At 45.6% G+C, this 60,078-nt stretch overlaps 5 protein-coding genes across 5 annotated transcripts in view; 1 reads left to right on the forward strand and 4 right to left on the reverse strand.

The window, feature by feature from the left end:
• LOC135565740 (uncharacterized) overlaps positions 1–2,350 on the reverse strand; it is a 22,229-nt gene extending 19,879 nt beyond the window's left edge. Inside the window, exon 1 of the mRNA XM_065013660.1 lies at positions 2,268–2,350. The gene's annotated coding sequence lies outside the window, so the exon portion shown is untranslated. The remainder of the gene's footprint in view (positions 1–2,267) is intronic.
• A 7,161-nt stretch (positions 2,351–9,511) lies between these two features.
• Positions 9,512–17,992, forward strand: LOC115116370 (midnolin-like). Its single transcript, XM_065013663.1, has 7 exons — positions 9,512–10,087; positions 10,485–10,575; positions 10,928–10,990; positions 11,794–11,951; positions 12,098–12,176; positions 12,652–13,078; positions 16,990–17,992. The coding sequence occupies exons 1-7, from the start codon at positions 9,864–9,866 to the stop codon at positions 17,268–17,270; spliced, it is 1,323 nt and encodes a 440-aa protein (XP_064869735.1). The 5' UTR covers positions 9,512–9,863; the 3' UTR covers positions 17,271–17,992.
• Positions 17,993–19,473: 1,481 nt separating this feature from the next.
• Positions 19,474–25,241, reverse strand: LOC115120768 (trithorax group protein osa-like). Its single transcript, XM_065013661.1, has 9 exons — positions 24,636–25,241; positions 24,443–24,561; positions 20,749–24,364; positions 20,552–20,670; positions 20,369–20,472; positions 20,125–20,302; positions 19,837–20,040; positions 19,669–19,760; positions 19,474–19,589 (listed from the first exon to the last, which is right to left on the reverse strand). Exons 1-9 carry the CDS (start codon positions 25,188–25,190, stop codon positions 19,537–19,539), a joined length of 5,040 nt encoding a protein of 1,679 aa, XP_064869733.1. The 5' UTR covers positions 25,191–25,241; the 3' UTR covers positions 19,474–19,536.
• A 5,102-nt stretch (positions 25,242–30,343) lies between these two features.
• On the reverse strand, positions 30,344–35,133 carry LOC115116371 (mediator of RNA polymerase II transcription subunit 12-like). The gene is made up of 7 exons (XM_065013662.1): positions 31,619–35,133; positions 31,422–31,540; positions 31,239–31,342; positions 30,995–31,172; positions 30,707–30,910; positions 30,539–30,630; positions 30,344–30,459 (listed from the first exon to the last, which is right to left on the reverse strand). The coding sequence occupies exons 1-7, from the start codon at positions 35,054–35,056 to the stop codon at positions 30,407–30,409; spliced, it is 4,188 nt and encodes a 1,395-aa protein (XP_064869734.1). The 5' UTR covers positions 35,057–35,133; the 3' UTR covers positions 30,344–30,406.
• Positions 35,083–37,294, reverse strand: LOC135565719 (uncharacterized). The gene is made up of 4 exons (XM_065013621.1): positions 36,671–37,294; positions 36,477–36,595; positions 35,136–36,398; positions 35,083–35,089 (listed from the first exon to the last, which is right to left on the reverse strand). Exons 1-4 carry the CDS (start codon positions 37,250–37,252, stop codon positions 35,083–35,085), a joined length of 1,971 nt encoding a protein of 656 aa, XP_064869693.1. The 5' UTR covers positions 37,253–37,294.
• Positions 37,295–60,078: the final 22,784 nt, after the last annotated feature.

Below are 60,078 nucleotides of genomic sequence, written 5' to 3' on the forward strand. Positions count from 1 at the left end.
CACACAGCAAGTAGGTCACATGTCAGTACATACACACAGCAAGTAGGTCACATGGGGGAGAGGCATTGTGCAGTGAGGTGTTGTTGTTTTTTCATTTTTTGAAACCAAGTTTATTGTTCACTTGCACTATATAAGATTGAAGGGAGTTCCATGCAATCATGGCTCTGTACAATACTGTAAGTTTCCTTGAACTTGTTCTGGAATGGGGACTGTGAAAAGGTGGCATGTCTGGTGTGGTAAGTGTGTGTGTCAGTTCTGTGTGTAAGTTGACTATGCAAACAATTTGGAATTTCCAACACATGAATGTTTGTACTAAAAACAAGAAGCGATGCAGTCAGAGCGCATAGCTACAGGCTACAGTTGCAGGCTACAACTGCAACACTTTTTTAGGACATTCAATTTACTATTTACGTGACTACTAGCAGTGAGTATTATGTTTAGTCTTACCGTTCTAGCTAATGTGTTTTGAGTTTTCACTTCTTCATGCTGTGAATTAGACCCAAAATAAATGAGCTTATGACAGTAAAGCACATAAAGATGCAGGTAAATCCATCCCTACTGAACAACACAATACAGACAATAGAAAAACAATATCCTATAGTCAATAAGCCCCAATTCATGACTATCACTGGATTAGGTTGCACTTGCACATAAAAATATCTTGCATAAGTGCTTGGACATGTTAGATGAAACACTGAACATTAATTCTTGAATAGCCTACCTTCTCAGTAGCCTGTTACACAGTCTACAGCACTGTGAAGTATTTTATAAGGTGATTACACAGCACTGTGATGCTGAGGGGAAAACAAATGGTGCGACCAAATCATGGGCTGATGCCACCAACTGAAAAAGTTAGTCTGGAGACCTGTCAAGGGGTGGGATTTTTAATCTGCTGCTGAGTAATGTGATCTTCTGCCCATTTGGCTGTTGGGAAGAGAATCATGCGATAGGATGTTATGCTATGTTTGTGCACATGGAAGTCAGTGATTTATGTTTAGTATAGGTTAATGAGGCAATAAAAATATGTGACTCAAATGAAAGGGCATTTAGTTGACTAAAATGGCCCACTATTTTCGTCATTTTGACAATAACTAAACTAAATTATTCTTCAAATGACAAAGATGTGACTAAGACATAATTATATTTGAATAAAAATGACTAAGACTAGACTAAATCTGGTGCCAAGATGAACACTTCCTCGGGGCAAAGTGATCTAGCGAGTGCAGCTTTCTCCTCCCTTATTCCACTCGGGGGAATCATGCAATTGTAGGACTATAGATTGTCCCTGAAATAATCAGAGATGTGCCTGTACTTGAGGAAACAGCAGAAGTCTAGTACACTTGTGTGTGAGTGAGTGAAGCCTGCCACATCAGAGATAAGGGCTGATGTGTCACAGCAGGTGAAAGTGAAATGATGTGATCCAGATCCTTGGACTAAGCCTAATTAAAGGCTTTGTCTAACTTTTTAATTATGACCGAAATAATGTAATGTTCCTCACTATAATATCCATATAATATCATGCTTTCTGGGAATCAGAAATATGGGCACGGCAACAAAAAGAAAGTCAGTGGATATTCTAGCACATTCTTTTCTACATATGAAACGTTTGAAATAACGTCACATCATGTCTTGTCATGCATTGAAGTAACCCCCCAGTTTCTTTCCCCTTTGATGATAACCGCGCGCTCTCTCTCCTCGGGTTGGTGCTGAGACAGCGCTCATCTCAGCATCCTTTCTTCCGAGAAACCGCTGATCAAGGAAGTCGTTGCACATGCATGCACCATCTTATTTTTGACACACATCTTACAGTAAACAGCCAAGCGGTGTGAATTATTACCAAAATATAATATCGAATATATTTGACCATCGGCAATTATTGTTGCCTTTTATGTAACAAAAGTGCTTATTGTACTGCATAGGCTATGGCAAACTTCACAATCAGACGTGTGCTCTCCTCACATCGATGTATCATTTTCATCGCAATGGTGTGGCGAGATTTATCAGCAATATGTGTGGTAAATTGTATTCTACAGTATGGATCGCTAATCCTATCCACATCACATCCCCTACTACCCCAACTAGCCTACTAGATATGTTCCAGCAGTGCTGGAATGACTACATGTAAAACTGTATCAGAGTAGGCTACAATCTGTAGTGTGCACTATCCCTCTATTCTACTAGAATATAGAATTCAATCATAAATCAAAGGCAACAGATGGATTGGCTGTATGTATAAAACCGAAAGCCCACTATGGAGACACACTTACCTTATTCTGGGTTACTTCATGTGGTCCCTTTGACGCTGTCCATCACACGCAAATAGCGTCAGTCTTCTCCGCATAGTTCAATTTGGGCGTTAAATGCCGATCTTAGTTATGAATGAAACCGGACTGAATAAGACACACCCACAACCCGATCCTGAAAACACCACGTGACGAAGACGGCGAAGACGTGAGATGGAACAGACACTGGTGGTCCGTGCAGTTTTACGCGAAGCGCGTGGGAATCATTTCTTCCATTTATATTTTGCATAATTCATAATAGCCCTCGCACTAAGATGTGAAACAAAGATTTTGATATTATTGTTTTATTGATATCATTGCTCTCCTTTTGCTAAACGAAAAACACAAATCAGCAAGCACAGTCAGTGAGCTTTGCAGGTGAAATATTTTTGATAGTTACTTTCATTACCTGTCTTGGTGATTCATGACACACCTATAACGGAGGTAATTAATGCCCATGATAATATCATATCCATTATAGAAAGTTCCTGAACCAATTGAGATGCAAATATTCACCTCTTGCAGTTTCGTCTTATACCCACATGGTGGTATTGTTGCACCATAGCGCAATTGTGGACCGGCCAACAACACTCGAATTGAGGTCCAGTTTACTTGCTAAAAAAAAAAAAGATGGGTTATTTGCTTACACAGAACATTACTATGTCTTTACCTCACAACAATTTCAGTATGAATGTGAACTGTAATTAACAAAAAATGAACATTTTCAGATGAATTTGAGACACTTCAACATCTGTGTTGACTAGTCAAGGGCCAGACTGGTTCCTGACAGGGTCAGTGCTATCCGGCACCCTTGGGACGTCCACACCCCGTTGAAATGTAAATGTCAAATGCTCACTGTAATGGTTAAGGTTAGAATTTACAGTAGGGAGCATCACACCTTGCACTTCAGATTAATGTTTTGTCATGGATTGACAATTTTATTTAGGCAGAATGGAAATGAGGTTTCCAAGAGACTAGGCCAAGGTTTATTCAGATTGCACAGTGCTGACAGCATTTTTCTTGTATTATCTATTTTATTTTTTGTATTTCATTTCACTCTTTTGTTCACCCCTTTTTCATGGTATCCAATTGGTATACAGTCTTGTCTCCTGTACGGACTAGGGAGAGGTGAAGGTCGAGAGCCATGTGTCCTCCGAAACACAACCCAACCAAGCCACTTCTTGACACAATTCCCACTTAACCCAGAAGCCAGCCACACCAATGTGTCGGGGGAAACACCGTACACCTGGCAACCGTGTCAGCGTGCACTGCGCCCGGCCCGCCACAGGAGTCGCTAGTGCGCGATGGGACAAGGACATCCCTGCCTGCCAAAACCTCCGCTATAACCCAGACGAAGCCAAAGGATGTATCTCTCCAAAACCTTTACCTGAACAACGGTAACATATACTGAACAAAAATATAATGCAGCATGTAAAGTGTTGGTCCTATGTTTCATGGACTGAAATAAAAGATCCCAGAAATGTTCCATAAGCTAAATTTCTTTAAATGTTGTGCACACATTTGTTTACATCACTGTTAGTGAGTATTTCTACTTTGCAAAGATAATCCATGCACTTAACAGGTCTGGCATATCAAGAAGCTGATTAGAGAGCATGATCATTGTACAGGTAGGTGCACCTTGTGCTGGGGACAATAAAAACTACTCTAAAATGTGCAGTTTTGTCACACAACACAATGCCACAGATGACTCAAGTTTTGAGGTAGCATGCAATTGGCATGCTGACTGCAGGAATGTCCACCAGAGCTATTGCCAGATAATTGAATGTTCATTTCTCTACCAAAAGCCGCCTCCCGTGTATCCATGCCAGCCCAGGACCTCCACATCCGGCTTCTTCACCTGCGGGATCATCTGAGACCAGCCAGCCGGACAGCTGATGAAACTGAGGAGTATTTCTGTATGTAATAAAGCCCTTTTGTGGGGGAAAATGCATTCTGATTGGCTGTGCCTGGCTCCCACGTGGGTGGGCCTATGCCCTCCCAGGCCCACCCATGTCTGCGCCCCCATCCAGTCATGTGAACTCCATAGATTAGGGACTAATTAATGAATTGTAATTGACTGATTTCCTTATATGAACTGTAACTCAGTAAATTTGTTGACATTGTTGCATGTTGCATTTATATTTTTGTTCAGCATAAAACAAGAATAAAAATGTTCAATTTAGACTTTGTATGGAAATGCGTTTAAATATAGCAACAACTGTGAATCTCGATTCTGCAAATAGCAGATGTCTTCCAATAATAACCGTGGAATATTCACATGCTGCTCTGTCTCACTATAAATAGCTCATACTTTGTATTCAATCAAAGCTTCCTACGCTTCACACAGGCTGGATATAAACATCCACAGTAGACCGGTTTTGCCTACACACTGGGTTTAAAGGGATAGTTCATCGCCAAATCAATGATCATGAGAGAGTTTTTAGACCACTTCTGAGGCATAAAAATGTCTGAGCGATTGTTTGTAACTAGTTTTTGATGTCATGCATGACAGTTGACATATTACACATGAACTGTTTCATGAGTGACTAAAACCAGGGCATTATGTGGAAATATGATGTAGGAGAGATAAAGAAAGGGCAGAGGACTGTTTAGTAAGAGTATTGGGAAAGAGCTTCCTCCCTCTCTCAGAATGGTGTCTTTGGGCACACGCAGTCACATCTCACTTCCTGTTGTTGATCAATCAGTAATGCATTCTGGGGAATTGGCTTCTGCCAGTCAGCAGAGTTTCCTGTGGATGTTTGCCTGTCAAGTCATCATCAGTCAGAAGTTACACATTCAGATACTGTGCAATAATCATGTTTTGTGTGTGTGTATATGGGTATGCGTGCGTGCATGTGTGTGTGTGTAAGTGAGAGAGAGAGATCGCCTGTCTGGGTCGTATTTTTGGGCATGCCGTCTGTTTCACCAGTAGATCATGTGACTCAGAACAGATGGTTGACCCAAAAGCGATGTATAAAAATATACCCAGCCGCCCCAAAAAAAACAAAGAAGAAAAAAAGGACTTTCATTCCAAAATAACTGGAACAACGATGTTATAACTCAACAAAGGTGCTGCCAAGCTTTTGAAACATTTGAAATTTCTCTTTCAGATCTAGCATAGGAAGAATGCCTTCCTTCACTCATATACTTTTCTCAACATGGCTTAAGAATTGGAATTTCAGGAGTTTACAGTGCATTCGGAAAGTATTCAGACCCCTTGACTGTTTCCACATTTTGTTATGTTACAGTCTTATTCTAAAATTGATTTTTTTAAATGATCCTCATCGATCTACACGCAATACCCCTTAATGACATCACAATACCCCTTAATGACGTCACAATACCCCTTAATGACATCACAATACCCCTTAATGACATCACAATACCCCTTAATGACATCACAATACCCCTTAATGACGTCACAATACCCCTTAATGACATCACAATACCCCTTAATGACGTCACAATACCCCTTAATGACGTCACAATACCCCTTAATGACATCACAATACCCCTTAATGACGTCACAATACCCCTTAATGACGTCACAATACCCCTTAATGACATCACAATACCCCTTAATGACATCACAATACCCCTTAATGACATCACAATACCCCTTAATGACATCACAATACCCCTTAATGACATCACAATACCCCTTAATGACATCACAATACCCCTTAATGACATCACAATACCCCTTAATGACATCACAATACCCCTTAATGACGAAGTGAAAACAGGTTTTTAGACATTTTATCAAATGTATTCAAATTGAAAAAACAGAATGACCTTATATACATAAGTATTCAGACCCTTTGCTATGAGACTTGAAAATTGAGCTTAGTTGCATATTTTTTTCCATCTTGTTTCCCTTCTTCCATTGGGGGAGAAGGGCCTTGGTCAAGGAGGTGATCAAGAAACCGATGGTCGCTCTGACAGAGCTTCAGAGTTCCTCTGTGGAGAATCTTCCAAAAGGACAACCATCTCTGCAGCACTCCACCAATCAGGTCATTATAGTAGAGTGGCCGGACAGAAGCCACTCCTCAATAAAAGGCACATGACAGCCCAGTTAGAGTATTCCAAAAGGCACCGGAAGGATGCAGACCATGAGAAACAAGATTATCTGGCCTTACGAAACCAAGATCGACCTCTTTGGCCTACATGCCAAGCGTCACACCTGGAGGAAACCTGGCACTATCACTATGGTGAAGCATGGGGGTGGCAGCATCATGCTGTAGAGATGTTTATCAGCAGCAGGGACTTAGATATTGGTCAGGATCGAGAGAAAGCTGAACGGAGCAAAGTACAGACAGATCCTTGATGAAAACCTGCATCCAGAGCACTCAGGACCTCAGACTGGGGCGAAGGTTCACCTTCCAACAAGACAACGACCCTAAGCACACAGCCAAGACAACGCAGCAGTGGCTTCGGGACAAGTCTCTGAATGTCCTTGAGTGGCCCAGCCAGAGCCCAGACTTGAACCCGATCGAACATCTCTGGAGAGACCTGAAAATAGCTTTGCAGCGACCCTCCCCATCCAACCTGACAGACCATGAGAAGATCTGCAGAGAAGAATGGGAGAAACTCCCCAAATACAGGTGTGCCAAGCTTGCAGCGTCATACCCAAGAAGTCTCGAGGCTGTAGTCGCTGCCAAAGATGCTTCAACAAAGTACTGAGTAAAGGGTCTGAATACTTAGGTAAATGTGATATTTCATTTTTAAAATCTTCATTAATTAGCAAAATTTCTAAAAACCTGTTTTTGCTTCATCATTATGGGGTATTGTGTGTAGATTGATGAGGGGGAGGGGAAACAATGTCATCCATTTTAGAATAAGGCTGTAACGTAACAAAATATGGAAAAAAGTCAAGGGGTCTGAATACTTTCCGAATGCACCGTATACGTGTTTAATGACTTACAGGACAGGATGAGTAGACAGAGAGTTCTGGCTATAGACAAACAATACTATCGAATCGCAGGTTACTACTTCTCTTTCTAGGAATTGCAGAATATACTAAAGGAAACAATCATTTAGCCTACATAAATGTTTATGTTAGAAATACTGTCTGTCTGACCACCCGCCTTATACAAACAAATTCCTTGAAAAGTCAGCTCAGCATTCTGGAATTCCGAGAAGAGAGGTGTAACATTCCAGACTGGTGAGACGTTGGGAAAACTGTGCTGGGAGAGGCCACGAAGGGGGTAAGCCAGGAAAGGCCACGGAGGAGGGAGGAGGAATGTGAGGACGTAGGGTAAATTTGGAGAGGAGGAATTTGTAGTGTGTTCCATGTCTTCTGACGTCATTGCAGCATCCCTGCTGACATGCTCCAGGGAACAGGACATCCTGTGGGTCAGGTTTCATCCCAACAGTCTAAACTGGCTTCCTCTCCTCGTCTCCTCGTCTTTTTTACTTCATCTGCACTGATCTGGAAACATTGGGTGGATGAAAGCAATACAGTATAAGAGGGAAAATGTGTTGTTGGGGTCTACTTTCATCTATACTGGGTTGTTAGATTAGTACAGATGCAGGGAATGAGAGAAGGAGAGGAAGCTACTTTGGAGTATTGGGATTGTTCTTGTTGGTGTCTTGCTGGATTCCATGGAGGACATGGATTCCTGTACATGAGGCTGCACATAGAACCTTCAAAAATGGAACCTATTATCAGCTACTTATCTGGCTCAGGTTTTATCTCAACAGGGCTTTTTATTCAATCTTCAATGAAGAATACCCCAATCCACTGAAATGTATGTCAGTTATGCATCTATGAATTGTATTTTCTGTATTGTGTATTGCGTTGTGAAGCTTTAGGTAAGTTTTCCAATGTATTACAAATGTTCATAAAAACTTGAACTGCAAATGCGTCATGCTTTTCCCTTGTTGATGTCTCTCTTACACCTCTCTGCAGTATGAGGTCCAAAGCTCAAGAGAACGATTGGTCAGGTTCTATACAGAAAGAGGCGTAGCAATGGCCGTCAAAGGACAATACAATCCTGAATAAGATCCAAGTTACACACAGGGAGGGAGGTTGAGATTCATGCTGAAATCGAGACTGTGGTGAGTGGGGGTTATTCTCTCTGCAACAACATTCAACAATAACACCCTCTTGCTTCTGCTCTGCTGTCTCTCTCAAACACTGGGATATCCATTTGAGCATTTCAGAGATAGAGAGAGGTGGGGGAGAAAGGGAGAGAGAATACAAGAGAGAGAGACAGAGAGAGAATAAAAGAGAGACAGAGAGAGAGAGAGAGAGAGAGAGAGAGAGAGAGAGAGAGAGAACAAAAGACAGAGAGAGAAAGACTCAGACAGAGAGCGTTGTCCCTATCCCCAAATATCGCTCTTGTTATTAGGAAGAGGGCAGAAGAAAGAGGATGACAGATGCTGAAAAGGAAGGGATAGAATGAGTGGGCGGAGGAAGGATAGTTGCACTTGCAGAGAACAGAGGATGGAGTGAGCGAGTGCATGAGTAGGTGGATGGAGGCAGGCAGGTGGGCCGGGAAAGTCTGACGCAGTCTGGATGAAGCGGGGGCGGAGGGGGGCGGTGCTATATTTAGCACCCGATGGGAGAGGTTCTGGCTGCTTTTCTCTGCCTGTCTACGTCATAGAGTCTACGCTGGCCCTCTGGGCGTTATGTGACAGGTGACGGCACGCTGTTCTTTATCAATGAGGAGACTGGACTAGAATACTAAGCAGAGGAGCAGAGAAAGACCTGATGCTGTGGACTGTTCAGGATACAATAACTTACAATAACGATTTGAATATACTGTCAAATAAAACAGAACAGAAAATAATAGAATAGTGATTATTGATTCATTTGCTTATTACATTCCTAATATGTGAAATGCTTGGAAATGCACATTCTATTAAAGTCATAATGTGAATAGACAAAGCAGAAAGGAAATATCCTACACTCACAGCATTTTAAAGGAGCCCATTCTCAAATCAAATCAGTGTAACAGCACTGAGCTCATAACTTCTTCTGTCAATATAAATGATAGTTTGTATCTGTCAAAACATTATTTAAAAAAAAGGCAACATTGTTTTTTTCTGATTACATCACCACCTTTATGAATGGCACAGTGCTTGGCGGTAGGCTACAAGAACGAGGGCGGGTCCTGTATACACGTGGGTAGCAAGTAGAGCTGATAGGACCATGCGGTCCAACACTAGGCACTCACAATTGATTGGCTAGTGAGGACAGTGGGAGGATTTAACAGTCATCAAATAGAGACGCTTTTACGCATTGTACAGTTCAATGTGTAGGTTTGAGTCTGAGGAAGACAGGGTAGCCAAGAAGAGGCACTATTAGGGCAGTCTATTGTGATTATCTATCTTCAGTTATCACTCAGTTACATATTTGGAACACACAGTTCAACTCATAGGCTACAGTACTTGGCTCCATTGATCAATAAAGACAAAGAACATCTCATTATTTATATTTCGTCTTCTGGAAAACGGCAGAAGAGTATCGGAGTTGTGTGGGTCAGTTTCAAATAGCCTACATTTAGACAAGCGGATACCAGCTACTCTTTGATACTTCGACCCAAATAACGTGCCAAATAAAGCGCAGCCCAGCGAATGGACCATCATCAACCCGGCACACGTAGCTTCATTCCCCGCGCGGCTCCAGTCTGCGCGTCGGTACCTACTGAATCATTCATGCGCTTGTCCATCAGCTCGACCACAGGCAGCCGCTTCGAGCTCTCTGTCCATCGGGGAGAGACGGTGGAGGTGCTGAGGAGACGACTTTCCCAAAAGCTCAGAGTACCGAAAGAAAGATTCGTCTTGCTGCATAAGGAAAGGTGAGTAGCCTAACCCCACTGGGCACATACGTCAATTCAACGCCTATTCCACGTTGGTTCGACGTAATTTCATTGAAAGGACGTGGAAACGACGTTGATTCGGTACATTGGGTATGATTTCAAGGGGACCAAATAACAATTCTGATGTAGACTTTTGTATTACATGATATTTGATGCAATATCATGTAATCGAGTTTAAGTCTGGTTCTGCATGAGCCTATAACTTCATTGTCAAACAGGCCTAACTCATAAATGAAATGCATTTATGTGCAGGTGTTCTTTGTAAAATATCGTTTTAATCTCATGTGTGAATAAAAGGCCAAGAATGAATTAATACAAATTCTTAAATGTTTCTATATACACATAGTAATGATGATATCTTCTAATGTACCCACAGGCGGTTGAGTACAGGGAAACTACATGACCTGGGCATAGTTGATGGGAGTAAGCTGACACTGGTCCCAACTATTGAGGCAGGCTTGTTATCAGTAAGTCATATATTGTACAGTCCATAAATGGTTAACAAAGTTAACACCAGGTATTGAGTAAAGGAAACATGTCTGTAATGTTAAGTATAGTCTATAAAGCTTCAGCCAAGAGGTCTGGACCTTTATAGCAGAGGTGATATTACTAGGTGCTCTGGCAGTTCTCCCTGAACCACTTTTACAACAGAACCACGTGTAAAAACAACACCAGATTTACTGGGGATGTACTTGCCAGCTTCTGTGTGGCCCTATTCATAGGTCATCATTCATAGGACCTATTCATAGGTCCTTCTATCGGCATTGATATATCATATATATATATAATATGCCTATTTTGTTTTCTTTGCTTCCTTAGTCCCAACCATCCAGAAGAGAGCAGACCATCATGCAGGCTTTGGAGAGTTTAACTGAAACTCAGGTTGGTCTCTGATCTTTCACTGGACTTCTGTGTCATAAGATGGCTGTAACACTGTTGTCTCTATGTGCTAGGATTAAAGGTCTATGTAAATAAATCAGCAGCATTGTCTTTCTGTCTTCGTTCATACCAGCTCAGTACGGCTGGGCTGTTTCATGAAACAGCAATGTTGTGCATTTGTGGTTGTTTCTGCATATGTATGTGTGTGTGGTTGAGATGGGAAGGAGTGACTCAACTTGACAAAGAACAGTTTTCTAAGAAATGGCTAGGTAGTTCTCATTATGGTCTGACTGCCCCCGCCCCAGACTGCACCTCACGTGCACACATGCACACGCAGTGACCTAGCCTCCACCACAAGATTAAAATATCACCACTATATTGATTATATTTACACCAAATATCAGAAGCCATTTTGTACCAGAATGCAAACCCTCACATCAGATATTACAATGGAGAGGTGAGCAGTTCAACGAGACTGTTGTCGTGACTGCCGTCTTTAGGCCTGATAGACTCTTTGTTACTGAAGTGTTCTGCTTCGTGACTGGGCTAAATAGAGACACCAGACTGATAATAACAAAACAGATCTGAATAGTAATGCCTCTGTGTCCATAGAAAGCAGTTAGCTCTCAGTAAATAGCTCTGAATGTCTGGGGCCATAACACTAGTGAGAGGGTACCAATATGACTTGTCTGTTGAAGCTTATTACATCTTGGATCATTAAGGACCCTTGTAATGGAGAGAGGCAGCAAACAAATAAGTGCTGTAAATATATTAATCAAGTTATTCATCCTTTTCTGTATCTGCAGGTCAGTGACTTCCTGTCTGGCCGTTCACCCCTGACCCTTGCCCTCAGGGTCGGTGAGCACATGATGTTCGTCCAGCTCCAACTGGCCCCCAGAGTGCCGCTGGGCAGCAGCAGAGTCACCTCATCACCCAGCGAGCAGGCAGAGCTGGGGTTGAACAGGTGCATGCTGCAAAGTGTGGGTCCACTAGGTTCCCTTACCCCAGCCCAGCCCAGCTCTCCTCCAACACCCCAGCCTCCCCTGCCCCTGTCTCCCCTCATACCCCCTCCTCAACCTCTCACGTCACCTACCTCTCTCCCTCACCTAGTGCCCCCCCCTGCTCCACCAACCCCACCTGCTCCAGCCCTGCACCCCAGAGCCCAACCCCTGCCACCACCTACCCAGAGGTGGGACTAACAGATTATTCATATTATTATAATGTGACTATTATGTGTGTATTATCACATGCTAATGTTAGTTAAATACTTCAAAGCCTGATCCTGTTAGCAAAGCAAGGAATAACTTTTACATTTAATGTAGTTGCAGATTTATTGTAATATTTATTTATTGAAATATATGACAAGGAGGCTACTGCTATTATCATTATACAGGCTCTATTTTGACTAGACAGGGAGTATCTTATATACAATATATATATATTATATAATTTTGGGGTGGCAGGTAGCCTAGTGGTTAGAGCTTGGGCTAGTAACCGAAAGGTTGCTAGATCGAATCCCCGAGCTGACAAGGTACGAATCTGTCTTTCTGCAGTTTAACCCACTGTTCCTAGGCCGTCATTGTAAATAAGAATTTGTTCTTAACTCGCACTAGTTAAATAAAGGTTAAATAAAAAATACAACCCTTTCGCCCTCTTTATCACAGGGTGACTGCAGTGTGGCTGGTACTCCCACCTCTAATAAAACAGCTGCCGGGGAACCAGGTGCTGTCATAGAGAGCTTTGTGAGCCATGCCCCAGGAGTCTTCTCCGGGACCTTCTCAGGCACTCTGCCCCCAGCTGGGCAGGACAGCACCAGTACCGGTGTCGAGTCATCCAGACGAGGCATCAACACCATCTTCCAGATCCTCAACGACCTTCTCAGTGCCACTCGCCACTACCAAGGGGCTCCACTGTCCCTCTCCCAGCTCCTCTGCCGCCCTCCCAGCACCCCAACCAGCAGCACTCCGAGTACCCCAACCTCGCCCTTCCCGCCGCCCTCACCTCTCACCCCTGACCTTGTCAGCACTGCTACCTCAGGACCACTTACAGACCACATCAGCCAGGAACAAAGTCACTCATGTAAACCTGCTGGTGAGTTGAGGTCCCACAGAATAACCCAAACTTGTCAATGCCGTGTGTAGCTGATTATAGGCAAAACAAAGTACAACATTATGCTGAGACAAAGGATGTTTAGGTTTTGTTATACCATGATGTCTTTATTCGACTCCTTTTCTTCATAACACAACTAAAGAACCAAATGAATGAGATAGTGATTCTCTTTATTGTCTTCATTGGAAACATATGTGCATTAAATGAATGTTTAGCATTCAAGTATTCCTCGTCAGTGGTCTGTCACCTAGTTCTCGCTCCTGCATTCCGAAACCCTAGCGTCATGTTTGGAAACCAGTCCAGCCTTCTCAAGCTAGTCCCACAATAGTTGAGTTCTGGTTCTGCTTAGTGTCCAAGTTTAGAATGTAGCAGCTGTACAGCAGAGAACACTGGTTGTGAGGGTATTGTTGGAAAGGAGGAAGTGGTTTCTGCGCCCCCTATTAATGAACTAGGGTTGTTTATATCCGTTCCCTGACGGCCTACGCATTCATTTGTTCCCCAGTCTGCAATGAATAAGAAAAGTATGTGTGGTTATAAGTGTTTTAGGGCAGAGCGAGCATGTAGCTACAAGGCCCACAGGGGTCAGTTAGTAACAGGAATGCACTCACCGTCACACACACATAGTAACAGGACCTTAACCTTTTAACCTGAGGGTGCGAACTATTGTATCTTACTAGCACCTTTTCACCCTAGCGCCGGAAACATACTAATGAACACATAATCAGTGGCGGCTCTGGGTCACGTTGTCAGGGAAACGGCACTGCTCCATTCTTGGAATTAGAATTTATTCCATTTTGTTCATGGGCCCAAAAACAATGCTAGGCTGATTACATGAGTATGGTGCAATGTGACTTTCAACGTGGCACCGTCATAGGATGCCAGCTTTCCAACAAGTCAATTTGTCACATTTGTGCCCTGCTAGAGCTGCCCCGGTCAACTGTAAGTGATGTTGTTGTGAAGTAACAATGGCTCAGATGCGAAATGGTAGGCCTCGCAGATAACAGAACACGACCGCCGAGTCCTAAGGCGCATGGTGTGTAAAAATGATCTGTCCTCATTTGCAAAACTCACTAACAATTTCCAAACTGGCTCTGGAAGCAACGTCGGCACAATAACTGTTATTCGGGAGCTTCATGAAATGAGTTTCCATGGCCAAGCAACCACACACAGCCTAAGATCACCATGCGCAATGCCAAGCTTCGGATAGAGTGGTATACAGCTCTCTGGAGTGATGAATCACGCTTCACCATCTGGCAGTCCGACAGACTAATCTGGGTTTAGCAGATGCCAGTAGAAACGCTACCTGCCCGAATGCATAGTGCCAACTGTAACATTTGGTGGAGGAGTAATAATGGTCTGGGGCTGTTTTTCATGGTTCAGTCTAGGCCCCTTAGTTCCAGTGAAGGGAAACCTACAGCATACGACATTCTAGACGATTCTGTGCTTCCTTCTTTGTTGCAATAGTTCGGGGAAGGCCCTTTCCTGTTTCAGCATGACAATTCCACCGTGCACAAAGTGAGGTCCATACAGAAATTATTTGTCGAGACCGGTGTGGAAGAACTTGACGGACCTGCACAGAGCTCTGACCTCAACCCCATCGAATACCTTTGGGATGAATTGGAACGCCAACTGCGAACCAGACCTAATCGCCCAACATCAGTCCCTGACCTCACTAATGCTCTTGTGGCTGAATGGACGCAAGTCCCCGCAGCAATTTTCAAACATCTAGTGGAAAGGCTTCCCAGAGGAGTGGGGGCTATTATATTAGCCAAAGGGGGACCGACTCCATATTAATCCCCATGATTTTGGACTGAAATGTTTGACCAGCAGGTGTCCACATACATTTTGTCATGTGGTGTATATGTAAACTCAGCAAAAAAAAGAAACGTCCATTTTCAGGACCCGGTCTTTCAAAGATAATTCGTAAAAATCTAAATAACTTCACAGATCTTCATTGTAAAGGGTCTAAACACTGTTTCCCTGCTTGTTCAATGAACCATAAACAATGAATGAACATGCCCCTAACAGCTTACAGACGGTAGGCAATTAAGATCACAGTTATGAAAACTTAGGACAAGAGGCCTTTCTACTGACTCTGAAAAACACCAAAGAAAGATGCCCAGGGTCCCTGCTCATCTGCGTGAACGTGCCTTAGGCATGCTGCAAGGAGGCATGAGGACTGCAGATGTGGCCAGGGCAATAAATTGCAATGTCCACACTGTGAGACGCCTAAGACAGCACTACAGGGAGACAGGACGGACAGCTGATCGTCCTCGCAGTGGCAGATCACGTGTAACAACACCTGCACAGGATCGGTACATCCTAACATCACACCTGCGGGACAGGTACAGGATGGCAACAACAACACCTGCACAGGATCGGTACATCTGAACATCACACCTGCGGGACAGGTACAGGATGGCAACAACAACTACCCGAGTTACACCAGGGACGCACAATCCCTCCATCAGTGCTCAGACTGTCAGCAATAGGCTGAGAGAGGCTGGACTGAGGGCTTGTAGGCCTGTTGTAAGGCAGGTCCTCACCAGACATCACTGGCAAAAATGTCACATATGGGCACAAACCCACCGTTGGTGGACCAGACAGGACTGGCAAAAAGTGCTCTTCACTGTCGAGTCGCGATTTTGTCTCACCAGGGGTGATCAGATTCGTGTTTATCATCGAAGGAATGAGCATTACACAGAGGCCTGTACTCTGGAGCGGGATCGAATCCGAGGTGGAGGGTCCGTCATGGTCTGGGGCGGTGTGTCACAGCATCATCGGACTGAGCTTGTTGTCATTGCAGGCAATCTCAACGCTGTGCGTTACAGGGAAGACATCCTCCTCCCTCATGTGGTTCCCTTCCTGTAGGCTCATCCAGATATGACCCTGGCATGACAATGCCATCAGCCATACTGCTCATTCTGTGCATGATTTCCTGCAAGACCGGAATGTCAGTGTTCCGCCATGGCCAGCGAAGAGCCCGTATCTCAATCCCATTGTGCACATCTGGGACCTGTTGGATCAGAGAGTGAGGGCTAGGGCCATTCCCCCCAGAAATGTCTGGAAACTTGCAGGTGCCTTGGTGCAAGAGTGGGGTCGCGTCTCACAGCAAGAACTGGCAAATCTGGTGCAGTCCATGAGGAGGAGATGCACTGTACTTAATGCAGCTGGTGACCACACCAGATGCTGACTGTTACTTTTGATTTTGACCCCCCCTTTGTTCAGGGACACATTATTCAATTTCTGTTAGTCACATGTCTGTGGAACTTTTGTCTCAGTTGTTGAATCTTATGTTCATACAAATATTTACACATGTTAAGTTTGCTGAAAATAAACTGTTGACAGTGAGAGGATATTTTACTTTCACTTCACTCCTAAAGAAAATAATGCACTTTTTACACAAATTTTCACTGACACCCCAAAAGTACTCATTACATTTTGAATGTAAAAGTGTCAAATTCACACACTTATCAAGAGAACATCCCTGGTCATCCCTACTGCCTCTAATCTGGCAGACTCACTAAACACAAATGCTTTGTTTGTAAATGTGTGCCGCTGGCTATAAGAAAAAAATAAAATTGTGCCATCTGGTTTACTTAGAAGGAATTTGAAATTATTTATACTTTTACTTTTGATATTTAAGTATATTTCAGCAATTACATTTGCTTTTGATACTTAAGTATATTTTAAACCAAATACATTTACCCAAGTAGCATTTTACTGGTTGACTTTATATTTTACTTGAGTCATTTTCTATTAAGGTATCTTTTCTTTTACTACAGTATGACATTTGGGTACTTTTTCCTCCACTGCTCATGACTCTTCCCGTCTTCTTCCTCCCACCTCCTGTTCTCTATTCCCTCTCATCCTCCCTCCTCTTCCTCTCTCAGCAGGCCTGTGTTCCAGTCAATCTGAGGAAGAGAACCAGTCGTTGCGTTGTAAACTGGAGCGCCTTCAGATGTTGATGCACCAGAGACACCTGCGCAGGCGGGCTCGCAGGGACACACGCACCTCACACCCCTACCCTCACCACCGTCAACCCTGGTCGCCCGGACGAGACAAAGCCAGCCGCCATAGCAACGGCAGCCTGTCCAGCAGCGAGAGCTCTTCCCTGGACGACCTGGAGTTGCAATGGAAACCGGAGCTACCTTCCGACCTTGTGATGGCATAGAGCATGAGATTAAAATAAGTTTGGACCTATGTCATTGGCTGTCCTTTGAATGGCTGAGTAGGAGAAATAAACTGCCCATTTTGGGACTCGATCACACTGCACAAGGACTCTTCATAAAGACAACTGTCCCTTCTTGAAACTGGACATTCAAACAGAACTTACGTAGTATATTGTATGTAAATAGTTTACTCCCTTGACTGAGCTTTCTGCGGATCATATGACACTTCTTTACTGTCAGTCTCTTGCCAGAGTCTGTTGGAACCAGACTAACGTTTGAGGGTCTACCAGTCAATGTACCTACCATTTTAAACTCATCTGACGCACATCTTCAGTTGCTGTCGTTCACATTGTCAAAACTATGTAGCATTGAGGTTGTCAAATAGATACGTTTCTGCACATTTGTTCGGACAGCTTTATTGCAAGGTTTTGCAGTCGCTCAAGAGTGAAGTGATCTTTGTATACAGTATGTTCTGATGCATTAAGCAGGTAAAATATAAAATTGATAATGTTCTGATTTGACCCATGTAGACTGTTTAAGTTTTAAGCAATAATTGATTCTGTTCTGCAGACTTTCCTAGGAAATACAAATTCTGAATTAAGCAATTTGCCTCTTTTCCTTTAATTATACTCCTAACATCCATTTAACAAAATACTCCAACCCTAGACCTCAACTCAATGCCTGTATTGAGTGCGTTCAGTTCAATTAAACATTTGCTACGTTGCGTGACGGTTATTACTGGACACTTAAAACTTGAACAGACATGTGACTTGAAAGTGCAGTGGAGTGTTCTGCAACCTCTCCCAGTTTAGTTCAGACAGGTGACTTGAAAGTGCAGTGGAGTGTTCTGCAACCTCTCCCAGTTTAGTTCAGACAGGTGACTTGAAAGTGCAGTGGAGTGTTCTGCAACCTCTCCCAGTTTAGTTCAGAACACTAATTGAATGTTGCAGTTCATGTTGTACTGAACGCAAGCCCTGGGGTGTTGAAATAAAAATGGTTTCTATTGACATTCAGGTAAGTCCCACACTGCTTCCTAGTGAAGAGCTAGGATCAGGTCCCCCCCCTGGGCATGTCTTCAGATCCAAGACAACTTAACTTTCAGGATAACGCCTTGCGACAATTGAGGTGAGTGTAAACAGTTACCAAACGTTCTGCAACTAGTGTTTATTGGACAAATTCAGACAAGTCCCTCCCATTTAAGAACATTCTGCTATATTAATAACCCCAGGTGTGTAAGGCATTGCTCGGTCACTACCAGCACGACTGACGTTTGCTGCGATACTTGCAGTTCCTTGTACAAGTGTCAAAATTGAACTTCTGACAATTTAAATTAAAGCAATAACAGAACACTGCTGTTGAGTCAACCATCTTATAAATACAGAAGTTTCAGAAAAGTATGTCCTCAGGCAGTTAGTGTTCCTACGGTCAGCTGCTCTCTTCCAGCCCCAAATCAGCCATCATGTCTCTTGTTTACACCAAACATCGGTTATAGCTGCGAGGACTATTTTGACATTTTGCCTCCTGCCTAAACTGACATTTTGCCTCCTGCCTAAACTGACATTTTGCCTCCTGCCTAAACTGACATTTTGCCTCCTGCCTAAACTGACATTTTGCCTCCTGCCTAAACTGACATTTTGCCTCCTGCCTAAACTGACATTTTGCCTCCTGCCTAAACTGACATTTTGCCTCCTGCCTAAACTGACATTTTGCCTCCTGCCTAAACTGACATTTTGCCTCCTGCCTAAACTGACATTTTGCCTCCTGCCTAAACTGACATTTTGCCTCCTGCCTAAACTGACATTTTGCCTCCTGCCTAAACTGACATTTTGCCTCCTGCCTAAACTGACATTTTGCCTCCTGCCTAAACTGACATTTTGCCTCCTGCCTAAACTGACATTTTGCCTCCTGCCTAAACTGACATTTTGCCTCCTGCCTAAACTGACATTTTGGACTAGCCCTTGAGCGCACATGAATCCAAACACTTTAAAAAAGTTTATTTTCAAAAATCAAGTAGTAAATTGACAAATAACTCCTGGAAATCGATGGGGCCCAGGGGAACAATTCAGAACAGGAGCAACGTTACGAACCTGAGAAATGTAGCTCATGACAAAGTTCTGTGAATAAAGAGTGATCAGCTACACACATTTTCCTATTTGATATCATAAAATTCCTGAATTTTACATCCCAAATAAATCCAGTCAGATGTGAACATTGTAACATAGATTTATTCTCCTCAAAAAGTTAAAAATAGGCAAGATTCTTGTAATATTACTCTTGGACCATGATAGGGCCCAAGGTAACTTCACCTTCCTTCTGCATATCTGAGGAGAGTAGAGAACAGTGATGGAATACATTACATTTTAAACTGGTAATAAAGCTCTGGCTTTGATTGACACTTACCTAAATCACTGTCCAGATCTCTAGCCCTGCTCACAGCACAGCTGGAGTCACAGCAGCCACAAACCAGGTCATCCCCACCAGCAGCCTTCCAGCTACAGATAAATATGAAGGTTAGTTTATATAGCAGCATGTCAAAGGTACTATACCCACAACCCAGCTTATACATACCCATCTGTGAAAGAGCAGGCCTTGTTCTCAGCATCAATGGGGGAAGAGGCTGCAGATGCTTTCAGATGACATGTTATGTAGAGCTGTTGGGAATCAATCTGTGGTTGGAACCTGAAGGACTCCAGCTGAAACTGGATCTTGTCATCCTGGGATCTGGACAGGAACTGGGAGCTGGAGCCGGTCAACTTGGCATCAACCAGACACCTGAGGAGACCAAGGGTCAACGTTAGGCTTCAGGGGTTACATTTAAGGTAATATAAGAGGAGTCAAACTGACAACTAAACTCACCCATGGTCCTCAATGAAAGAATATCTAGGGACAGTGTGGACATCAGGCGCCAAGGTGGCGACACAGCGGTCCACAAAGACACGGAGGGGAACGTGGTGGTACGGCATGACCGAGGCTTCCATGTTGATGATGTCACCAAGATAGTAATGGTTGGAGGGCCTCTCAAACTGCCAGTCAGCTGGAAAGAGTGGCATGTCAGTGGGGGTTTACACAAAGGAAGAGGCTTCCAGTCAGGTTTACCTACCAGTCATTAACCTCAGGGAGAAGTAGAGGAGTTCCTCTGCCACCATGTTGGAAATGTTGGGGATCCAGGTTGGCTTCAGGACATTGCTGCTCACATCGTGATTCCTAGAAACAAACACAGACTATGGCATTACTCAAACCTCAGACTGATATGAGTTGTCAAAGTGAAGAATGCAACAGTTACCTCAAGTAGTGGCACTCAATATCAACCATAGCTGCACTGGTCTTCACTATAGAAGTGTTAGCAAAAGGTTTTGGCTCATAGACAAGCGTGAAGGTGTAGATCAGCACATCCTCAGTCATCTAGGAACAGGATCACAAGTGATGTAGCACAAAGATAATGATGCACAGTCAGGAAGTTAAACAGCAAATGTGACATACCGTCAGCTGACTGCCACAGCCATGCAGCTCTGATTCAAAGGTGATCACATGAGCTTCAGCGTCCTCCTCAGTGGCAGCACAACCTCCTAGAGTGATACGCTCTGGCTGTATGAGCCGGCCAATCCCCAGCAGGTCCTGGTTCACCTGCACCCGGACCACACTCTCCCCACACTGAGTCGACACACTGTTGGCCGCCACCAGCTTCAGCCGCTCAGACACAGTAGGCCTGTGCTCAGGCTTTGCAACTTCAGGATAGCTCCAAGTCAAAGGGTTCTCAGATGTCTGATTGGACTGGGAGCGCTCAAGGTCTTCATCCTGGTTAGGTTTCTGGCCCAAAGACACACCAACAGGTTCCTGGCCCACAGACTCTCCTCTAGGTTCCTGGCCCACAGGCTGCTCTCCAAAAGGTTGCTGGCCCACAAGCTGCCTGCCAGGTTCATGGCCCACAGGCTGCTCTCCAACAGGTTGCTGGCCCACAGGCTGTGCTCCAACAGGCTCACTAGGTTCTTGGCCCACAGGCTCGCTAGGTTCCTGGCCCACAGGCTCGCTAAGTTCATTAACCAAAATCTCACTAGGTTCTTGGCCCAAAGGCTCGCTAGATTCCTGACCCAAAGGCTCGACAACAGGCTGCTCACTAGGTTCTTGGCCCACATCTTCACTACGTTCTTGACCCACATGGCCATGGCCCACAAGCTGCTCTCCAACAGGATGCTGGCCCACAGGCTCACTAGGATCTTGGCCCACAGGCTCTCCGCCATGCTCACTAGACTCTTGGCCTAAAGGATTGCTAGGTTCCTGGACCAAAGGATCGCCAACAGGCTGCTGGCTAAGTTCCTGGCCCACAGGCTGCTCTTCAACAGGTTGCTGGCCCAAAGGCTCACTAGGTTCTTGACCCACAGGCTCATGGCCCATAGGTTGCTCTCCAGGATCATGGCCCACAGACTCTTGGACCACAGGCTGCTCTCCAACAGGTTGCTGGCCCACAGGCTCACGTGGTTCCTGGCCCACAAGTTTGCCAACATGCTCACTAGGTTCTTGGCCCAAAGACTCGCCAACAGGCTGCTGCCTAAGTTCCTGGCCCACAGGCTGCTCTCCCACAGGCTCACTAGGTTCCTGACCGACAGGGTCACGGCCCACGGGCTCACTAGGATCTTGGCCCACAGGCTCTCCAACATGCTCACTAGGTTCTTGGCCTAAAGGCTCGCCAGGTTCATGGCCCACAGACTCTTGGACCACAGGCTGCTCTCCAACAGGTTGCTGGCCCACAGGCTGCTCTCCAACAGGTTGCTGGCCCACAGGCTCTCCAACATGCTCACTTGGTTCTTGCCCCAAAGGCTGGCTCAAAGGCTGCTCTCCAGGTTCATAGCCCACAGACTCTTGGGCCACAGACTGGCTAGGTTCCTGACCCACAGGCTGCTCGCTAGGTTCCTGGCCCACAGGCTCGCTAAGTTCATTACCCAAAATCTTACTTGGTTCCTGGCCCACAGGCTGCTCTCCAACATGCTCACTAGGTTCCTTACCCAATGGCTCGCCAACAGGCTGCTCACTAGGTTCTTGGCCCACAGACTGCTCTCCAACATGCTCACTAGGATCTTTGCCCATAGGCTCGCCAAAAGGCTGCTGCCTAAGTTCCTGGCCCACAGGCTGCTCTCCGACAGGCTCACTAGGTTCCTGACCCACAGGGTCACGGCCCACGGGCTGCTCTCCAACAGGATGCTGGCCCACAGGCTCACTAGGATCTTGGCCCACAGGCTCTCCAACATGCTCACTAGATTCTTGGCCCAAAGGCTCGCCAACAGGTTGCTGGCTAAGTTCCTGGCCCACAGGCTGCACTCCAACAGGTTGCTGGCCGACAGGCTGCTTGATAGTGAGCCTGTGGCCCAGGAACCTAAGTTCATTACCCAAAATCTCACTTGGTTCCTGGCCCACAAGCTCTTCAAGATTCTCACTAGATTCTTGGCCCAAAGGCTCACTAGGTTCCTGACCAAAAGTCTGCTTGCTAGGTTCCTGGCCCACAGAGTCACCAGGTTCCTGACCCACAGGCTCACCAACAGGCTGCTCACTAGGTTCTTGGCCCACAGGCTCGCCAACAGGCTGCTGGCCCACAGGCTCACAGGGTTCTTGGCCCACAGGCTCACTAGGTTCTTGGCCCACAGGCTCGCCAACAGGCTGCTGGCTAAGTTCCTGGCCCACAGGCTGCTCTCCAATAGGTTGCTGGCCCAAAGGCTCACTACGTTCTTGACCCACAGGCTCATGACCCACAGGCTCATGACCCACAGGCTGCTCTCCAGGTTCATGGCCCACAGGTTGCTCTCCAGGTTCATGGCCCACAAGTTGCTCTCCAAGTTCATGGCCCACAGGTTGCTCTCCAAGTTCATGGCCCACAGGTTGCTCTCCAAGTTCATGGCCCACAGGTTGCTCTCCAAGTTCATGGCCCACAGGCTCTTGGATCACATGCTGCTCTCCAACAGGTTGCTGGCCCACAGGCTCCCTAACATGCTCACTAGGTTCATGGCCCAAAGGCTGGCTAGGTTCCTGGCCCACAGGCTGGCTAAGTTCATTACCCAAAATCTCATTTGGTTCCTGGCCCACAGACTGCTCTCCAACACGCTTACTAGGATCTTGGCCCACAGGGTCGCTAGGTTCTTGGCCCAAAGGGTCATGGTCAACAGGCTCTCCAACGTGCTGACTAGGTTCTTGACCTGAAGGCTCGCCAACAGGCTGCTGGCTAAGTTCCTGGCCCACAGGCTGCTCTCCAACAGGTTGCTGGCCCACAGGCTGCTCTCCAACAGGTTGCTGGCCCACAGGCTCGCTAGGTTCCTGGCCCACAGGCTCCCCAACATGCTCACTAGGTTCTTGACCCACAGGCTCCTGGCCCATAGGTTGCTCTCCAGGTTCATGGCCCACAAGCTCTCCAACATGCTCACTTGGTTCTTTGCCCAAAGGCTGGCCCATAGGCTGCTCTCCAACAGGTTCCTGGCTCAAAGGCTGCTCTCCAGGTTCATGGCCCACAGGCTCTTGGGCCACGGACTGGCTAGGTTCCTGACCCACAGGCTGCTCGCTAGGTTCCTGGCCCACAGGCTCGCTAAGTTCATTACCCAAAATCTTACTTGGTTCCTGGCCCACAGGCTGCTCTCCAACACGCTCACTATGTTCCTTACCCAATGGCTCGCCAACAGGCTGCTCACTAGGTTCTTGGCCCACAGGCTCTCCAACATGCTCACTAGGTTCTTGGCCCACAGGCTTGCCAACAGACTGATGGCTAGGTTCCTGGCCTACAGGCTTGCCAACAGACTGATGGCTAGGTTCCTGGCCCACAGGCTGCCCTCCAGCTGCCTGGCCCACAGGCTGCCCTCCAGCTGCCTGGCCCACAGGTTTGCTAGTTTTTAGACCCAAAAGCCCACCAAAAAGCTTGCCATGTTCCTGTCCAACAGTCTTTCCAACCGGATCCTGGCACACAGGCTGCTCACTAGGTTCCCGGCCCACAGGCTCCATGCTAGGGTCCCGGCCCACAGGCTCTACCACAGGCTTTATAACAACCTGGCTAGGTTCTTGGCCCACAGGATTGCTAGGTTCTACAGCATACTTCAGGGAATTGCTGCTTACTTCATGATTCCTAGAAACATGGAAAATACCATTACGTAAACTTCAGAATTATAGATGTTGTCAAAGTGAAGAATGCAACAATAGTTACCTCAAGTAGTGGCACTCAATATCAACCATAGCTTTACTGGTGTTCAATATAGAAATGTTAGCAAGAGGTTTTGGCTCATAGATAAGACTGAAGGTGTAGATCAGCACATCCTCAGTCATCTAGGAACAGATCACAAATCATGCATCAGATAATGACGACATCTTCAGGAAGTTAAACAACAAATGTGACATACCGTCAGCTCACTGCCACAGCCATGCAGCTCTGATTCAAATGTGAGCACAAGAGCTTCAGCATCCTCCTCAATGGCAGCACAGCCTCCTAGAGTGATACGCTCTGGCTGGACGAGCCGGCCAATCCCCAGAAGTTTTACCTCCACATGGACCACACTTTTCCCACACCAAGCCACCACACCGTTGGCTGCCACCTGCTTTAGCCGCTGAAACGCTGTAGAATTGCGCACATGTTTCTCAATCGTAGGATAGAGCCAAGTCAGAGGGTTCTCAAATGTCTGCTTGGACTGGAAGCTCTCAGGGTCTTCAGCCTGGCTAGTTTCGATGCCGGGCTCCTGCCCCACAGGAACGACAACGGGCTCGCTAGGTTCTTGTCCCACAGGGTCCTCTCCCACAGAGTCTTCTTGCACTGGATTCTGAGTGTCAAACTGTGCTGAAACTTCATCGTCATGCAGAAACCCCAATCTTGGATAAAACCATCTGGAGATCCAAGCATCACTAACACAGCCAAACACCACGACCAACAGCAGCACTGCAGCCACTTGACTGAACCCCATCACTCCAAATAGACATAAGTTATTCTTGTCAATTCTTCCACAGAGTCTGTCAAACCATTTTATAGCCACGATGTCTGACAAAGGCCCCACCCCATTCAGAAATCAGCTTGATTATTGTCCAGACCTGATTATTTAAACAGGTGCTGAAGAATGTGAAGTTGATTGTCATTGGTTGCCTTTGTGCACACAAAATCACATACACCTGGAGCTTTATTGAGGAGGGCTCAACTTTAGAGAGTGTTCATAGAAATGTAATATGTAGGACAGACATACTTTTCTATAGTGGATGTTACTCCCAGATCCTGTTGAGCTAACCTTGGTAGAGAAAATTAAGGATTGGTCAGACATCAGTGATATTGGGAAACTGATACACAATTACTATGGTGGAAGTTTTTATGCATTTCTATCGCTTTTCACAGATGAATCCAAGGACCCAGAAAGTGGGCGCACAGCTAGCAGGTGTTTACGTTCCTGAACTTGATGTGCAGATATGTAGAAGACTAACAGATGAACTGTCAGTATAATCATTTGAACTGTTGGCGATAGTAGTTTCCCTCCAGTGGGTGGAGGACATACAACCTGTCAGAATTATAGTACGCTCAGATTCCCTGTCTGAATTGAATTGTTCATCATCTGGCTAATCTAATAGGAGTGACCTACTATTGGAGCTATTCATGTTTTTATGGAGAATTGAGAGACAGGGAGTGATGAATGAATGAATTAATTAATTAAATTGTAATTCATGTCAAACCGCCAATTGGCAACCCATCGCTTATGGGATATATTGACACAAACGTTACAATAATTCACTATGGTAATTCAATTATCATTCTTCTTCCAGTGTTCTTTGCATTGTGCATCACAAAAATAATGAAAAAAAAAAGTCAGGTGTAAATGAATACATAATAGTAATTAAGGTTATCCAAACAATAATTACATTGCTAGAGCAGTAAAATAAAATACATACATACACACTGTATATATACACATACATACATAACATATATAGATAAATAAATATAGGAGAAAATAAGAAACAGAAGTCATTTGAACTCAGTCTGGCACAAAGAGAACATTCATATGGGAGACAAGCCTATACACAACCTATATACATACATGCCATTTACCACTCAGAAGCTAAATATTTTTTACACTTTAATTGCAGGTAGTCTTTTTCTTTTATTCCATGCTTTATAAAAGATAAAGGGCAAGTAGTGAGGTTCTACTGGATCCCAGCCTATTCGCTTGTGGAAGGGAATGAAATTGTGGACCAGTTAGCTCGAAGAGATTTAAAACAAGATAACATTTAAATTAATGTTCCACGGGGTGAGATGAAGCCAACGTAAGATCAGAGACATTTTGATAGATGTGTGGCATGGGAATCTGATGCCAAGGGCCGGCATTTATATGCTCTCCAAAGAAAGGTTGGTAGACCAATATTCAATGGTCAGATTAGGAAGGAAGAGGTGATGTAACAGTAGTGTCCCGTCCTCTCAGGTCATTGGCGTGGGGTAGGATCAGATAGGGTTCAAGTAGTGGATTAAGGTGATGGGTTTTAATGAGTATAGGGTTAGTTGGTAAAGTAATAAAAAATATGTATCTGCGTGTCACCATCAAAATTGTCTGAATTAATCTGATGAATCAAGAAATCTGTCATTTGGATGGTTTTGCCAAGGAAGTCTTAGTCACACAATTTTACATCTAGCTAAGGTGTTTGGTGCAGTATTTCTCAAGTACAAAAAGTTGCCTGAAAACCAGTAGTGCACTACAGACAGATTCTAGTCAGCTGCTGCAGTGCAGGACTGATTTCTGAGAACATGTCTACAACTTCATCAGCAAGCTGTCAAACTATCAGAAATAAAGAACAAACTACACACAGTTTACCACTGCCCAAAATCACTATCTAGCTAAGTTCCATCCCTGTGTTTGTCAATGAAGCTTGCTAACAGCAGCAGGCACAGGCACATTGAGCAAATGTTTAAAACATTTTTTTAAATGGATGTCTTACTTATGGGTCCATTTCCAGCAATGCAGAGCTGAAGTTAACATAAAAAAATGAAATCGTGACAAGGAATGAATACACAGTGAAAAACAAATAAAAATAAGATGGCTACCTACAGGGAGTACCAGTACCGAGTTGATGTAAGGTAATTGAGGTAGCTATGTGCTGTACATAGAGCTAAAGTAACTAGGCAACAGTATAAATAATATACAGTAGCAGCAGTGTGTGTGTGTGTGGCGTCAGTATGCATGTGTGTGCATGTTATGTGTGTGTGTTTGTGTGTGGGTGTGTTGGGGTGTTAGTGAAAGTGTGTGTGAGTGTGTGCGCATAGAGTAGGGTTCCCCAACTGGTGGCCCGTGGGCAGAATTTGACCCGCGGATGGTCATATCTGCCCTCCCAAGTTTTCTGAGCAAAACATGAACGACTAAAAACACCAGGATATCAGCTCCAAGTGATTTTAATTTAAGAACTCTGTTCCAAGGTATTCCCACACATAATAGACACCTTACCGGTTTGAAATGCAAGGTTTGAAATGCAAGGTTTGAAATGATTATGTTTTAGTCAAACATATCTCTTTGGGCTTCTTGAGGTCAATTTGCAGTCTACAAATGATTTGTTAATTATGTTCTGGCCCCCCGACCATCCACTCAACAAAACAATTGGCCCTCAGATGAATCTCGTTGATGATCCCTGGCATGGAGTCAGTGCAAATGGGTTAGTACAAAAAAGGGTCAATGTAGGTACAGCAGTATGTGTAGCCATTTGATTAGCTAAATAGCAGTCTTGTTAAGAAGTCTTATGGCTTGGAGGTAGAAGCTGTTCGGGGTCCTGTTGGTTCAGACTTGGTGCACTGGTACCGCTTGTCATGCGGAAACAGAGAACGCAGTCTGTGGCTTGGGTGGCTGGAGTCTGACAGTTTTTTGGCCTTAATTAACAACCCATCCGAACACTGCCTACTATAGAGGTCCTGGATGGCAGGGAGTGATGTACTAGGCCATACGCATGACCCTCCGTAGCGCCTTGCGGTCCGATGCCAAGCAGTTGCCATACCAAGCGGTAATGCAGCCAGTCCAGATGCTCTCGATGGTGCTGCTGAAGAACTTGAGTATCTGAGGGCCTATGCCAAATCTTTGGGTGAGAAGCATTGCCGTGCGCTTTTCACAACTGTGTTTGGACCCCCTCCACTACAGCCCTGTCAATATGAATGGGGGTGTATCTCGGCCTTCCATTTCCTGTAGTCCACAATCAGATCCATTGTTTTACTGACGTTGAGGGAGAGGTTGTCCTGGCACCACACTGCTAGGCTGTGTCATCGTTGGTGATCAGACCTACCAACGTTGGCAAACTTAATGGTGTTGGAGTCGTGCAGGAGGGGACTGAGCACGCACCCTTGAGGTCCCCCCGTGTTGACGATCAGCGTGCCGGATGTGTTGTTGCCTACCCTCACAACCTGTCAAGAAGTCCAGGATCCAGTTGCAGGGGGAGGTGTTCAGTCCCAGAGCAGGCAGGCCACATTAGCTTAATAAACGTATCAAGTCACTGGCTAGTGGCAAAGTGTTCCAGTGCCATTTTGTACTTGCAACTTTTGATTAGAGATCAGAGGTGTAAAAGTACTACATTGTCATACTTTATTAAAAGTCAAGATATCTTAATATAAAATGACTCAAGTTAAAGTAACCTAGTTAAACATTAGAGTAAAATTATCAGATTTAAATGTACTTAAGTACAGTGGTGGAAAAAGTACTACATTGTGATACTTGAGTAAAAGTAAAAGCTACACATCCTATTCATCTTTAGCAAAAACAGATGGCACAATTTCATATATTTCTTTAGACAGCCACTCAAACACAATTTATTTAAAGGAAGCATTTGTTGAATGGGTCCACTAGATCAGAGGCAGTAGGGAATATAAGGGACCTTCTCTTGATAAGTGTGTGAATTGGACCTTTTTCCATTACTGCTAACCATTCAAATTCGAACTAGAACTTCAGAGTGGCAGGGAAAATGTATGGAGTAAAAAGTACTCCCATTTTCTGTAGGAATGTAGTGAAGTAAAAGTAGTCAACAATATAAATAGTAAAAACAAAGTACAGCTACTCCAAAAACTACTTAAGTACTTCACACCACTGCCAGAGATATATAATGAGATGGTCTTGTCTCTGCCCTTACAATGGGGATCTTTGCTAACAAATTCAGAACTGGGAGCGGTCAAGCTTCACCTATTGCGCTTTTTGGATACAACCTTATTTGAAAATGCTTTGAATATTCAAAGAGGGGTGTTGTCGTCAACCTCCTGAATTCTAGGATGAAGGTAATTCAAATTGAGAAGTGAAAATCAACACCAACTTCTTGCAATTATATCAGTCATTCACCTATAAAGTCAGGTGTGTAAATTACACATTTTTCTTCAGATGAAGTTGCTGTTCGGTCCTTGATAACTGACTCCGTTAACTAGCTTATTTTCCCCAATGCGCAATAGTTTTCTACTAACAATATGGGGTCGTGGATGGTTAGGGGTGGCCTGGCCGAAATGTCATGGTTCGGATCCCCAAGTCAGCTGGGTGGGGAAATCTGGCGATGTGCCCTTGATCCTGATTGCTCCTGTGGGTCGCTCTGGATGGGAGCGTCCTGTTAAATGACTAGAAATTCATGTAAACGTTGAGTAGCTTCACTGCACTTTAAAAATTCAGGTCCGTAGAGGTATGCCACATTTTTAGCTGCCTACCAGTAAAAACCTTAGCTCAGAAAGTTCAACACAGGCCGTTTCTCAGCACTACAGATCATGCCTCTTGTCCACGCCATAATCTTCTGTTACAGCTGCAATGGTTCCGAGGTCAGTTTAGACATTAATGCCTCCTGCCTAAAATGACATATTGGACATTCCCTCACATAAATGTCATCCAAGTCGATCACACATGAATCCAAACACTTCAAAATGTTTATTTTGAAAATAAATCTAGTCAATTGACAAATCACTCCTGGAAATTGATGGGGCCTAGGGGAACAGTTCAGTACAGTAGCAACGTTACGAACCTGAGAAATGTAGCTCATGACAAAGTTCTGTGAATAAAGAGTGATCAGCTACACACATTTTCCTATTTGATATCATAAAATTCCTGAATTTTACATCCCAAATAAATCCAGTCAGATGTGAACATTGTAACATAGATTTATTCTCCTCAAAAAGTTAAAAATAGGCAAGATTCTTGTAATATTACTCTTGGACCATGATAGGGCCCAAGGTAACTTCACCTTCCTTCTGCATATCTGAGGAGAGTAGAGAACAGTGATGGAATACATTACATTTTAAACTGGTAATAAAGCTCTGGCTTTGATTGACACTTACCTAAATCACTGTCCAGATCTCTAGCCCTGCTCACAGCACAGCTGGAGTCACAGCAGCCACAAACCAGGTCATCCCCACCAGCAGCCTTCCAGCTACAGATAAATATGAAGGTTAGTTTATATAGCAGCATGTCAAAGGTACTATACCCACAACCCAGCTTATACATACCCATCTGTGAAAGAGCAGGCCTTGTTCTCAGCATCAATGGGGGAAGAGGCTGCAGATGCTTTCAGATGACATGTTATGTAGAGCTGTTGGGAATCAATCTGTGGTTGGAACCTGAAGGACTCCAGCTGAAACTGGATCTTGTCATCCTGGGATCTGGACAGGAACTGGGAGCTGGAGCCGGTCAACTTGGCATCAACCAGACACCTGAGGAGACCAAGGGTCAACGTTAGGCTTCAGGGGTTACATTTAAGGTAATATAAGAGGAGTCAAACTGACAACTAAACTCACCCATGGTCCTCAATGAAAGAATATCTAGGGACAGTGTGGACATCAGGCGCCAAGGTGGCGACACAGCGGTCCACAAAGACACGGAGGGGAACGTGGTGGTACGGCATGACCGAGGCTTCCATGTTGATGATGTCACCAAGATAGTAATGGTTGGAGGGCCTCTCAAACTGCCAGTCAGCTGGAAAGAGTGGCATGTCAGTGGGGGTTTACACAAAGGAAGAGGCTTCCAGTCAGGTTTACCTACCAGTCATTAACCTCAGGGAGAAGTAGAGGAGTTCCTCTGCCACCATGTTGGAAATGTTGGGGATCCAGGTTGGCTTCAGGACATTGCTGCTCACATCGTGATTCCTAGAAACAAACACGGACTATGGAATTACTTAAACCTCAGAATGATATGGGTTGTCAAAGTGAAGAATGCAACAGTTACCTCAAGTAGTGGCACTCAATATCAACCATAGCTGCACTGGTCTTCACTATAGAAGTGTTAGCAAAAGGTTTTGGCTCATAGACAAGCGTGAAGGTGTAGATCAGCACATCTTCAGTCATCTAGGAACAGGATCACAAGTGATGTAGCACAACAATAAGGATTCACAGTCAGGAAGTTAAACAGCAAATGTGACATACCGTCAGCTCACTGCCACAGCCATGCAGCTCTGATTCAAAGGTGATCACATGAGCTTCAGCGTCCTCCTCAGTGGCAGCACAACCTCCTAGAGTGATACGCTCTGGCTGTATGAGCCGGCCAATCCCCAGCAGGTCCTGGTTCACCTGCACCCGGACCACACTCTCCCCACACTGAGTCGACACACTGTTGGCCGCCACCAGCTTCAGCCGCTCAGACACAGTAGGCCTGTGCTCAGGCTTTGCAACTTCAGGATAGCGCCAAGTCAAAGGGTTCTCAGACGTCTGCTTGGACTGGGAGCACTCAGGGTCTTCATCCTGGCTAGGTTTCTGGCCCAAAGACACACCAACAGGTTCCTGGCCCACAGACTCTCCTCTAGGATGCTGGACCACAGATTCCTGGCCCACAGGCTGCTCGCCAGGTTCATGGCCCACAGGCTGCTCTGCAACAAGTTGCTGGCCCACAGGCTGTGCTCCAACACGCTCACTAGGTTCTTGGCCCAAAGGCTCGCTAGGATCTTGGCCCGCAGGCTCTCCACCATGCTCACTAGACTCTTGGCCCAAAGGCTGGCCCATAGGCTGCTCTCCAGGTTCATGGCCCACAGGCTCTTGGGCCACAGACTGGCTAGGTTCCTGACCCACAGGCTGCTCGCCAGGGTCCTGGCCCACAGGCTCGCTAAGTTCATTACCCAAAATCTTACTTAGTTCCTGGCCCACAGGCTGCTCTCCAACACGCTCACTATATTCCTTACCCAATGGCTCGCCAACAGGCTGCTCACTAGGTTCTTGGCCCAAAGGCTCGCCAACAGGCTGCTGCCTAAGTTCCTGGCCCACAGGCTGCTCTTCCACAGGCTCACTAGGTTGCTGACCCACAGGGTCACGGCCCACGGGCTGCTCTCCAACAGGATGCTGGCCCACAGGCTCACTAGGTTCTTGGCCCAAAGGCTCGCCAGGTTCATTGCCCACAGACTCTTGGACCACAGGCTGCTCTCCAACAGGTTGCTGGCCCACAGGCTGCTCTCCAATAGGTTTCTGGACCACAGGCTGCTCTCCAACATGCTCACTTGGTTCTTGCCCCAAAGGCTGGCCCATAGGCTGCTCTCCAACAGGTTCCTGGCTCAAAGGCTGCTCTCCAGGTTCATGGCCCAACGACTCCTGGGCCACAGACTGGCTAGGTTCCTGACCCACAGGCTGCTCGCTAGGTTCCTGGCCCACAGGCTCGCTAAGTTCATTACCCAAAATCTTACTTGGTTCCTGGCCCACAAGCTGCTCTCCCACAGGCTCACTAGGTTCCTGACCCACAGGGTCACGGCCCACGGGCTGCTCTCCAACATGTTGCTGGCCGACAGGCTGCTTGATAGTGAGCCTGTAGGCCAGGAACCTAAGTTCATTACCAAAAATCTCACTTGGATCCTGGCCCAAAGGCTCGCTAGGGTCCTGACCCACAGGCTGCTCTCCAACAGGTTGCTGGCCCACAGGCTCACTAGGTTCTTGGCCCACAGGCTCACTACGTTCTTGGCCCACAGGGTCATGGCCAACAGGCTCTCCAACATGCTCACTAGGTTCTTGACCCAAAGGCTCGCCAACAGGCTGCTGGTTAAGTTCCTGGCCCACAGGCTGCTGTCCAAAAGGTTGCTGGCCCAAAGGCTCACTACGTTCTTGACCCACAGGCTCATGACCCAGAGGTTGCTCTCCAGGTTCATGGCCCACAGGCTCTTGGATCACATGCTGCTCTCCAACAGGTTGCTGGCCCACAGGCTCGCTAGGTTCCTGGCACACAGGCTCCCCAACATGCTCACTAGGTTCATGGCCCAAAGGCTGGCTAGGTTCCTGGCCCACAGGCTCGCTAAGTTCATTACCCAAAATCTCATTTGGTTCCTGACCCACAGGCTGCTCTCCAACACGCTCACTAGAATCTTGGCCCACAGGCTCGCTAGGTTCCCGGCCCACAGGCTCGCTAGGTTCCTGGCACACAGGCTCCCCAACATGCTCACTAGGTTCATGGCCCAAAGGCTGGCTAGGTTCCTGGCCCACAGGCTCGCTAAGTTCATTACCAAAAATCTCATTTGGTTCCTGACCCACAGGCTGCTCTCCAACACGCTCACCTGAATCTTGGCCCACAGGCTCGCTAGGTTCCCGGCCCACAGGCTCGCTAGGTTCTTGGCCCACAGGGTCATGGTCAACAGGCTGACTAGGTTCTTGACCCAAAGGCTCGCCAACAGGCTGCTGGCCAAGTTCATGGCCCACAGGTTGCTCTCCAAGTTCATGGCCCGCAGGTTGCTCTCCAAGTTCATGGCCCGCAGGTTGCTCTCCAAGTTCATGGCCCGCAGGTTGCTCTCCAAGTTCATGGCCCGCAGGTTGCTCTCCAAGTTCATGGCCCGCAGGTTGCTCTCCAAGTTCATGGCCCGCAGGTTGCTCTCCAAGTTCATGGCCCGCAGGTTGCTCTCCAAGTTCATGGCCCGCAGGTTGCTCTCCAAGTTCATGGCCCACAGGTTGCTCTCCAAGTTCATGGCCCACAGGTTGCTCTCCAAGTTCATGGCCCACAGGTTGCTCTCCAACTTCATGGCCCACAGGTTGCTCTCCAACTTCATGGCCCACAGGTTGCTCTCCAACTTCATGGCCCACAGGTTGCTCTCCAACTTCATGGCCCACAGGTTGCTCTCCAACTTCATGGCCCACAGGTTGCTCTCCAACTTCATGGCCCACAGGTTGCTCTCCAACTTCATGGCCCACAGGTTGCTCTCCAACTTCATGGCCCACAGGTTGCTCTCCAAGTTCATGGCCCACAGGCTCTTGGATCACATGCTGCTCTCCAACAGGTTGCTGGCCCACAGGCTCGCTTGTTTCCTGACCCAAAGGCTTGCCAACAGACTGATGGCTAGGTTCCTGACCCACAGGCTGCACGCTAGGTTCCTGGCCCACAGGCTGCTCTCCAACACGCTCACTAGGATCTTGGCCCACAGGCTCGCTAGGTTCCTGGCCCACAGGCTCCCCAACATGCTCACTAGGTTCTTGGCCCAAAGGCTCGCTTGTTTCCTGACCCAAAGGCTTGCCAACAGACTGGTGGCTAGGTTCCTGACCCACAGGCTGCTCGCTAGGTTCCTGGCCCACAGGCTGCTCTCCAACACGCTCACTAGGATCTTGGCCCACAGGCTCGCTAGGTTCTTGGCCCACAGGCTCGCTTGGTTCCTGACCCAAAGGCTCACCAACAGACTGATGGCTAGGTTCCTGGCCCACGGGCTGCTCTCCAACAGGTTGCTGGCCCACAGGCTGCTTTCCAACAGGCTCACTAGGTTCTTGACCCACAGGCTCCTGGCCCATAGGTTGCTCTCCAGGTTCATGGCCCACAGACTCTTGGACCACAGGCTGCTCTCCAACAGGTTCCTGGCCCACAAACTCTCCAACATGCTCACTTGGTTCTTGGCCCAAAGGCTGGCCCATAGGCTGCTCTCCAACAGGTTCCTGGCTCAAAGGCTGATCTCCAACAGGTTCATGGCCCACAGGCTCTTGGCCCACAGACTGGCCCACAGACTGGCTAGGTTCCTGGCCCACAGGCTGCTCTCCAACAGGTTGCTGGTTAAGTTCCTGGCCCACAGGCTGCTCTCCAACAGGTTGCTGGCCCACAGGCTGCTCTCCAACAGGTTGCTGGCCCACAGGCTCCCCAACATGCTCACTAGGTTCTTGGCCAAAAGGCTCGCTTGGTTCCTGACCCAAAGGCTTGCCAACAGACTGATGGCTAGGTTCCTGACCCACAGGCTGCTCGCTAGGTTCCTGGCCCACAGGCTGCTCTCCAGGTTCCTGGCCCACAAGCTGCTCTCCCACAGGCTCACTAGGTTCCTGACCCACAGGGTCATTGCCCACGGGCTGCTCTCCAACAGGCTGCTGGCCCACAGGCTCACTAGGATCTTGGTCCACAGGCTCTCCAACATGCTCACTAGGTTCTTGGCCCACAGGCTGCTGGTTAAGTTCCTGGCCCACAGGCTGCTCTCCAACAGGTTGCTGGCCCACAGGCTGCTCTCCAACAGGTAGCTGGCCCACAGGCTCGCTAGGTTCCTGGCCCACAGGCTCCCCAACATGCTCACTAGGTTCTTGGCCCAAAGGCTCGCTTGTTTCCTGACCCAAAGGCTTGCCAACAGACTGGTGGCTAGGTTCCTGACCCACAGGCTGCTCGCTAGGTTCCTGGCCCACAGGCTGCTCTCCCACAGGCTCACTAGGTTCCTGACCCACAGGGTCATGGCCCACGGTCTGCTCTCCAACAGGATCTTGGCCCACAGGCTCTCCAACATGCTCACTAGGTTCTTGGCCCACAGGCTCACCCACCGGCTGCTGGTTAAGTTCCTGGCCCACAGGCTGCTCTCCAACAGGTTGCTGGCCCACAGGCTCGCTAGGTTCCTGGCCCACAGGCTCCCCAACATGCTCACTAGGTTCTTGGCCCAAAGGCTCACTTGGTTCCTGGCCCACGGGCTGCTCTCCAACAGGTTGCTGGCCCACAGGCTGCTCTCCAACACGCTCGCTAGGTTCCCGGCCCACAGGCTCTACGCTAGGTTCCCGGCCCACAGGCTCTACGCTAGGTTCCCGGCCCACAGGCTCTACGCTAGGTTCCCGGCCCACAGGCTCTACGCTAGGTTCCCGGCCCACAGGCTCTACGCTAGGTTCCCGGCCCACAGGCTCTACGCTAGGTTCCCGGCCCACAGGCTTTATAACAACCTGGCTAGGTTCTAGGCCCACAGGCTTGCTAGGTTTTACAGCATACTTCAGGGAATTGCTGCGCACTTCATGATTCCTAGAAACACAGAACAAACCATTACTCAAACTTCAGATTTATAGATGTTGTCAAAGTGAAGTATGCAACAATAGTTACCTCAAGTAGTGGCACTCAATATCAACCATAGCTTTACTTGTGTTCAATATAGAAATGTTAGCAAGAGGTTCTGGCTCATATACAAGAGTGAAGGTGTAGATCAGCACATCCTCAGTCATCTAGGAACAGATCACAAATCATGCATCAGATAATGATATCATCCTTCAGGAAGTTAAACAACAAATGTGACATACCGTCAGCTCACTGCCACAGCCATGCAGCTCTGATTCAAAGGTGAGCACAAGAGCTTCAGCATCCTCCTCAATGGCAGCACAGCATCTTAGAGTGATACGCTCTGGCTGGACGAGCCGGCCAATCCCCAGAAGTTCCTGTTTCACCTCCACATGGACCACACTTTGCCCACACCAAGCCACCACACCGTTGGCTGCCACCTGCTTTAGCCACTGAAACGCTGTAGAATTGCACTCACGCTTCTCAATCGAAGGATAGAGCAAAGTCAGAGGGTTCTCAAATGACTGCTTGGACTGGAACCTCTCAGGGTCTTCAGCCTGGCTAGTTTCCTGTCCCACGGGCTCCTGCCCCACAGGCTCGACAATGGGCTCACTAGGTTCTTGTCCCACAGGGTCCTCTCCCGCAGGGTCTTCTTGCACTGGATTCTGAGTGTCAAACTGGGCTGAAACTCCACCGTCAAGCAGAAACCCCAATCTCGGATAAAACCATCTGGAGATCCACGCATCACTAACACAGCCAAACGCCACGATCAACAGCAGCACTGCAGACACTGCAGAAACTGCAAACACTTGCCTAAACCCCATCACTCCAAATAGACAAAAGTTATTCTTGTCAATTCTTCCACAAAGTCTGTCAAACCATTTTATAGCCACGATGTCTGACAAAGGCCCCACCCCATTCAGAAATCAGCTTGATTATTGTCCAGACCTGATTAATTAAACAGGCGCTGAAACATGTGAAGTTGATTGTCATTGGTTGCCTTTGTGCACACAAAATCACATACACCTGAAGTTTTATTGAGGAGGGCTCAACTTTAGAGAGTGTTCATAGAAATGTAATATGTAGGACAGACATACTTTTCTATAGTGGATGTTACTCCCAGATCCTGTTGAGCTAACCTTGGTAGAGAAAATTAAGGATTGGTCAGATATCAGTGATATTGGGAAACTGATACACAATTACTATGGTGGAAGTTTTTATGCATTTTTACCGCTTTTCACAGATGAATCCAAGGACCCAGAAAGTGGGCGCACAGCTAGCAGGTGTTTACGTTCCTGAACTTGATGTGCAGATATGTAGAAGACTAACAGATGAACTGCCAATATAATCTTTTGAACTGTTGGCGATAGTAGTTTCCCTCCAGTGGGTGGAGGACATACAACCTGTCAGAATTATAGTACGCTCAGATTCCCTGTCTGAATTGAATTGTTCATCATCTGGCTAATCTAATAGGAGTGACCTACTATTGGAGCTATTCATGTTTTTATGGAGAATTGAGAGACAGGGAGTGATGAATGAATGAACGTATGAATGAAATTATAATTCATATCAAACTATATGCTCTCCAATGAAAGGTTGGTAGACCAATATTCAATGGTCAGATTAGTATTTCTCAAGTACAAAAAGTTGCCTGAAAAGCAGTAGTGCACTACAGACAGATTCTAGTCAGCTGCTGCAGTGCAGGACTGATTTCTGAGAACATGTCTACAACCTCATCAGCAAGCTGTCAAACTATCAGAAGTAAAGAACAAACTACACACAGTTTACCACTGCCCAAAACCACTATCTAGCTAAGTTCCATCCCTGTGTTTGTCAATGAAGCTTGCTAACAGCAAATGTAAAAAAAATAAAAAAATAAAAATGGAATTGTATGAGTCACATGTCTTACTTACGGGTCCATTTCCAGCAATGCAGAGCTGAAGTTAACAAGAAATTGAAATCGTGACACAAGGAATAAATACACAGTGAAAAACAAATAAAAATAATGAGTAAAAATAACATGGCTACCTGCAGGGAGTACCAGTACTGAGTCGATGTTCAGGGGTGCAAGGTATTTGAGGTAGCTATGTGCTGTACATAGAGCTAAAGTAACTAGGCAACAGAATAAATAATAGACAGTAGCAGCAGTGTGTGTGTGGCGTCAGTATGCATATGTGTGCATGTCATGTGTGTGTGGGCGTGTGTGTGTGTGTGTGTGTGTGTGTTGGAGTGTTAGTGAAAGTATGTGTAAGTGTGTGCGCATAGAACAGGGTTCCCCAACTGGCGGCCCGTGGGCCGAATTTCGCCCGCGGATGGTCATATCTGCCCTCCCAAGTTTTCTGAACAAAACATGAAAGACTAAAAACACCAGGAAATCAGCTCCAAGTGATTTTAATTTAAGAACTCTGTTCCAAGGTATTCCCACGCATAGAGACACGTGACCGGTTTGAAATGATGTTTTATTCAAACATATGTTTGGGTTTCTTGAGGTCAATTTGCAGTCTACAAATGATTTGTTAATTATGTTCTGGCCCCCCGACCATGCACTCAACAAAACAATTGGCCCTCAGCTGAATCTAGTTGATGATCCCTGGCATGGAGTCAGTGCAAATGGGTTAGTACAAAAAAGGGTCAATGCAGGTACAGCAGTATGTGTAGCCATTTGATTAGCTATTTAGCAGCTTTGTTAACATCCCACCCGAACACCACCTACTATAGAGGTCCTGGATGGTAGGGAGTGATGTACTAGGCCATACGCATGACCCTCTGTAGCGCCTTGCGGTCGGATGCCAAGCAGTTGCCATACCAAGTGGTGATGCAGCCAGTCCAGATGCTCTCTATGGTGTAGCTGTAGAACTTTGAGTATCAGAGGGTCTATGCCAAATCTTTGGGTAAGAGGCATTGCTGTGCGCTCTTCACAACTCTGTGTTTGGACCCCCTCCACTACAGCCCTGTCAATATGAATGGGGGCGTATCTCGGCCTTCCATTTCCTGTAGTCCACAATCAGATCCATTGTTTTACTGACGTTGAGGGAGAGGTTGTCCTGGCACCACACTGCTAGGCTGTGTCATCATTGGTGATCAGACCTACCAACGTTGGCAAACTTAATGGTGTTGGAGTCGTGCAGGAGGGGACTAAGCACGCACCCTTGAGGTGCCTCCGTGTTGATGGTCAGCGTGCCGGATGTGTTGTTGCCTACCCTCACCATCTGGGGGCAGCCTGTCAAGAAGTCCAGGATCCAGTTGCAGGGGGAGGTGTTCAGTCCCAGGGCAGGCAGGCCACGTTAGCTAAATAAACGTATCAAGTCACTGGCTAGCGGCAAAGTGTTTCAGTGCTTGCAACTATCGATTAAACAGATCAGAGGTGGAAAAAGTACTACATTGTCATACTTGAGTGAAAGTACAAAGTAAAAGCTACACATCCTATTCCTCATCTTTAGCTAAACAAATCGAATCAAATCAAATCAAATGTATTTATATAGCCCTTCGTACATCAGCTGATATCTCAAAGTGCTGTACAGAAACCCAGCCTAAAACCCCAAACAGCAAGCAATGCAGGTGTAGAAGCACGGTGGCTAGGAAAAACTCCCTAGAAAGGCCAAAACCTAGGAAGAAACCTAGAGAGGAACCAGGCTATGTGGGGTGGCCAGTCCTCTTCTGACTGTGCCGGGTGGAGATTATAACAGAACATGGCCAAGATGTTCAAATGTTCATAAATGACCAGCATGGTCGAATAATAATAAGGCAGAACAGTTGAAACTGGAGCAGCAGCACAGTCAGGTGGAAGTTGAAACTGGAGCAGCAGCATGGCCAGGTGGACTGGGGACAGCAAGGAGTCATCATGTCAGGTAGTCCTGGGGCATGGTCCTAGGGCTCAGGTCAGTTGAAACTGGAGCAGCAGCACGGCCAGGTGGACTGGGGACAGCAAGGAGTCATCATGTCAGGTAGTCCTGGGGCATGGTCCTAGGGCTCAGGTCCTCCGAGAGAGAGAAAGAAAGAGAGAATTAGAGAAAGCACACTTAAATTCACACAGGACACCGAATAGGACAGGAGAAGTACTCCAGATATAACAAACTGACCCTAGCCCCCCGACACATAAACTACTGCAGCATAAATACTGGAGGCTGAGACAGGAGGGGTCAGGAGACACTGTGGCCCCATCCAAGGACACCCACGGACAGGGCCAAACAGGAAAGATATAACCCCACCCACTTTGCCAAAGCACAGCCCCCACACCACTAGAGGGATAACTTCAACCACCAACTTACCATCCTGAGACAAGGCTGAGTATAGCCCACAAAGATCTCCGCCACGGCACAACCCAAGGGTAGGGGGGGGGCGCCAACCCAGACAGGATGATCACATCAGTGACTCAACCCACTCAGGCGATGCACCCCTCCCAGGGACGGTATGAGAGAGCCGTAATCATGGTTGACAGGGAAGAACTGTGCCGGCCGTTAAAAGAAGAGGACCAAGGTGCAGAGTGGTGAGCGTACATGTTCTCTTTAGTTGGAAAATGACGCCGAGCGAAACAATAAACGCTACAAAACAAACCATGAAGCTAAAGGCTATGTGCCCTAAACAAAGTAAACTTCCCACAAGACAGGTGGGAAAGGGGTCAGGAGACACTGTGGCTCCATCCGAGGACACCCCCGGACAGGGCCAAACAGGAAGGATATAACCCCACCCACTTTGCCAAAGCACAGCCCCCACACCACTAGAGGGATATCTTCAACCAATGCTACTTTTCTAATAACCAATTAGATGGGTTCATGCAGGTGACTGACTGATCGTGTATGGAGGAATCCTCACTATCACTGATAAGCAACTTGGCAGTATGCCCAGAACATTGCTATGGGAACCGAGGTATCTCAGTTTCAAGGTCTCAACTTGGAGAGAGGAAGCCTCGTGAGGCTATTGGTCAATCACATGCAGGAGCTAACGTTAATGATGAATAATGAATCATGTGAATCATGCAAATACTGTATTTCTGCGTAAGCAGTATATAAGAGAACTGAAGCGACCGCCCTGGAGGAGCTTTTTCTGATCGACCTGTACTGTGTGCCGAATTTGTTGTACCCTCTCCAGCTTGCTGATAATAAAGAGTGATTCATTTAATATATAATATTGACTTCAGTTGTCCCTGGTGTTGAATTTACAAAACAAGTGCAATGTGAGTTTTATTATTCAGTATGGGAATGTAACATTATTGGTCGTTTCCCTATCGAATTCCCTACTTTTCACACTGACACAGTAATAAACAGCTCTAACGTTACATTGCACAGTAGAGGTTTGCTTTCTTCATCCAGCTCCTGCCCTCACCAGCTGGCTTTCTATCCAACTCTCACTTGCTAGCACAAGAACTGGTCCCAAACCCAACCGTAGTCCCACAATGTTATTTTAGGCGTATGTGACACAACACTATAGGTAATATAAAATGGGCAAAAATAACTTAAGAAATAGGTTAAGTTAACAGAGATTCTCACATGGCCCTTATTTTGTATTACTGGACCATATCAGCCAATATGATTAGGTGTAGTTTGAAGAGAGCAGAGTTGGACAGACTTGCACATTCGCTTGAGCTATTTTCATAGCATACCTTTTAGGAGTGGGAAGATTTTCAGACAGAAATATGGGTGATCAATATTTAGGCCTATTTCTAGGAAATGTAGTAAACTATAGCCTAATCATAGCCCTGTTTAGGAAGAACTTTTCCTTGGAAAGAAAACTGCCCCATGCTTCTCCGCCCATGCATAGGCTATAGCCGGCTCTATTTAATTGAGACAACATGCGCACCTGATCTCGCAGGTATAGCTACTGAACTGGAAGCAGCAAGAATGATGACAGCAACACTACATAGGATATAGCCTACCTTTTATGAGGACGATTTGCAGGCAGAGACAAATAAATGGGTAATCAATACTTATTGAAAATGAAAAGGTGCATCGCTCGCTCACCATAGTAGCCTAACCTACAGATATTGTTGAAGGCCCAGTCATGTTCATATCATCTCAGACATAAATTACTGCAGTTTAAGGCCAGTGAAACTGAATTACATGCACTCAGAAATGTAATTCCTCTGCTGGAGGTGTAAAACACAAAAGCGCACATGTTTGCATATGTTAGGGTCTTGTGATGTTATGAGTATGTTTTTTTAATTTTAGCATTTTATTTCCCTGTTTTTGTTTGATTGGAAATGTTAATACTGGAGACTGTTATCTGAAGAAACTGTGTAACCAAGCATTTAGAGTGGCTAAGAAATGCATTGCCATTAATTGGAAGATTAGTTATCTTTCCACAATGTCAAGTTATGTATCACTAGATTTGATTTATGACAAGATTAAGGGTATACTGGGCAACTTCCACAAGATCTGGATGCCTTATATGGAATACAGTAGGACTAAAGGAGTCTGTCTTGAAAACATGCCCACGTCAAGGGAGATACCTTTTTAAACAATACCAAGCTGCTGGGCTGCTTAGTCCTGGCTCCTGGGGGTCTGCCACCCTGTGGGTTGTCACTCTGGCCTTGACCTAACACACCCAAAACAAATAAAGAATGTTTCACTAAGATCCTAAAGCTTTGTGTGGTGTGTTGGGTTTGGGGGCTGCAGGGTGTTGGACCCCTAGGGACAGGACGGGGTGACCCAGCCATATTGCCAGTAAAAAAAAAAGTGCTCTACGGTATTATCAGTCCTATGAGATGTTTCTGTTTGTTCATGTATATTTCAGGTGTATGTGGGTTTTTTGTTTCAAATTTGGTTTCCTAATCAAGGTGTCACCTCGGAAAGAAATTGAGTTGGGAGAGAGTTGAGTTATTGACTAGACTTCTGAGGGTCGGGTGTGCAGGCGGCTCGGGCTGGCTGATCGGTCTGGCTGATCGGTCTGGCTGATCGGTCTGGCTGATCGGGCTGGCTGATCGGTCTGGCTGATCGGTCTGGCTGATCGGTCTGGCTGGTCAGTCTGGCTGGTCAGTCTGGCTGAAATTTGATATAGAGGATGTCTTAATAAAGACAATCAAAAGTGTGTATTTTTTCAACAGTTGTTCATTTGGGCTCCCGAGTGGCGCAGAGGTCTAAGGCACTGCATCTCATTGCAAGAGGCATCACTACAGTCCCTCGTTTGAATCCAGGCTGTATCACATTCGGCTGTGATTGGGAGCCACAGGGAGGCGCAGAATTGGCCCAGCGTCGTCCGGTTTTGGCCGGAGTGGGCCGTCATTGTAAATAAGAATGTGTTCTTAACTGACTTGCCTAGTTAAATAAAGGTTAAAGGTTTTGGTTAAAGGTGCAACACAAGATTTATTATTAAATTACCTTTGATCTCGTTCAGTATTATTAATCACTTAAACATTTTTAATAATGATCTCTTACCTAGTTTGATGAATGTGGGCAAATATAGACAGCATATTGGATTGTGTTAAATTTCAGGAAATGCGCTTTAGATGCCCAAAAACGTTCTGGGGGAGAACACCTAGACCCCCCGCCAGGTTATGCATTTTTTTCCCCTCAACAATCTGAGATTAGTTCAAAATGGTCATTATCTAACTTCTATCTAATTTTGATATCCTCTTTCTTAAAATGTTTCAGATTGATGACCAATGCATTTAATGTCCCACTTCAATATAAAAGGGACAGGGGAGCAAATATGCCTTTGCTACCACTTTTCGTAGATTCTGACTGTTAAAGATATTTTACTGTGCGTTACTGTTCTCTTGTGTCCTGCATGCCCACATTATGCAAATCATTCATTTATTTTCTTCTCTTTTTACAGTAAGTGTCATGAAAGCCAGAAAACTTGGGAGGTTGGTGTGTCTTTCAGGCCCTCTGCAAAGTTCTAAAATATGCCCCTGACTGCCGTGGTGGAGAAGGACGCAAAGTATGTATATCAGCAAGTTTCTCTTTTTTTAAAGACATCTCTAAGCTATAACTGCCACAAAAAGAACATCCTTTTCTAGTTCTCTTAAAATTCTCAAATTGATCAAGTTGTAATGCGCTGATTATATTCACTGCAGATCTGACCCATCACATGACTCTTCAAGAGGGTCATTAGGCTCCAGATCTCCTTCTGTGTTCAGAGCTCCTTGATGAGGATCTACCCCATCACACCGCTCTGATTAATCATTAATCAAATAAAACAATGGGCCTTTATATACTCTGTCCCAGTCTTTCTATGCATCTAATGTCTGAGTGAATTATGAAACAATTACTGTAAATTGTGATGTAGATTTGTTTTTGCCATTACTTGATCTATTTTAAATGTAAGAATATGTTGCAGATTATCTTTAATTGGTCACTGTGGAAACACATAGAAATGTAACTAACAATGTTTTTAATATCCAACTTTATCCTTTGTAATACTTTTTACAGTACACTCTTAGAAAATAAAATCGCTATCCAGAACCTAAAAGGGTTATTCGGCTGTCCCAATAGGAGAACCCTTTGAAGAACCCTTTTTGGTTTCAGGTAGAACCCCTTGTGGTCCTATGTAGGACCCTTTCCACAGAGGGTTCTATGTGAAACCCAAAAGGGTTCTACATGGAACCAAAAAGGCTTCGCCCTGGAACCAAAAAGGCTTCTCCAATGAGGACAGCCGAAGAAACATTTATACCACCCACCACTGCAACCTGTATACTCTAGTCAGCTGGCCCTCGCTACATATTAATCACCAGACCCACTGGCTCCAGGTCATCTGTAAGTCTATGCTAGGTAAAGCTCAGTCTTATCTCAGTTCACTGGTCACGATAACAACACCCACTCGTAGCACACGCTACAGCAGGTATATCTTACTGGTCGTCCCCAAAGCCACCCCCTTAGGCCGCCTTTCCTTCCAGTTCTCTGCTGCCAAGAACTGGAACGAATTGCAAAAATCGCTGAAGCTGGAGACATATTTCCCTCACCAACTTTAAACATCAGCTATCTGAGCAGCTAACCGATCGGTTCAGCTGTACATAGCCCATCTGTAAATAGCCCACCCAATCTACCTACCTCATCCCCATATTGTTTTTATTTACTTTTCTGCTCTTTTGCACACCAGTATTTCTACTTGCTCATCATCATCTGCTCATCTATCACTCCAGTGTTCATGGGGGGGTTTCTATTTTCTATGTTGGTGATTTGTATGATTCCCAATTAGAGGCATCTGGTTATAGTTGTCTCTAATTGGGGATAATACTTAAGTAGCATTTTTCCCCCTGTGGGTTATGGGATGTTGTTTATGTTTAGTTGCTGGTTAGCACTGCATTGTCGTTTCGTTTGTTCTTTTTTTTTTTCCAAGTTTCGCTGTCTAATAAATATGTGGAACTCTACATACGCTGCGCCTTGGTCCGTCTATACAAACTATCATGGGGCCTGCTGGACTGAATGGTCTGCTTATTTTTTAACATTATTTGATGCTGTGTGTGACTGCTGTCCCCTGTCTATCATCCTTGTCTGTGTTTGACCAAAAGTGTCTCTCCTTCAGCGCCATGGAGTGCCCGGGTATTACAGTCGCTGTCCTTTCCACACCATTAGGCTGTCACCTTTGATGTGACACTGTTGTCGTCACCATTGGTGATATGGGGTGTTCGGCTACCATAGGTTGTGTAACAGTGTTTTTTGATTTACTGGTCGCATTATTTTACGCTGTATGTCACATGTCGTGTCCATGCCAATTCTGTCTGTGTGAAGCAGCTGAAAGTGCGGCAAGGCGTGTTTGATTCATTTATAATGTCATCAAAAAAGCCTTGCTTCTCCTTCGTGAGAACTAGAAAAGTCTGACTACAGACAATATAATGGTTTGAGGTGACTAAAATGCATCAAATGTATTGGGATCATCTGGTAAGCTGATTAAGGTACAGGTAGAAAAGAATATCTGCATTGCTTTCACATGCGATTTTGTAACTGTCCTTTCGACTGTGTCCTACATCCTCGTGAGCATCGTGGAGGGAAACAAGTGTGACTCAAATTCTAGTTATTTGGCATATTGTTGCTTGCTATCTACCCTGACAGTTTGACAAGAACATGTGGTAGCTAATTAGCTTGTTAATTGTTCACAAACAAATTAGTAAATGTACTTGAAAGTTAAACAGCTACCTAGATAGCTATTTGATTGCCTTGGCTAGCCAAAAAGGACTCGTTTTGAAAGTTGAATCATATTTTCCTTTAAGGCTTTAAGTGTTCTTGCACCATGATTTTGAACATTGAAAGTATCTGAGAAATGTCCATTGGAGGCATTGTCACCTTAGCTTGCTACATAACTTCTGTGTGATAGGAAGCACGAGCACCACCAATCAGCCTACACCACTCTGCCCACACCTGTCGTTACTATGACAACTAGCGTAACCATGTCAGTAAATTACTGCTGTCTGAACACACACAAATCCGATTTGTTCACTTCTAACTTTCTGTTTGTACAATCAGTATTGCAAAATGGATTTCAAAAACAAAACTGATTTGAGCACTAAGGCCTGCAGTGTGAACAAGGCTTTATGGTGCTTTCAAGACAATTGGGAACTCTGGAAAAATATGGAAGAGGTGAAGCTAGAGGGATAACTGGGAGAAGGGGGTAGCTGCATCCCAATATGGCGGCCGGGGTGAGGGCGGCCGGGGTGAGGGCGGCGGCCGGGGTGAGGGCAGGAGGGTGTGTCAAAAGGAAAGTAGTTTGCGTGTGGAAAGGAGTGGGTGTGACAAGCACTCAGCTATGGGTTAGATGGTTTTGATTGACTGCTTTTGAAGACTGATGCAACTACTGTGAGAGGATGAGTCTGAATTGAAATGTCATTGTTAGTTTTACTGTATATGCAACGATTTAGTGTATATGCAATGATTTAGTGTATATGCAAAGACATGCAATGATTATTGATTTTAATGACTTACAGTTCATATGAGGAAATCATTCAATTGAAATAAATTCATTAGGCCCTAATCAATGGATTTCAAATGACTGGGAATATGTTGGTCTCAGATACCTTAATAAAAAATGGGCCTTGGTATCTCATCACGGTATTTTTGTGCATTCAAATCTCCAATAAAATTCAATTGTGTTCGTTGTCCGTCGCTTATGACTGCCTATTCTAATACCCCACTGCCACCATGGGGCACTCTGTTCATAACGTTGACATCAGCAAACCGCTTGCCCACACAAAATCATAAACGTGGTTTGTGGTTGTGAGGCCGGTTGGACGAACTGACAAATTCTTTCAAATGGTAGAGAACTTAACATTAAATTATTTGGCAACAGCTCTGGTGAACATTCCTGCAGTCAGCATGCCAATGGCACGCTCCCTCAAGTGTCAGTGTTTTGTGACAGAACTGCACAATTTTAGAGTGGCCTTTTATTGTCCCCAGCACAAGGTGCACCTGTGTAATGACCATGCTTCTTGAGTCATTACACAGGTGTCAGTGTTTTGTGACAGAACTGCACAATTTTAGAGTGGCCTTTTATTGTCCCCAGCACAAGGTGCACCTGTGTAATGACCATGCTTCTTGATATGCCACACCTGTTAGGTGGATGGATTATCATGGCAAAGGAGAAATGCTCACTAACAGGGATGGAAACAAATCTGTGCACAACATTTTAGAGAAATTAGCTTTTTGTGCATCTGGAGCATTTCTGGGATATTTTATTTCAGCTCATGAAACATGGGACCAACACTTTACATGTTCCGTTTATATTGTATGTCATTTTAAGAAACATTGCCTTGTCTTGCTATTCCATTACCAAATGTTGTTTATATAATGTGATTAGCCAGACGACTAGATACCCTATTCCCCTCACTTATTAAACCAAACAGAATTGATTAAACTACTCGGATAATGACATTACTGTTTGTTATCGACCACTTAAATGAGCATGACTCCTTCTACATCAAATTTAAATCAAATGTATTTATAAAACACTTTTTACATCAGCAGATGTCAAAGTGCTTTATACAGAAACCCAGCCTTAAATCCCAAACAGCAAGCAATGCAGATATAGAAACACGTTGGCTAGGAAAAACTCCCTAGAAAGGCAGAGGTACAAGGCTCTGAGGGGTGGACAGTCCTCTTCTGGCCGTGCCAGGTGGAGATTATAACAGAACATGGCCAAGATGTTCAAATGGTCATAGATGACCAGCAAAGTCAAATAATAATCACAGTGGTTGTAGAGGGTGCAACAGGTCAGCACCTCAGGAGGAAATGTCAGTTGACTTTACATAGCCAAGCATTCAGAGGTCGAGACAGCAGGTGCAGTAGAGTTGAAAACAGCAGGTCCGGAACAAGGTAGCATGTCCGGTGAACAGGTCAGGGTTCCAAGGGAGGGGGGGGGTCGGAGGACACTGTGGCCCTGTACGATGATTCCCCGGACAAGGCCAACCAGACAGGATATAACCACACCTACTTTTCCAAAGCACTGCCCCGACACCACTAGAGGGATATCAAGAGACCACTAACTTACTACCCTGAGACAAGATACTGGACAGGAAGATCCCGCCAGTGACTCAACCCACTCGAGTAGAGTATAGCGCAAAAAAGCTTGGCATGACGTGACACACCGCTCCTAGGGACAGCACGGAAGAGCACCTAGTAAGCCAGTGACTCAGCCCCTGTAATAGGGTCAGAGAATCCCAGTGGAGAGAGGGAAGCCACGGGTAACGGGGAATCAGGGTTCGATTCCGGAGAGGGAGCCTGAGAAACGGCTACCACATCCAAGGAAGGCAGCAGGCGCTGGCATGGTAGAGACAGCTTCGCACCCCTGGCACAGACTATACTCAATCATAGGACCTCCTGAAGAGGTGAATCTTCAATAAAGATTAAAGGTCGAGATCAGGTCTGCGTCTCTCACATGGATCGGCAGACCATTCCATAAAAATGTAGCTCTACAGGAAATAGACCTGCCTCCGGCTGTTTGCTTAGAAATTCTAGGGACAATAAAGAGGCCTGCGTCTTGTGACCATAGCGTACGTGTAGGTTTGTACAGCAGGACCAAATAGGAAAGATAGGTAGGGTCAAGTCCATGTAATGCTTTTGTCACGTACGTGAGGAGAGACGGACCAAGGCGCAGCGGATGTTGAGTTCCGCATATTTATTATGAAGTGAAACTTAGCCAAAACAAATCAAATAAACTAACAACAAAACTTCACTACGTGGTGCACAAAACACAATATCCCACAAGCACAGGTGGGAACAATAACTACTTAAATATGATCCCCAATTAGAGACAACAATTACCAGCTGCCTCTAATTGGGAATCATACAAATCACCAACATAGAAATAATAAACTAGAACCCCACATAGAAATAAACTAGAATACCCCCCAGTCACACCCTGACCTACTAAACCATAGAGAAACAAAGGCAATCTATGGTCAGGGCATGACAGCTTTGTAGGTTAGCAGTAAACCTTAAAACAGCTCTAGCTTTAACAGGAAGCCAGTGTAGAGAGTCTAGCACTGCAGTAATATGATCAGGTTTTTTGGTTATATACTGTTGTCCTTAGATGCTGAGAAGGTGTTTGACAGAGTAAAATGGAAGTTCCTATTCCCTGTTTTGCAAAAATGGGTGCAAATTTCAGAAAATGTGTCCAAGTGATTTATACTAGTCCCAGGGCTATGGTCTCTAGTAATGGTTTAAGGCAAATGTCAACGCATTCCATGGAGGGCCGAGTGTCTGCAGGTCTTTCCGCTACTCCCTTGTACTTGGATGAATTAAAGTCACTAATTAGTAAAAACTCCACTCACATGGTTGTCTAGGGCTTAATTGAAAGGAAGAAAAAGAACCTGCAGACACTAGGCCCTCCATAGACAGAGTTTGACACCCCTGTTTTAAGGTCTCAAGAATTCGGCCTGAGTAAAGGGACCCGGTAAGCCTGCCCTCTGTCTACCCTTCTCTTGTTGATGGTCGTAGAACCGCTGGCAGAATCCATACGTTCTAACGAGATTATTAGAAGTCCCACTATTGCAGAACAAGAACTTAAGCTATGCAGAGGATATTTCATTATATGTCGTAAACCCAGTGAAATCCATTCCACATATGTTGATACAATATCCCAATTCGGTAAATTCTCTGTATACAAATCATATCAAATGCTTGTTTGCTAGATAACCCACTAACAGAGGAGCTGATCTGTCTGTCCATTCTCTTGGAAACAAAATAGATTCAAATGGGAAGAATTTATCCCAACTCTAAAAAAAAAAAAAAAAAATTTTTTTTAAACTGTTTAAAGAAAATTACACTCCCATCGTTAGCTAAATTAAAACTGTTTAAAGAAAATTACACTCCCATCGTTAGCTAAATTAAAAAACACCTGATTTGTTGGTCCACACTCTCAGAAACGATTTCTTATGTTGCCCTGTTATTTACCTTCATTTTTTTGTTGATTCATTGAAAAAAAATAAGAATCAACAAAAGGTTAATATGGCGTAATACAAAAAACGGAATTAAGTACTCTTGTAACGATGTGCGCTGAGAGTCGGAAAGCAAGTTCAGGGAGTGAGTATTTAAATGAAAAATGATACATGATACAAAAACAATAAGGCCTGGGGAAGGAACCAAATGGAGTGACATATATAGGGAAGGTAATCAGGGAAGTGATGGAGTCCAGGTGAGTGATGATGCGCAGGTGCCCGTAACGATGGTGACAGGTGTGCGCCATCATGAGCAGCCTGGTGACCTAAAGGCCGGAGAGAGCACACTTGACAACTTTACTCTGGTCAAACCTAAATCTATGGGTGGTCTGGGTCTACCCAAACTCGCAATTTGTTGTTCTAGACTTTGGACAGACCGGAATCCCTATAGGTTTCCGAATGAAGCACAATTCGAGTCATCCTTTACCTCTGAAGAATTCTTTGTTTGTGAGTCAGTTTCAACACATTTGTGATGACAGGAAGACCTTCAATACAGTATGTACAACAAATGAATGGCATAGGCAGACTGTAGAAAGCAATTGGGTATTTCAAACAGGCATTCTTCCTCCTATCGCTTTTAACCCTGACTTGCCAATGTGTTCTCAAAGGTCGACTTCTATAAGTGGCTCTCGCTGGGTCTTATGAGGTTCGTTGACTTGTTCCATAGTGGATTGAATGCAATTAAGTAATTTATCGAAATCTGGACTGAATACAACATCCCTGGTACCTAAACAAATCTATCTTCAAATAAAAAAGTTATCTTTATGTTTATTGAAGAAGGAAAGCTGAGATTTCAGTTATAAGAAGTTGAAGTCTATATTTATCAAATTAATAATTGCTAACATCTATCCTGAACAAGAATATAAATGCAACATGTAAAGCACAAAAAGCATATTTCTCACAAATGTTTACATCCCTGTTAGTGAGCATTTCTCCTTTGTCAAGATAATCCATCCACCTGACAGGTGTGGCATATCAAGAAGCTGATTAAACAGCATGATCATTACACAGGTGCACCTTGTGCTGGGCCTGGCTCCCAAGTAGGTGGGCCTACCCATGGCTGCGCCCCTGTCCAGTCATGTGAAGTCCATAGATTAGGGCCTAATTTATTTATTCTAATGGACTAATTTCCTTATATGAACTTTAACTCCGTAAAATCATTGAAATTGTTGCATGTTGCGTTTATATCTTTGTCCAGTATAATAATTGCATGATCCGCCTTCATCCCTTTTCAAAGGATGGAAAACGATTTAGGTACAGAATTTGATAAGGAGCTATGGCTGAAGATCTGGTACTACCTACTTACTAGTCCAAATAGACTAAAGACTAAACTACAAATAAATCATAAATACCCCTGTTAAATTAAACTGTACGTTCCCGGACACTTCACCAAATTGCCGAAATGTAGGACCGAGAAAGGAACTTTTTTGCACCTATTCTGGCACTGCAATAAGCTAATGAAATGCATAATTACAGATATGAATATCATTCTCTTCATGGTGATGTATCCTGAATAGGTCCACAAAGGTAGAAATATGCACTATCCTTCTTTTGCATATGTGGGTATTATTCTAATCACTGGCTATTAATTCTAATGAGCTCTGCCCCCCAAAAGAGACCACATTTGATTGGGCCGGACCAGATCAAATCTGAACCAATCATAGACGCCGATGTTTCACAAGTTTGGACAGCACAGTCATCTACAGTACAAACTTGTGAAACAGATATTTTGAAAAACAGGGTCGCATAAATAACAGAGGGAGATTTGACCATAGTTCTGTTGCCAAACTTTGCATCTGCACAGTTCTTCCAGTAAATGTGTTTTTGTGAAAGTCCTTGTGCGTAGAGTTGTAATGGTTTGTTAAACTTTGAAATTAATGTTTTTTGTTTGGCATCCATTTTAAAGAGAAAATCTTAGTCAAAAGCATAAATCCGTTACCTTGGTAATGCCTAGCAGGTTCTAGGTTTAAGGGACCACAATGGAAATAAGTCACTTTGTGTAAAATATGTGAAATGTGTGTATATGCATTTTTAACTTTCAAATAAAATCAATCAATCAATGAACCTTCATAGCCCTAGCACTTGTGGAATATGTAAGTATTGGATAGGTTTTAAGCAATATGGTGAAAGCTTAACAGGGCTGCAATCATTGTTTATACCTATCCAATCATTCAGATGTACCTGAAGGGCATAAGAAGTGTAATGGAGAAATGTAAGATCACTAATGTTCATATTTAAATTGCATTTGACTGACAATGTATAACATATTCAGAGTCTCTGTAACCTACATGATTCACATACAGTACTTATCAACTCTGTAGTCTCCAGACAGACACTCAAGGTGTCGACTGAATATTTGGAATGGTTTTACATGTCTCTTGTTCGCTGATAATAGTAATTGACGTCAGCTAATCGCTGAAGGTCCTAGCACAAGGACCGAGGACACAGAGGAACACGTACACACATAGCGATGTATTACATCATATAGCTCAGGGTATATAAGCTGTGTTCTTCCTAATGGAGGTTGAACAATTTTTCTGCTTTGAAGCTGATTTTTGTTCCCTTGTTGCGATCAATTTTTGCAACTGGAATTGTATTCTTATATCCACTGGGACTATTAGTGGTTATTTCAGGATATGGCCAGTGACTCTAGTCTAACCAATAAGGTGCTGACTATTTAATTGCACAGGGTTAGAAAGGGATTGATTTTGATTACAGTGGTCAGTTTCTAGCATTTTATTATACTCAATCAGGTACCTGCATTAGGCAGAACAGGCTGTAAAGGACAGTATTGCAGATACACGTCTTATTGAAGAAAGATACTTAGCTTATATCTTATTGAGCAGGTATGGCAGTGAGGTGGTGTTCCTATAGGTTTGTTATGTTGGTAGTGTTTGCATGTTATGCTGATGCACAGCCCAACTGGTGGTTTCCTCCAACCAACAACCCCCAACCTCAAGTTAAGCCTAAGCAGCCCCAATGGCCAGAGCCCCAGTGGCCACAGCAGCAAATTCCCCAGAAACCACAACAGCGGACTCCCCAGAGGCCAGAGTCCCAGGGGCCACAGCTGCAGACGCCCCAGAGGCCACATCAGCAAACTCCCCAGAGGCCAGAGCCCCAGAAGCCACAACAGCAGACTCCTCAGAGACCAGAGTCCAAGGGGCCACAGCAGCAAACTCCCCAGAGACCCGAGCCCCAGTGGCCACAGCCCCATGGACCACAGCTGCAGACTCCTCAGTGGCCACAGCTGCAGACTCCTCAGTGGCCACAGCTGCAGAATCCCCAGAGACCAGAGCCCCAGGGGCCACAGCTACAGACTCCCCAGAGACCAGAGCCCCATGGACCACAGCTGCAGACTCCCCAGTGGCCACAGCTGCAGACTCCCCAGAGACCAGAGCCCCAGGGGCCACAGCTGCAGACTCCCCAGAGACCAGAGCTCCAGGGGCTACAGCTGCAGGGGCCACAGCTGCAAACTCCCCAGAGACCAGAGCCCCAGGGGCCACAGCTGCTGACACCCCAGGGACCAGAGACACAGGGGCCACAGCTGCAGGCTCCCCAGGGGCCACAGCTACAGACTCCCCAGGCACCGGCACCCCAGGGGCCACAACTGCAGACTCCCCAGAGACCAGCGCCCCAGGGGCCACAGCTGCAGGCTCCCCAGGGACCAGAGCCCCAGGGGCCACAGCTGCAGGCTCCCCAGGGGCCACAGCTACAGACTCCCCAGGCACCGACACCCCAGGGGCCACAACTGCAGACTCCCCAGAGACCAGCGCCCCAGGGGCCACAGCTGCAGGCTCCCCAGGGACCAGAGCCCCAGGGGACACAGCTGCAGGCTCCCCAGGCTTCTCAGGGGCCACAGCTACAGACTCCCCAGAGATCGGTGCCCCAGGGGCCACAGCTGCAGACTCCCCAGGCACCGGCACCCCAGGGGCCACAGCTGCAGACTCCCCAGAGACCAGCGCCCCAGGGGCCACAGCTGCTGACACCCCAGGGACCAGAGACCCAGGGGCCACAGCTGCAGGCTCCCCAGGGGCCACAGCTACAGACTCCCCAGGCACCGGCACCCCAGGGGCCACAGCTGCAGACTCCCCAGAGACCAGTGCCCCAGGGGCCACAGCTGCAGGCTCCCCAGGCACCGACACCCCAGGGGCCACAACTGCAGACTCCCCAGGGACCAGCGCCCCAGGGGCCACAGCTGCAGGCTCCCCAGGGACCAGAGGCCCAGGGGACACAGCTGCAGGCTCCCCAGGCTTCTCAGGGGCCACAGCTACAGACTCCCCAGAGATCGGTGCCACAGGGGCCACAGCTGCAGACTCCCCAGAGAATAGAGACCCAGGGGCCACAGCTGCTGACTCCCCAGAGTCCGGTGCCCCAGGCGCCGCAGCTGCAGACTCCCCAGAGACCAGCGCCCCAGGGGCCACAGCAACAGACTCCCCAGAGACCAGAGCCCCAGGGGCCACAGCAGCAAACCACCCAGAGACCAGAGACCCAGCACCAAACTACCCAGAGACCAGAGACCCAGGGGCCACAGCAGAAAACCACCCAGAGACCAGAGCCCCAGTGGCCACAGCCCCAGAGACCACAGCTACAGACTCCCCAGGCGCCACAGCTACAGACTCCCCAGGCGCCACAGCTACAGACTCCCCAGTGGCCACAGCTACAGACTCCCCAGGCGCCACAGCTACAGACTCCCCAGGGACCAGAGCCCCAGGAGCCACAGCTACAGACTCCCCAGGCACCGGCACCCCAGGGGCCACAACTGCAGACTCCCCAGAGACCAGCGCCCCAGGGGCCACAGCTGCAGGCTCCCCAGGGACCAGAGCCCCAGTGGCCACAGCTACAGACTCCCCAGGCGCCACAGCTACAGACTCCCCAGGCGCCACAGCTACAGACTCCCCAGGCGCCACAGCTGCAGACTCCCCAGGGCCCGGCGCAGCAGCTGCATACTCCCCAAGGTCCACAGCTACAGACTCCCCAGGCGCCACAGCTGCAGACTCTCCAGGGGCCAGAGCCACAAGGTCCACATAAACAAACTCCCCAGTGGCCAGCAGTAACTAAAACTCAAAATCCGAGATGCCAAGTCGAGTCTAAGGATACAGTGCAATGTGGAACCTCTAAAATTACTTTGGCTCAATGTGAGGCTATCGACTGCTGCTTCAATGGACAGCAGTGCTACTATGGGAAGGCAGGTGAGCGTCTGATAGATCTTCTTCCTTGTAATGCTCTGTATTTGAACAAAACATAAAAAATGTATATTTCCCCAGTGACTGTGCAGTGTACCATGGATGCTCAGTTTGTGGTGGTGGTGGCCAGGAATGCCACTTGGCCCAAAATAGACATTGATACCATCATTCTGCTGGGGGGAAACAACGGCCCCTGCAGTCCGGTTGGCATCACTTCAGCCTTTGCCATATACCAGTTCCCTGTCACAGCCTGTGGAACCACTCTGAAGGTGAGAGACAGAATATTAATTGTGTACACTGGCTCAGTATTAAAGGCCCAGCGTAGTAGAAAACAGGATTCCTGTTTTTTAAATACATTTCCACACTATGAGGTTGGAATAATATTGTGAAAATTATGATAATGCCCTTTTAGTGTCAGAGCTGTTTGAAAAGACTGCCTGAAATTTCAGTGTTTCGGAGGATGGAGTTTTGGTAGTAAATTAGTTAACAGACCATTAGGAAATAAAGTTCCAAACCTTTCTGCCAATCACAGCTCGTTTTCAGTTTTCCCCTCCCCACTCCCAGACAGTCCCAACAAAATTCTTGCTTGAGAAATTGCTCTTTGCTAAGAAGCTATTTTAGTTTATTTTTGACCATTTTAATTTAAACCCATCATTGTTACCCAGAAATGATTTGTTAGAGATAAAAATGGTTGTATTGTTGGCGTTTAAAGGACGTTTAAAGGACGTTTAAAGGCCAATTCCGCCACTTTTCAACTTCATTCTCATAATCTCCAGCACCAAACCAGTGTCTATATATGTGAAAACAGTGCGTTTCTATGATCTGTGGTTAAAAAGAGCAAGCCTTTAAAAGTGCTTATGTGACGTCACAGGGTAGAATTAAAAGGAAAAACGGTGATATTCAAAACCTGCAACAAGTTTCTAGCCCAAGCAGGGCTCTAATCTCCCAAATAATAATTGTTGTAATGATAAGGCTTCGCTGCACCTTTGTTTCCAAGTGCAGATTCGATAGAGTCATGGTTGCATCATTACTACAGCGAAAATGGCTTGCATCTAGCCCAATCAGGGCTTAATCTTCCTAGAGCGGATCGCCGGGACTGCAATTTATATTCATAAACCATGTCATTTTGTATTTTAATTAGGATCCCCATCAGCTGTTGCAAAAGCAGCAGCTACTCTTCCTGGGGTCTACACAAAACATGAAACATAATACAGAACTAGACAAGAACAGCTCAAGGACAGAACTACATACATTAAAAAAAGGCACACGTAGCCTACATATCAATGCATACAAACTATCTAGGTCACATAGGGGAGAAGCGTTGTGCCGCGAGGTGTTGCTTTACCAGGTTTGCTGTTTATTTGAGCAATAAGAGATCTATACAATACTGTATATACATGTGCCCTGGGCTGTTCTAAAACTACTCACGCGTTGTTAAACATTTGTTTACACATTGTTCCATCATTGGCTAGCTAGCTAACACCCTAGTAACTTTACCAGTATATCCAAACATTTGGGGACACAGAAAGAAAGGAAAAGGGATAGCTTCTTCCGGAGATCAATCATACCATTGAATGAAATGTCAAATAATAGTAGAAGGAATTATTTATTTCAGCTTTTATTTCTTTCATCACATTCCCAGTGGGTCAGAAGTTTACATACACTCAATTAGTATTTGGTAGCATTGCCTTTAAATTGTTTAACTAGGGTCAAACATTTGGGTAGCCTTCCAAAAGCTTCCCACAATAAGTTGGGTGAATGTTTGCCTATTCCTCCTGACAGAGCTGGTATAACTGAGTCAGGTTTCCAGGCCTCCTTGCTCGCACACGCTTTTTCAGTTCTGCCCACAAATTTTCTATGGGATTGAGGTCAGGGCTTTGTGATGGCCACTCCAATACCTTGACTTTGTTGTCCTTAAGCCATTTTGCCACAACTTTGGAAGTATGCTTGGGATCATTGTCCATTTGGAAGACCCATTTGCGACCAAGCTTTAACTGATGTCACAGCCTGTTGTCTTGAGATGTTGCTTCAATATATCCACATCATTTTCCTCCCTCATGATGCCATCTATTTTGTGAAGTGTACCAGTTCCTCCTACAGCAAAGCACCCCCACAACATGATGCTGCCATCCCCGTGCGTCACGGTTGGGGTGGTGTTCTTCGGCTTGCAAGCCTCCCCCTTTTTCCTCCAAACATAACAATGGTCATTATGGCCAAACAGTTCTATATTTGTTTCATCAGACCAGAGGATATTTCTCAAATGTACGATCTTTGTCCCCATGTGCAGTTGCAAACAGTAGTCTGGATTTTTTTGTGGTGGTTTTGGAGCAGTGGCTCCTTGCTGAGCGGCCTTTCAGGTTATGTCTTGATAGGACTCGTTTTACTGTGGATATAGATACTTTTGTACCTGTTTCCTCCAGCATATTCACAAGGTCCTTTGCTGTTGTTCTGGGATTTGATTTGCACTTTTCACACCAAAGTACGTTCATCTCTATGAGACAGAGCATGTCTCCTTCCTGAGTGGTATGACGGCTGCGTGGTCCCATGGTGTTTATACTTGCATACTATTGTTTGGACAGATGAATACCTTCAGGTGTTGGAAATTGCTCCCAAGGGTGTACCAGACTTGTGGAGGTCTACAATTGTTTTCTGAGGTCTTGGCTGATTTCTTTTGATTTTTCTATGATGTCAAGCAAAGATGCACTGAGTTTGAAGGTAGGCCTTGAAATATATACACAGGTACACCTCCAATTGACTCAAATTATGTCAGAAGCTTCTAACGCCATGACATCATTTTCGAGAATTTTCCAAGCTGTTTAAAGGCACAGTCAACTTAGTGTATGTAAACTTCTGACTCCAACATAAGTGTATGTAAACTTCCGACATCAACTGTGTGTGTGTGTATATATATAGAAATGTTATTATAATACAAAAACACTGTCATGGGAAGCATAAATAAACTTCTCAAATCACCCAGAAAAACAGTTACATTCATCCACAAATAAGACCTCAATCAATACTTTAAGTTGAACGGCACCAGCACAACAAGATTAAACAAATGTAGAATTTTGTGAATTAAAACTAAAAGCAGATTTACCTAAGGAACCTCAAGAGTTAACCAATCCTGTGAACGGGTTAGGCAACTCAGTTGTCTATACTTCAACAGCAAAAAAAAGATGGATAAGAGGTACATTTATGAAGTTGGGTCTTGTAAACAAAAAGTGACTAATGTAGAGATCTATGGGTCTTTAGCGAAGTCCAGCCAACCTTTTGAAATGGGATGCAGTGATGAGTATCAAAACTGTCACCTGTAACATAACGAAGGGCTCTATGGTAGATGGTATCCAAAAGTTTAAGAGTAGTAGTAGCTGCAATTTGATAAATAATATCACCATAATCAACAGATAAAAGGTTGACTGAATAATCTGCTTCCTACTTGCTGAGAGAAAGCCACAATCTGTTTTTGTAGAAAAATAACTTTAAATCTTAGCTTCTTAAACAACTCATCTATATATTTTTTAAATGTCAAATCCATATCAATCCAAATGCCTAAGTATTTACATGCGGGAAGGCGTTCGATTGGAGAACCATCTAATGAGTGAACATGTGGTTGAAACATTCTTATAAGAGTTTGAAAATAACATGCATTTCATTTTGTCAGTAATAAGCTCAAGTTTTTAAATCAGAAAAGGATTCCTGGATAGCTTAGTTTTGACACAGCCAGATCAACAGTAGAGGCAGAAGCAGACATAATAGTATCATCTGCATATAGATTAAATTTACCATTAACAGATTGACCAATGGTGTTTATATAATTTGTAATATATAATATATAATATATATATAATTTGTAACTTTGTAATTTCAATGACAGATATTCGTATGAATATTTTACATTTTTATAATAAACTAATATCTTTAGTGTTACATATTCATTTCTAGGTCACATGTGCTTCAAAAGTAGCTGGAATTCATATAGGCCGAATATGAGCTGTATCTCAATTTTAAAAATCTTATTTTCTGGTGCTCCTACATTTCCTGCGGTGCTCCTACATTTTTAATGTTGGGAAAATGAAAAATAATCTTGAAAAATGTTCATTTAGAG

The sequence above is a fragment of the Oncorhynchus nerka genome, linkage group LG9b (assembly GCF_034236695.1).
Source record: "Oncorhynchus nerka isolate Pitt River linkage group LG9b, Oner_Uvic_2.0, whole genome shotgun sequence".
Classification (NCBI taxonomy): Eukaryota; Metazoa; Chordata; class Actinopteri; order Salmoniformes; family Salmonidae; genus Oncorhynchus; species Oncorhynchus nerka.

Excerpts from the sequence above, each read along its gene's own strand:
- LOC115116370 (XM_065013663.1), top strand. The coding sequence starts at position 9,864 with ATGGACCATCATCAACCCGGCACACGTAGCTTCATTCCCCGCGCGGCT. Across the intron at positions 12,177-12,651 it reads CTGCCACCACCTACCCAGAG|GGTGACTGCAGTGTGGCTGG; the intron begins GTGGGACTAACA and ends TCTTTATCACAG. Across the intron at positions 13,079-16,989 it reads TCACTCATGTAAACCTGCTG|CAGGCCTGTGTTCCAGTCAA; the intron begins GTGAGTTGAGGT and ends TTCCTCTCTCAG.
- LOC135565719 (XM_065013621.1), bottom strand. The coding sequence starts at position 37,252 with ATGGGGTTTAGGCAAGTGTTTGCAGTTTCTGCAGTGTCTGCAGTGCTG. Across the intron at positions 36,596-36,670 it reads GCTGTGGCAGTGAGCTGACG|ATGACTGAGGATGTGCTGAT; the intron begins GTATGTCACATT and ends ATCTGTTCCTAG. Across the intron at positions 36,399-36,476 it reads ATTGAGTGCCACTACTTGAG|GAATCATGAAGTGCGCAGCA; the intron begins GTAACTATTGTT and ends CTGTGTTTCTAG.
- LOC115116371 (XM_065013662.1), bottom strand. The coding sequence starts at position 35,056 with ATGGGCCAGCCTTTGGGCCAAGAACCAAGTGAGCATGTTGGAGAGTTT. Across the intron at positions 31,173-31,238 it reads CTCCCTGAGGTTAATGACTG|CTGACTGGCAGTTTGAGAGG; the intron begins GTAGGTAAACCT and ends CACTCTTTCCAG. Across the intron at positions 30,631-30,706 it reads GCCTGCTCTTTCACAGATGG|CTGGAAGGCTGCTGGTGGGG; the intron begins GTATGTATAAGC and ends ATTTATCTGTAG.
- LOC115120768 (XM_065013661.1), bottom strand. The coding sequence starts at position 25,190 with ATGGGGTTCAGTCAAGTGGCTGCAGTGCTGCTGTTGGTCGTGGTGTTT. Across the intron at positions 24,365-24,442 it reads ATTGAGTGCCACTACTTGAG|GAATCATGAAGTAAGCAGCA; the intron begins GTAACTATTGTT and ends CCATGTTTCTAG. Across the intron at positions 20,473-20,551 it reads ATTGAGTGCCACTACTTGAG|GAATCACGATGTGAGCAGCA; the intron begins GTAACTGTTGCA and ends GTTTGTTTCTAG.